At 53.8% G+C, this 70,049-nt stretch overlaps 2 protein-coding genes and 1 non-coding gene across 5 annotated transcripts in view; all 3 read right to left on the bottom strand.

Annotated features, from left to right (window-relative positions):
* Positions 1-11,733, bottom strand: part of PRRT4 (proline rich transmembrane protein 4) — a 12,132-nt gene extending 399 nt beyond the window's left edge. Inside the window, 5 exon segments of the mRNA XM_038753025.1 lie at positions 1-1,607; positions 8,176-8,436; positions 8,805-9,312; positions 9,314-9,493; positions 11,648-11,733. The exon segment at positions 1-1,607 is cut by the window's left edge and continues 399 nt beyond it. Of these exon segments, the coding sequence (XP_038608953.1) occupies positions 1-1,607; positions 8,176-8,436; positions 8,805-9,312; positions 9,314-9,493; positions 11,648-11,674 (2,583 nt within the window). The 5' untranslated portion in view covers positions 11,675-11,733.
* A 19,891-nt stretch (positions 11,734-31,624) lies between these two features.
* Positions 31,625-55,710, bottom strand: IMPDH1 (inosine monophosphate dehydrogenase 1). 3 transcript variants are annotated; one of them, XM_038752782.1, is made up of 15 exons: positions 55,599-55,710; positions 44,543-44,641; positions 40,638-40,686; positions 40,179-40,280; positions 40,002-40,076; positions 38,764-38,967; positions 38,381-38,468; positions 36,682-36,881; positions 36,319-36,409; positions 36,013-36,108; positions 35,169-35,312; positions 34,841-34,985; positions 34,296-34,439; positions 34,082-34,165; positions 31,625-32,539 (listed from the first exon to the last, which is right to left on the bottom strand). In XM_038752782.1, the coding sequence occupies exons 1-15, from the start codon at positions 55,703-55,705 to the stop codon at positions 32,518-32,520; spliced, it is 1,650 nt and encodes a 549-aa protein (XP_038608710.1). In that variant the 5' UTR covers positions 55,706-55,710; the 3' UTR covers positions 31,625-32,517. The 3 variants fall into 3 exon arrangements, with proteins under 3 accessions (XP_038608710.1, XP_038608708.1, XP_038608711.1); XM_038752780.1 differs by having other exon boundaries at positions 38,764-38,970; XM_038752783.1 differs by lacking the exon at positions 55,599-55,710 and adding an exon at positions 53,433-53,442 and having other exon boundaries at positions 38,764-38,970.
* Positions 55,711-65,990: 10,280 nt separating this feature from the next.
* On the bottom strand, positions 65,991-66,128 carry LOC119933935. The gene has a single exon (XR_005452802.1). It is a non-coding gene; the product is annotated as a small nucleolar RNA SNORA7 (small nucleolar RNA).
* Between the last annotated feature and the right edge of the window lie 3,921 nt (positions 66,129-70,049).

Below are 70,049 nucleotides of genomic sequence, written 5' to 3' on the forward strand. Positions count from 1 at the left end.
GCCCACGCTGAGCTCGTCCATCTGCCGGCGGGCATCCGGGAGCCGCTCCTGCGGAAGAGGCCCCGGGGACGCCCGGCAGGCCGGTGCCAGAGCCCGGTAACCACACCCAGAGCGGCCCAGGACCGCAGCTGACAGGGATCCCGTAGGCCTGTCGGGGCTGGTGCAGAGCAGGATGGACGAGCCATCCTGGGACAGTCCGAATGGGGAATTGGAGGAGGTGCTGCTGCCGGGTGGCCAGGGGCCCGGGGAGGGGGGTTCCGGGAAGCCCAGCCCAGCCCCGCATACGGTAGGGCCTGTGAGGAGGAGACCAGGACCTAGCAGGGCCTCACTGCCGAGGAGTGCCTCGGCGATGCTGCGGCGCAGGTCGATAGGGGACGGCGGGCGGAAGTCCTCGGTGCCGTCGCTGCCCGGGGATGAGGACGGGGCCGGGGCCACCCCCTCGAGGCCCCGGCCACCGCCCGGGGGCAGCAGGTCTGGGCCCGGCCCCGTCAGTGCGCACAGGGGCACCAGCTCAGCCTCCGCTCGCCCGCCAGCCTCTCCTGGGGGCGGCTTCTCCCCGGGCCCCTTGGCCCAGGCCCCCGGAGAGAGGCGGAGCAGCTTGGTCCAGCAGCGCTGGGGGGGCCGGGGGCTGCACAGGGCCGGGTAGAGGCCCAGCAGTGCCAGGGGCAGGGCCACGCCGGCCTCGCCCAGCCGCGCACCCAGCTGGAAGGCCCACCAGGGCCAGGCGGCCCCCAGGCCGGGCTGGCCCCCATAGCCCAGCGTGTGCAGCACCGCGTAGCCCTGCAGCCCCCCGCTCAGCAGCCCAAAGACCCCCGCCACTGGGGCTGTGCGAGCCGCCTGCCGCCAGGGCCCGGGCCGGGGGAAGGGGCCCCGGGCCAAGGGCGTCGGGGTGGCGGCCTGGGAGCAGGGGCCCCCGTGGGGGACACCGGCCCGCCGGCCCCTTGGGCAGGAGAGGACCATCAAGGCCCCCGAGAGGAGGGCCGCCACAAGGGCCGTGAGGCCGCGGGAGGCCAGGAGAAGGGGCAGCAGCGGGCGGTGGGTGGCGCCGGCCAGGACGGCGCCCGCAGAGAGGGCCAGGAGCAGGAGGAGCAGAGCGGCCAAGCCGCAGGGGCAGCGGGGGGAACGGGGCCGGGCCAGCAGCAGGCACGACAGCCCCAAGCAGACGGACAGGCAGGGGAGGGTCAAGTCCCGCAGCAGCAGCCGGGCCAGGGCCGGGAGGCGGGCCTGGTGCCCGTAGGCATCGTAGAAGAGCGGGAAGGCATGGGCGGTGCCCGCCGAGAGCAGGAGCAGGTCCAGCAGCGCCAGGCAGGGGGTCCCGGGCGGGCAGCGCCAGGGCAGGAGGGCCAGGCTCAGCAGGGCCAGCAAGGCCACCAGCCCAAACAGGGCCCCGGCCCCATACACATGGGCCTCCCAAGCCAGCCCCCAGTGGGTCCGGGCCGCCGTCCAGTCAGACTCCAGAGACAGGAACAGGGGAGCCAGGGGTGCTGCCGGGGGGCGCTCCTCGGGCTCTGGAAGGACCAGCGGGTCACAGGGCTTGGGCCAGCAGTCCGGCTGGCCCGAAGGGCCCCCTGATCTGGTTGAGGAGCCATCTGTGCTGGGAGCGGAGGCTACAGGAAAAGGAGCCAAGAGGCTGAGGTTAGAATGCCAGAACCCGCCTCCCCTCTGCTGTAGCTGAGGGACTTCTACATTCATTCATTCATTCATTCAATCGTATTTATTGAGTGCTTACTGTGTGCAGAGCACTGTACTAAGCGCTTGGGAAGTACAAGTTAGCAGCATATAGAAATGGCCCCTACCCAACAACTCTGCTGTATTCTCCCAAGCATCTAGTAGAGCGCTCTGCAGACAGTAAATGCTCAATAAATACCCCTGATTGACCACTGATCGACTCCTGGGTTTCCACTCCTTTTTCATTCCCTTTTCCTCCTCTCCAGATATTTCCCTCCCCTCCCTCAGGACTCCAGCTCCCCCTTCCTCACAGCCTACCTCCTCTAGGAAGCCCACCTTGATTGGGGAGGGACCAGAGGATGGCAGACACCTTCCCTGCCCTAAGTTTCCCAAACACAACGGCCACTAAAGAGGCAAATGGGTCTCTGGCTGAGCCTCCAGGCCCCAGGACCCAAGTAGGACATCCCAGGTTCTGGGTCTGTGGAGGATCCACTGTGTGTCAATGTCAATCGTTTCATCTTCAGGGCAAATATCTTTAAGAGCGGCCAGAATGCCCATTACAATTACCAACCCCATTTCCAGAGGGTCACACAGACCCAGCCTCTCTAGGGGGGTAGCTAACGCTGGCTGTCGGTGGCAGCAGCTGAGGAAGAACTGGAACCCAGGGAGCGGGGAGTGATTCTGCTGCCTGCGGCAGGCAGAAGAGCAATAAGGAGGAATTCAGGGGAGGCAGAATTGGGAGGAAGTCCTTCTTGTGCCCTCACGTGTCCCCCTGGCCCCTGCTTATCTCCAGGACAGCCCTTAAAGGGTCCCAGAATCTTCGCCGAAGCCCTCTGAGAACAGCAGCTTCTGAAGAGAGGAGCTAGTAGGTCCAGGGAGCAGAGCAGGGCGGGTTAGAGTTGAAAAGCAGTGTGGCCAAGAAGAATAAGCGCGGAATTGGGAGTCGATCAATCAATCAGTTGTATTTATTTATTGCGTGTAGAGCAACTGTACTAAATGTTTGTTTTTGTTTTTATGGTATTTGTTAAGCCCTTACTATGTGCCAGGCACTATACTAAACACTGTGGTAGATTCCAGGTATTCAGGTTGGACGCAGTCCCTGTCCCACATGGGGCTCGCAGTCTTGATCTCCGTTTTAAGATGAGGGAACTGAGGCATAGAGAAGTGAAGTGACTTGTCCAAGGTAACACAGCAGACAAGTGGAAGAGCCGGGATTAGAATCCAGGTCTTTCCGACTCCCAGGCTCATGCTCTATCCTCTAGGCTTCGCTGTGTCTCTAAATTGCTTCGGAGAGTATAATACAACAGTGTTACTGGACGTGATCCCAGCCCATAAGAAGCCTACAGGCTAGAAGGAGAGTCAAGAAACCAGAGTTCTCCTCCCATCCCCACTGCATTCCTGCTGTGATCTTGGGCAAGTCACTTAGCTCTTGGTCTCAGTTTCCTTATCTATTAAATGGGGACTGAACACCTGTTTTCCCTTTCCCTTTAAACTCTGAGCATCACATGGAACAGAGACTGTGTTCAATCTGATTATTCATTCATTCATTCCATCGTATTTATTGAGCACTTACTGTGTGCAGAGCACTGGACTAAGCGCTTGGGAAGTACAAGTTGGCAGCATATAGAGACGGTCCCTACCCAACATTGGGCTCACAGTCTAGAAGTCTAGATTATCATGTATGTACTCCAGAGTTTAGCACATAGTAAGCACTTAACAGATTCCACAATCGTTAATACTATTATTAGAAGCTTCAGAAGAAGAGGCATTTGTAGCAGATGGTCTGGAGTGCCAGGGATAGGGACCGATTCTGAAATCCTTTCCCCTCTAAAGGGGAGAGGCAGGAAGGGATGAGGAGGAGTGGGTGGAGACAGAGAGCAGTTCTACAGAGCAGCAGTGGGGGGACGGAGAGGGAATAGAAATAATAGTAATAATTGTGGTATTTGTTAAGTGCTAAGAGCCAAGTACTGTTCTAAGTGATATAGTAGATACAAGGTAATCAGGTTGGATACAGTTCCTGTCCCACATAGGGTTTACAGTCTTAATCCCCATTTTACAGATGAGGGAACTGAGGCACAGAGAAGTGAAGTGACTTGCCCATGGTCACCTGGCAGATGTGGCAGAGCCGGGATTAGGACCTACATCCTCTGATTCCCAGGCCGGCGCTCTATCCACTAGGCCACGTCACAGACAGAATTAATAATAATAATGGTATTTATTAAGCGCTTACTATGTGCCAAGCACTGTTCTAAGCACTAGGGTAGGTACAAGGTAATCAGGTTGTCCCATGTAGGGCTGACAGTCTTGATCCCCATTTTACAGATGAGCTAGTTGAGGCACAGAGAAGTGAAGTGACTTGCCCGAGGTCACACAGCTGATAAGTGACGGAGGTGGGATTAGAACCCAAGACCTGTGACTCCCAAGCCCATGCTCTTTCTGCTAAGCCATGCTACTACAGAGGGAAAGGGGAGAGGAAGGAGAGGGAGAGAGGGAGAGAGAGAGACAGAGAGAGAGAGAGAGAGAGAGAGAGAGAGACTACAGAGCAAGGGGGAGGTGAGACAGCTGTGGACAGGGGTGAGGGTGGGAGGGGAATCCAGGCTGCCGGAGGCCCAGTCACCCCGACGCCGGTCACTGGATTCCTCCTGGGGGCCTTGGAGCAGCCACGCCATGTCCGGGCTATCCAAGGAAAAACCAGGAACACACCCCACCCTGCGCAGGACCAGCCCCCAGAGACACCAACCTGGAGAAGGGCAGCGAGCAGGGAGAGGGAGCGTGGCACGGTTAGTGCACACACTCCTCGGGCTCCAAGTGCACCCTGAAAGCAAGAGGGTCACCTTTGTCCCTCACTACAGGCCCCCTCCCCAAAACATACACACACACACAAACACACACGCATGTTTGGGACTACTGCCCACCCCTCTGGGCTGGCAGACCCTCAGAGAACCTCCCTCCCCCTGGAAAGGCAGCTGTCTCTCCTCCCCAGCTGTCTGCCTGGTGACATGCTACGGGCTCCTGCCTCTGCTATTTCATAGGGACCTACCGGAGCCTCCCACTTGCCAGCTGCCCGGCTAGCTGGCCCGCCCACCGGCCAGCCCCGTTCCAGGACCCAGGCCGAGACTTGACCTCCCTATATATACACCACGGGCTCTACTGTCCCCTCCCTTGTTGGGGTCGGAGTTCCCGTCAGTCTCCACCTGTCCCTGCCTGCCACCAGTCTGTTTCTGAGGCCCACCATGGAGCGAACCTCACTGTACCCTCTCCACGGCCCCACTCTGGGTTCTGGTCAGCGTCCACACCCTACACTTAGCCCTTGGACCCCAGAGCTTCAGGGGAAATTAATTTAAGGCTGGAGGTGTCTTCCGGTCCACCCTCCTCTGAACTGGCAGGGCTTCTGAAGAAGAGCCTCCTTGTTACCCAGCTTGGTTCCTCTTTGGAACCCCTCAGCACCCTCCTCTCTGTACCCACGCAACACCAGCCCTGGATCTGCCTCCTGCCCAGAGCCCTGGCCCTGCCTCACAGGAGGGGTTGGGCAAAGGAGATTGCCAGAAAGAGGTGGAAGGGAGGGAGGAAGGGAGGGATGGAGAGAAGGTGGTGCGGAGGGACCAAGAGGTGTGGGAGAACTGGGGGGAGGGGCAGAGGGAGGTAGAGACTGTTTATCAGCCAGAAGTCCAGATCAAAGGGGTTGGGAGAGGAACAACCAGGCGACCAGGCTTTGAAGCTGCAGCTGGTTGGGGGCTGGTTGGGGGCCCCTTCCCTCCCCCAGCTTCTTAGCCGGGATCCTGCCCTCTGAGTTTCCCAGAGGCTTCGGTGATGGGGTGCAGGGTGGTCCCCAGGGGGTCAAAGGGTCAGCAGCCTAAGCAACAGGAGAGGAGGAGAGGTTGGGGGGGATGGGATTTTATTTTGTTAGTATGTTTGGTTTTGTTCTCTGTCTCCCCCTTTTAGACTGTGAGCCCGCTGTTGGGTAGGGACTGTCTCTATATGTTGCCAACTTGTACTTCCCAAGCGCTTAGTCCAGTGCTCTGCACACAGTAAGCGCTCAATAAATGCGATTGATTGATTGATTGATTGATGCCCAAGGAGCGGGTCCAGAGCCCCCTGGCAAAGGGGAGAGGCGGAGTCAGAAGGGACAGAGAGGGAGGGGGCGAACGGGCTGCTGAGCTGAGCTGCCTCTGCCCTTGTCCAGAGTCATTAGGTCCCAGTGGGTGGCTGTGCCAAATCCACGAACCGACAGGCTGCCAGACAGCATCTCCCTTGAGTCGGTTCCGGCCTCCGCCACCAACGGCACCGGGTGCCTCAAGTGCGAGAGCCCCCTTTGGAGTCAGAGGTCATGGGTTCAAATCCCCACTCCGCCAATTGTCAGCTGTGTGACTTTGGGCAAGTCACTTCACTTCTCTGGGCCTCAGTTCCCTCATCTGTAAAATGGGGATTAAGACCGTGAGCCCCCCGCCATGGGACAACCCGATCACCTTGTAACCTCCCCAGCGCTTAGAACAGTGCTTTGCACATAGTAAGCGCTTAATAAATGCCATCATTATTATTTATTATTATTATCCCAGGCCACTCCACCAGAAGGGACCATGGAAGTGTCACTAGGCACAGCCATTGGGCCTCCTCAGGGGGTGGTAACTCTGCCTAGGCAGCCTGGGCTTTCTCCCCTCGAATCTCCCTCGGACTTGACTCCTCTGATCCTCAGCTGACTTCTCAGCCAAGAAGGAGAAGCAGCGTGGCTCAGTGGAAAGAGCACGGGCTTTGGAGTCAGAGGCCCTGGGTTCAAATCCCAGCTCCGCCAATTGTCAGCTGTGTGACTTTGGGCAAGTCACTTCACTTCTCTGGGGCTCAGTTCCCTCATCTGTAAAATGTAAAATGTGAGCCCCCCGTGGGACAACCTGATCAGCTTGTAACCTCCCTAGTGCTTAGAACAGTGCTTTGCACATAGTAAACGCTTAATAAATGCCATCATTATTATTATTATTATTCTCCCCAGCCTGCAGGTTAGAACTCCACTCCAGGGTCTCACTGCTGCTGCTCCCCTACACCTCCCTCCCAGCCAACTCCAATTCCTCCCTACAGCTGAGCCCATATTCCCCTCTTATTCCTCCTGCATAGCCTACCTCCTACAGGAAGTCTTCCCAGATTACCCACCATGGGCCCCAGTAGCAGCAGGAAGGCAGGGCAGCAAGCAGGGGCCCCTTCATCAATGCGACCACTCTGTGAAGACTCACTGACTACCACCGCTGCCCTCTTTGTCCTCGCTCTCGCCTCCCGGCCCTGCCACCAGCCCCGCCTGCCCCTGCTCATGCAAGGTCCAGCCCAGCAGTATGCACACCAGGAATGACCACGCTGCTCTGAGCCCTCTGCTCCTTCCTGCTCACCCCACCCACCTATGTCTCCACTACCCAGAGCCAAGCAGCGTGGCTCAGTGGAAAGCGCTGGGGCTTGGGAGTCAGGGGTTGTGGGTTCTAATCCCGGCTCCGCCACTTGTCAGCTGTGTGACTTTGGGCAAATCACTTAACGTTTCTATAAAATGGGGATTAAGACTGTGAGCTCCATGTGGGACAACCTGATCACCTTGTATCCTCCCCAACGCTTAGAACAGTGCTTTGCACATAGAAAGCGCTTAACAAATGGCATTATTATTATTATTGTCTCTGTGCCTCGGTTGCTTTATCTATAAAATGGGGATTAAGACTGTGAGCCCCACGTGGGGCAACCTGATTACCTTGTACCTCCCCCAGTGCTTAGAATATAGTGCTTGGCACATAGTAAGCGCTTAACAAATACCACTATTATTATTATTATCATTATGAGCTGGCCCAGCCCAAGGAGAGCCCTGGGAGGATCAGGCCCATTTGTACTGGGGCCTGAAGGCTGGCGGTCATCCCAGTAGGCACCCCTCAGATCTGCCCACCTGCACCTTTCATAAGCAAACATGACTGCCTTGAAGGACTCCTGCTCCCACCCCTTGCCAGAGGTCAGAGGCCCCCCTTCCACCAGGCTAGAGCTCAAGGGAGGGTGGGAATGGGGGCCAGGAGTAAAAGGTGGGCTGTGGATGCCCCTTTCATTCATAGGTGCATGTCCTTGGCATGTCCTTGGAAGGCCTGAGGAGGCCTAGGCGAGAGTGACCTAAGATACACAGTCTGGCTGTGTTGCAGGGGAAGAGAAAGGAGGTGGGTAAGTCCAACCCTAATCGTTGTGCAGGCTGGTTCTCGAGGCCTAGGAGGGGGCAAAGGAGGGAGCCGGAGGGCTCAGGGGTGGCTTGGGCAAAGCTTGCCCCCTCACATCTTCCCAGCTCTGCCCACCCATGACAGTCCAACACACTGGACCAGACGGCAGGAGAAGAAGCCCCAGGCTGGAAGGGGAAGGGAGGGTAAAGAGGGAGTCAGGCAGAAGGAAGAGGGTGAGGAAGGAGAAACTAAGGCAAAGCCAGGACAGAGGGAAAGGAAGAGTAGAGGACCAGCACTGCAGAAAGGAAGAGAAAGTTCCCAGCAACCTTCAGGGTCCACTCACCTGGGGCTGCGGTCCTTCCTGGGGCCAGGATCCCCCCTGTGGCTGGGGTCCTTCCTGTGAGTAGGGGGACCCCCCTTGTGACCGAGGCCCTTTCTGTGGCCGGGGTCCCTCCCGCAGTTGGGATCCCTCCTGCGGCTGGGCTGGTGGAGGAAAGTGAGCCCAGGGTGCTGCCTGTGTCATTCTCGTCCAGGGGCTCCAGCTCCTCTGGGGACGGGGATGGGGACGGGGCCTGTGATGGGAACAGGGTGGTGCCAAAGAAACCTGGGGGGAGAAGCACAAGCTCCTGGAGAGGCAGCTGGGCAGCTCTCATCCCTTTTCCGGCCGCCCACACCATGGTCCCTGGAGCTCAGCCAGCCCAGGTGCCCTCTGCGGGAAACCCCCTTAGGGTGGGCACCAGAGTCACAGGGGCTCCAAACATCACACAGTTCACAAAGGCATGCTGAGACGCAAACTGGAAGGCCTCCAGATGCCCCCAGGCCCCGGGCACACCATGAAGTGCCAAGAGCGGAGACGACTGTGAGGACCGGGGCGTGCGGCCGGGGCCTTTCCAACCATCCCGGGAGCAACTCGGCCCACCGACGGTCACCCACCCTCAGAGCTCCGGCCGGCCCTGCCGCCCTGACACTTACCAGAGGCCCCAAGGCGGTCCGCGATCTCCGCCAGGCTGACTCTCAAGCTGGGCAGAAGCGGCAGCGCCCTGTGCCCCTCCGGCATCCCCCCGGCGGTGGGACTGGCTCCCGCCCTCAGGGCCACCTCCAGCTCCAGTTCCAGCTCACTGCCGTGGGGCTGGAAAGCCGTGGGGCCTGGAGCCAAGGATGCTGGGCCCGGCCCATGCTGGTGCAGGTGGGGAAGCCCTTCTGCGGGCCCGAGGCTGCGGGGGACTGGTTCGGAGATCAGGAAGGTGTCAGTGGAGGGAGAGCTGCCCTCAGCAGACCCCCACTCTGGAGGTGAGCCCCCGGCACGGTCCAAGCGGAGTCCTTCGGGCTCCCTGGCGGGACCCTGGACGGCTTGGGTCTCCGTGGCGGCACCCACCCGGGTAGCCCCGGGCCCCCGCACCTGGATCTTGAAATTAAGCCCCAAGTTGAGGGACAGCAGAGAGGCTTCACTTTGTGGGGATTGGGCCAAGGTGGTCAGGGGGGGCCCCGGGGATTAGGGATATGGGCTGAGGGGCTACAGGGGGAGCGTCCAGCAAGACCCAACACAACAGCCCTAACCCTGCCCAGCTTCTCCCCGCCATGGCCCCACTCAGTGGGTGGGGTCCGTGCCTCAGTGACAGGGGGTGGGGGAGATGCTGTCCGTCTGTCCGCCGCCCAGCTGCCTGCAGAGAAGGGAGAGAAGCCTGGGTGAGCCGTGTTCGCAGAGAGAGGCCTCTTTCCACTCGTGAGCAGGATTCATTCATTCATACATTCAATCATGTTTACTGAGTGCTTACGGTGTGCAGAGCACTGTCCACAGTTCTTGGGAGAGTACAATATAACAATAAACAGAATGTGAGTTGGGGCGCCTGGCCTGGGGGATGATATTCTGCAGGCCTCCCCCATGCCCCCAGGCCTGGCTCGGAGCCCCCAGAGGGCTCTGCTCCCATGGAGTCTGATGCTCTGCATCCCCACTCAGCCATCAAAAGGGCCCATGTTCCTCCCCCTATCTCTCTTGCCTTCCTCTGGCCCAGCCCACCCAGCCTCTAGCCCCTCTAGAGCCTAGCCCTGGCTCCCCAGCCTCTGGGGTTGTCCTGGACAGAGGGCCGTGTCCTAGACGCTGCAGCTCATGCGGCAGAGCTGCATGAGAAGCAACATGGCTCAGTGGAAAAGAGCCCGGGCTTTGGAGTCAGAGGTCACGGGTTCAAATCCCGGCTCCTCCAACTGTCAGCTGTGTGACTTTGGGTAAGTCACTTAACTTCTCTGGGCCTCAGTTCCCTCATCTGTAAAACGGGGTTTAAGACTGTGATCCCCCCTGTGGGACAACCTGATCACCTCGTAACCTCCCCAGCGCTTAGAACAGTGCTTTGCACATAGTAAGCGCTTAACAAAAAAAAATGCCATCATTATTCCCCCTTCTAGACTGTGAGCCCACTGTTGGGTAGGGACTGTCTCTATATGTTGCCAACTTGTACTTCCCAAGCGCTTAGTACAGTGCTCTGCACACAGTAAGTGCTCAATAAATACGATTGATTGATTGATTAGATGCTGCAGCTTCAATCCCCACAGCCCCATCCATCTCCCACCCCTCCAATGGCCCTCGCTCCATTTTCCTCTCTGCAGCCCAGAGGGTCAGGTCACTTCACTTACCCTACGCCCCCTCCCCAACAATCAGCTTCCCCAAGGGGGGCTCTTGGTTGCCCTGCAGTCTGGTCCCTGGCCCACAGCTGCCCATAAGCCAGAGCTCTGGCCCTCTAGCCATCCGGGGAACTGAGGCTTAAAGGAGGCAGCTGGGGCCTAGAGAGAGGATGAGAAACAGGCTTCCAGAGGGAGTCCCAAGGCTTAGGCTCTGAGCCTGTCTCCTCCCTGGGCTGTCCCATTCCGGGCTTCCCCTTACCCCCTGCCCCATCCCCGTCTGTCTCCCTCCCCTCCTCCCAGCCCCGCTCCCTGGAGGTTCCCAGGACTTACCCCTCCCCCAAGCCTATCCACCAGGTAGCCAGGCTCTGGGGAAGAAGGCCAGGACAGGCCAGGCTTTTTAGGATCTGCAGCTGGTCTTTCCCTTTCACATGCCCACACCCACCCATCATGAGCGCACGCGTGCGCACACACACACACACGCACGCACACACAAGCGCATACACACACACATCACCAGACAGTCAGGAATGGGGGGGAGAAGGTATGAAAAGGGGGAAAAAAAGACAAATGCACATTTGCCCATGCTCATCATCCACACACAGATTTCATGACATGCACTATATGCAACCCTCCCATCTGCATAGCAAGAAGATCCTCTCTACTGCACACCCTTGCCACACGTTCTCATCCACAGGTGCGCATGCACACACGCGCACACATCTACACACACATACATGCACACACACACACACACACATGCACGTTCATACCCACACATTCTTTCCTAAACCCGCACATTCACCGTGTCTCTTCAACCCAGCTCTCTGCCAGCTCAGAAGGATCCTTCAGTGCAGACCCACGCCAGGAGAGCCCCTGAACTCACCCACAAAGGCACGGACACATGAACACGTTCGCTTTTTGCACGTATGCAAATGCACATACATGCATCTAAATACATGCCCCAAAATATGCACACACTCGCAGACACACACACACACACACACAAACACACAGACATGCATACACACCCCTCCTCTTCCTCCTCCCTGCCCCCCAGGGGACCAGCCTGCCTTCCCAGGGCCTGTTCCCTGGGCTGTAGGTTGCTCTGAGTTGTCCATCCTCAGCCTTGCCCTCCCGAGGGCCTCCCCTAGGAGCCCTTTCTTCCCACCAGCTCATCTCCGCGTTCCCCATTACCCCACCTGCCCGTCCGTCGCCCTGGCGAGCATCCAACTCCACAGCCCGGCCTCCGTGTCCCCCGGGTCACCGTGCTAGGCCCCACGGCGGCTTCGGCTCCGCTCCTTCTGGACCTGCTGAAGCCTCGGGGTCACCTCTCCTCCCCGCCCTCTCCTCACTCTCTCTCTCCCTCTGCAGACCCCTGCCCGCTGCTCCCCCTTTCTCCACAAGCTCCTCCTTTCTCTGTCCCCTGTTCCCCGTTTCCTCTCTTCTCTCTGTGCCCGCTCCCACTTTCTCTCTCTGCCAGATTCTCTCTCTTCCTCTCTCCCTGCCCGCCCCCTTCTCCTCTGTATGCCCGGTTCTCTCCAGCTCCCTTTCCCTCTCCTCCTCCCTTTCCCTCTCCTCCTCCTCCTCCCCTTTCCTCTCCCCCTCCTCTCTCTCTCCTCTCTACCCAGATCAGCTGCTCGCGGGAAAAGCAAAAACCCACGCTCAAATTCAGACACACCACTCACCCTCCACACACAACCGTACACACACACACATCACTCTCTCAAATGTACACACTTATACACAGCACAGACCCTCCTGCATGTTCTCGCTCAAACCTACACCAACACACATTTGCACGCATAGTAACATAAGCACAGACCATACGCCACACTGACTCCAAAACAGCCTACAGCTGTACCCACACACAGGCACACTTCACACTCATAAAAGCCTAAGTGCACATTCAGTCACAACGACTCAAGCACGCCCACTGCACACATACACCCCCCCTGAATCTCATTCAATGGCCCAGGCAACCATGGACACCTCCACACATACACATATCCAGTCACGCACGTGTGTACTCATTGCTTACACACACAGAGACACGCACTGCGCACCTAGTCATCCCCACCCACGTACATTGTCACATACTGTGGCTTACACTCAGAAGCCCACCCACACACAATCAATCCAATCCCAGAGTACACGACCTGTGGTTTCACCTGGCTGGGTCAGGAAGCAGCAGGACCCTGAAATAGGCAGGTTCAGAAATGGAGGCAGGCAGCCAGATCCCTTTGGCACCCCAAATTTCCTCCTTTCTCCTTCCTCTCGTCTTCCGTCCCCACTAGGGAGCATGGAGCAGGAAAGGGGGTGGAGGGGAAGCTGCATTACCCAACAACTTTCCTGGAAATACCCCTAGGATGGGCTTTCACCCTTCCCCTCCAGCCCTAACCCCTCTGATCTTTCCTGCTGTTCTCTCTTTCCTGCTCCCTTCTGGGAGCCGGGGTTTTCCTGGAGGGCAGGGGGAGGGGAGGAAGGACTTGTGTATGGAGAGAAAGAGAAAGGGAGGGAGGGAGAGGGAGAGGGGGAGAGAGGGAGAGAACTCAAACCATGCTGGAATCAGGATCCCTGGGTCCCAGACTCCAGCTTTCCCCATTTACCCAACCACCAGGCAGAATTCCGACATGTCTCTCCCTGAATAGACCACAGTAGGATCATATCTGTGTATGCTGGGGGAGAGGCCACAGCTGGCTTGGTAAGAGCTGGGAGAGGGGAAGGAATCATGGCTGGGATTTGGGGATGAGGAAGGGCAAGGAGAGCCCCAACAGGGGCTCAGATCATTATCACCATCATCATCATCACTGGTGGAATTTATTGAACTCTCACTGTGTGCAGAGCACTGTACATAGCGCTTGGGAAAGTACAATATAATAGTAATAATTACGGTGCTGCTTAAAGAAGCAATGTGGCTTAGTGGAAAGAGCACAGGCGTGGGAGTCAAAGGTCGTGGGTTCTAATCCCGGCTCCGCCACTAGTCAGCTGTGCGCCTTTGGGCAAGTCACTTAACTTACTATAAGTTAATAATAAGATAATTATTTTTATTACTTAAGCATTAGTAGTAGTATTACTTGAGAAGTAGCATGGCTCAGTGGAAAGAGCACGGTCTTTGGAGTCAGAGGTCATGGGTTCAAGGCCGGCTCCACCAATGGTCAGCTGTGTGAGTTTGGGCAAGTCACTTAACTTCTCTGTGCCTCAGTTACCTCATCTGGAAAATGGGGATTAATACTGTGAGCCCCACATGGGACAACCTGATCACCTTGTAACCTCTCCAGCGCTTAGAACAGTGCTTTGCACATAGTAAGTGCTTAATAAATGCCATTATTATTATTATTATTAAGTAGTTACTATGTGCCATGCCCTGTTCTAAGCACTGGGGGAGATACAAGTTAATAATAACAATAATAATAATAATAATAATAATGGTATTTGTTAAGCACTTACTATGTGCCAAGCACTGTTCTAAGGGCTGATCAGGTTGGGCACAGTCCCTGTCCCACACAGGGCTCACCCTCTTAGTCCCCATTTTACAGATGAGGTCACCGAGGCCCAGAGAAGTGAAGTGGCTTGCCCAAGGTCACACAGCAGACACGTGGTGGAGCCGGAATTAGAAACCAGGTCCTTCTGACTCCCAGGCCTGAGGTCTATCCACTGTGCCGTGAGTTGGAGAAAGGCAAGGAAGCAGGGACAGACGGGGGGTGGCTCCATTGAGTTGGTAGATATGCTCCCTGCCCACAAGGAGCTTACAGTCTAGAGATAGAGGAGAACCTGACTGGCATGCTAGTGGCTGAAATGAAGAAGAGACTGAAGTTGGGGGAGGAAGCAATGGCATTCTGCATACTTAAAGAGAAGGCACGTGGGATGCGGGCTACTGCCAGGGCATGGAAAGGGCAGCAAGTGCATTCTCTGTGACCCTGAATGAAGTTGGGGATCAGGAGTTCAAGCAACACAGACCGGGCAGCTCATAAAGAGCCCAGAGCTGGGAGTCAGGAGACCCGGGTTTGAATCCCAACTCGGCTGCCAGCCTGCTGAGTGACCTCAGACAAGTCAATGAACCACTGAACCACACTCTACCTCCATTTTTGTTCACCTGTAAAAGGGGAATGAATAATAATAATAGCTGTCTTTCCCTACCTCCCGGGTTAAAAATGAGACAACTAAAGTTACAGCACTTTGGAAAGAATCAAGATACCTATACAATCACAAGATTAAAATACAGTATTACATTCATTCATTCATTCAATCTTATTTATTGAGGGCTAACTGTGTGCAGAGCACTGTACTAAGCGCTTGGGAAGTACAAATTGGCAACATATAGAGATGGTCCCTACCCAACAACGGGCTCACAGTTTAGAAAGGGGAGACAGATAACAAAACAAAACGTGTGGACAGGTGTCATCAGAATAAATAGAAATAAAGCTAGATGCACATCATTAACTAAGTAGAAAAGTAAATATGTACAAGTAAAATAAATAGAGTAATAAATCTGTACAAACATATGCACAGGTTCTGTGGGGAGGGGAAGGAGATAGGGCCTGGGAGATGAGGAGGAGGAGAGGAAAAAGGGGGCTCAGTCTGGGAAGGCCTCCTGGAGGAGGTGAGCTCTCAGTAGGGCTTTGAAGGGAGGAAGGGATGCACATTCAAACACACATACACACAGTCCCACACACCCCTAGGGGACTGGAGGCATTGTCAGGGGAGAATGGGGTTGAGCTGGGCAGGAAGGAAGAGACCCACCCAGACCAGAGAAGAGGTCAAGCGGTCAGTTTGGGTCTTGGTGATGGCCAGTCAGAGACCATTGCTGACTCCACTACCTCTGGCCGGCAGGAAGGTGACAGGGTCAATGGAGCCATCCCCTGTTTGTCCCTGCTTCTTTGCCTTTCTCCAGCTCATGCCAGAACAGAGAGTCAAACCCAAGCTCCTGGATGCCTGGGTCAACTTAGGTCAGCCTAGGTCAGCCTCTCAGGCCCCTGGTGCCCCCAGGGGGGCTTTGGGAATCTTTGCTGGCCAGGAGCAGGCAGGTCTGGGCCAGCTTCACTGGAACGTGGCCAAACAGGCTCTGGGGCTAAGGGAAAAAGCACATACACTGTCACCTCCCAACCTCCCCCGGCCCAGCCCCACCGCAAGGGCGGCTGACAAGGGAAATAATCCAGGGGAGGAGCAGTACCCAGGAAGGAGCCCCCTCCCCATCCTCAGGACCTGGCACATAAGAATAATAATAATAACAATTATGGTATTTGTTAAGTACTTACTATGTACCAGGCACTGATCTAAGTACTGGGTTAGATACAAAACAATCAGGTTTGACACAGTCCCTGTCCCACAGGTTCTCACAGTCTTAATCCCCATTTTACAGATGAGGGAAGTGAGGTGCCGAGAAGTTAAGTGACTCACCCAAGGTCACACATCAGACACGTGGTGGAGCCAGGATTAGAACCCATGACCTCCTGAATTCCCAGGCCCATTCTGTATCCACTAGGCCCTGCAGCAGGTTGGGCACAGGGACCAGAGGGGGAGGAGCTCCTGTCCAGCTGGGCCTCATGGGGCCAGGAGTCCCCGACAGAGAGTCAAGCCTACAGAGAGGGACCTGGGATGCTGCTCCTGGCCAACTCATTTGGGGTTCAGCTTCCAGAACCCCCAGCAGGAATGGCTGCCACAGTCCCAGAGCCAGGGTGTTGTCTCCGCGGGCACGGTGCTGGGCGGGCTGGGGCCCCAGGGATGGGAGCCCTCTTGGCAGCATCCAACTCCATGTTCTCACCCATGGTGGGGACCAAGGCTGCTGTCGCCAGGTGCCTGCCGACCCTCAGACTACCCACCTGTCTGGCCCCGAAAGGGCTTTGCGACTGTTATCCCAGAAGGAGGGAGAGGGGGATAGCGAGGCCAGTTTTGGGGGTGGGGGAGTAACCCAAGGATGTTAGGTGTGTTGGGAAGGGGGAGAGAAACAGACAGAAAGACAGACAGGCAGAAACAGAGAGGGACAGAGATTGGACAGAGTGGGGAACTAGATTGTGAACCAACTGAAGGCTGGGATTGTGTGTACTAATTCTATCATACTCTCCAAGCGATTAGTATAGTGCTCTGCACAGAGCAAATGATCAATAAATACCACTGATAGATTGATGGGATGGAGGAGGGTCCTCAGCAAAGCCTTCCTGCCCAGATCTCAGCCTGACCCTCCCCCTCCCCCGGCCCCTCCCATCCCAAAAAAGTTTAGCTCTTTCCCACACCAAACCCAAAAATGGGCTTAGTAGAATGCTCTGAATAATAATAATTATTATTATAATAACAATAATAATAATTGCGGTATCTGCTAAGCACTTACAGTATGCCAGGCACTGCGCTGGGGTGGATACAAGTAAATAAGGTTGAGCACAGTCTCTATCCCATGTGAGGCTCACAGTCCCAATCCCCATTTTACAGATGAGATAACTGGGGCTCCAAGAAGTGAAATGACTTGCCCAAGGACACACAGCAGGCAAGTGGCAGAGCCGGAATTAGAACCCATGACTTCTGGCTTCCAGGCCTGTGCTCTATCCAATGACAGAGTAAGCACTCAATAAATATCATCGATTGAATGATCGATTGATCGATTCTCAATCTGCCTTTGGGATCAAGTTAGTTTCCCCAACACCAAGGTTCTGTTAACCATCCTATCATTCTCGAGACCTCTCTCCAAGCTTCCTTCACCTTCTCTCACGCCTCTTTCACCCTGCTCTCTCTCTCACCTTCTCCCAACCTCTGGATCCTCCTGGACCAGCCTTGGCCCCCCTCATGCCCTCCCTTCCAATTCCAAGCCCCCCTGCTTTCAGGAAGGTGCCTTAAGTCTGTCAGAGCTTGATATGGCATCCTACTGCCCACCCTCATGAACCTTCACACAATTAGCAACCCCCAACTCAACCTCCTTTCTCTAAATAAATCTAAATCCATCTTGCAACTCAATAAACTCTGTTAGCCTGTTTGAAACCTGAAATCAGGTGACTGATGGCCGGGGAGGGAAGGGGGGAGGGAGGGGAGATTGAGATTGAGGAGACTGAGTCTTCTAGACTGTGAGCCCGCTGTTGGGTAGGGACCGTCTCTATATATTGCCAACTTGTACTTCCCAAGCGCTTAGTACAGTGCTCTGCACACAGTAAGCGCTCAATAAATGCGATTGAATGAGTGAATGAATGAGTGGGGTGGGGAGGTCCACAGGAGAGTTTCCAGGGGAACACAGAGAGCAGGGCTGTAGACCCCTTTTACAGCAGCATGGCCTAGTTGCAAGAGCACAGGCTTGGGAGTCAGAGGACATGGGTTCTAATCCTGACTCCACCACTTGTCTGCTGTGTGACCTTGGGCAAGTCACTTAACTTCTCTGTGCCTCCGTTACCTCCTATGTAAAATGGGGATTCAGACAGTGAGCCCCACATGGGACAACCTGATTAATTTGTAGCTACCCCAGCACTCAGAACAGTGCTTGGCTCGTAGTAAGTGCTTAACAAATACCATAATTATTATCAGCTCTTGGGTGGTTGGCAGCACACTGCAAAATCTCTGAATGGGGAGAGTACACGTCGCGCCCCTCCTTCCTAACCTTTAAATTGGATTAAAAAGCCAAGAGGTGTTTTTGTTTGTTCTTATGGACAGGCGATGTTAAAGGATGAAAACACTTGGGAACATTGCCCTGTACTGGACGGCACAAGTGAGCCCATTGTTGGGTAGGGATTGTCTCTATCTGTTGCCAAATTGTACTTTCCAAGCGCTTAGTCCAGTGCCCTGCACACAGTAAGATCTCAATACATATGATTGAAATAATGAATGAAGTAGCCTTCTGATGCTCAATGCATAGTCATCGCATGGATTTGGAGGCGGATTCCGCCGGTTTTCCCTGCCGCTGGTGGTTCTCTGGTTGCTTTGTGCCACTTGGTGGCCAAGTTGAAACGTGCACGAGGTAGTCCATCCCGGAGAGAGCCGGCCTGGGCAGGGGGGTGCTGGATCAGGGAGGAGACCCTCACAAAGTAGGATGGGGCCGCAGCGGGGAGGAAGGAGCCGAGAACCAGGACCGGGGTGGCTTCTCAGGAGGGGAGCGACGCAGTCAGGTCATGGCCGCAGAAACCTCATTTTTGCAGTCTGGGGGAGAAGCTAGAGGGAGATCAACGTGGAGGCTCCTGCAGAAATAAATAATAATAATAAGGATGGTATTTGTTAAGCCCTTACTGTGTGTCAAGCACTGTTCTAAGCGCCGGGGTAAATACAAGGTAGGTTGTCCCACTTTGGGCTCACAGTCTTAATCCACATTTTACAGATGAGGGAACCGAGGCACGGAGAATAATAATAATAATAATGGTATTTGTTAAGCTCTTACTATGTCCTAAGCACTGTTCTAAGCGCTGGAGTAGATACAAGGTAATCAGGCTGTCCCACATGGGGCTCACAGTCTTAATCCTCATTTTACAGACGATGGAACTGAGGCATAGAGAAGTGAAGTGACTTGCCCAAGGTCACCCAGTAGATGAGAAACCATGACCTCTGATTCCCAAGCCCGAGCTCTTTCCACTTAGCCACGCTGCTTCTCAAGCCAGGCTCAGGGTGGTTAGGACTGTGCCAGAGGGTATGGAGAGTGAGTCATTCCTTCATTCAATCATATTTACTGAGCGCTGTGTGCAGAGCACTGTAATAAGCACTTGGTGATGGCCTCACCCAATAAATGTCACTGAGAAAAATCGGCAGGTTTGGGAGCGGGTTGGCAGAGAACTGGATTGTGAGTCCAAAGTGTGTGTGGGAGAGGGAAGTTTTTCTACAATTCATTTAAAGGATTTTGTGAATTAGAAATTGGTTTCTATCTCCTTATTTTAGTAAAATGACAAAGTGTTAGTAGAGGTTTGGAAACTTGGTGACTCCGGATGTTATGGGGGTGGGAGGGAGGGGACAGAGGGAGATAAAGTGGCCTAGTGGAAAGAGACAAGCTTGGGAGTCAGAGGATCCTCCACTTGTCTGCTATGTGACCTTGGGCAAGTCATTTAACTTCTCTGTGCCTCAGTTCCCTCATCTGTAAAATGGGGATTAAGACTGTGGGCCCCATGAGGGACTTGGACTGTGTCTAATCTGACAAATGTGTACCTACTCCAGTGCTTATTACAGTGCTCTGCACACAGTAAGCGCTCAATAAATATGATTGAATAGTAAGCGCTTAACAAACACCACAATTTTTTATTATTATTATTATGTGGAAAACCTGCATGGTCTAGTGGAAAGAGTGTGGGCTTGGGAGTCAGAGGATCTGGGTTCTAATCCTGTCTCCACCACATACTTGCTGTGTGACTTTAGGAAAATCACTTAAGTTCTCTGTAGCTCATTTCACTCATCTGCAAAATGGGGATTCAATACCAGTTCGCCCTTTTGCTTAGACTGTGAGCCCCATGTGAGATCTGATTATCTTGCTTCTACCCCAGTGCTAGGACCGTGTTTGGTACATAGTAAATGCCTAACAAATACCACAATTATTGTTACCTGGGGATCTCGAGAACATCTGGGACATTTTGGGAAGGGGCTGGTGTGACCACTTAAAGGCACTTGGGATTATCAGACATTAAGACACATGATGTCATCAGTCACACCACACATTCAGTGTCACGTGATGACATCACTCGCACTTTTTGCATCAAGCTTGCCCAAACCTAGAGTGTTTTTCCACTGCCCTGACCCTGCCACTTGCTCTAGAAAGCGTTGCATCCCCTTCTCAGACCCTGTTAACACAGGCACCGCGTCTGAGTCATGGAACCCGGCCACAGAATCCGCGGCAGAGGGGCGCTGACGGCTTAGAATAAAAACCCCATACCTAAAGAGAGCCAGTGCTGAATCCATACCAGGCAGAAGACCGACCAGCTGAAAACCGAAAGACCCTGAGTGAAGAGCAAGGGGAAGCAAATTCCTTGGTGTTGAGGATCTAAGGACCGTTAATCTCTAGAATGACAGAGAAATTACCAGGAGCCCTCACAGTTTAGGAATAAATGGTGAACAATAAACAACTCTTCCCCTTCAAACCCAGAAGTCCTGCAGTGATCAAGAAGCCTGTAGCAGAAAGAGGTAGATAATGAAGGGGGATGAATCCCTTGCTGAAACATTTTTGAAGCAAGGAATCCATTCAAATGGGGAAGGAAGCAGTCAAGAGGGAGCCCCTGCAGGAGAGAGTCTATTATTTTTTTTAGCTTTGTAGCTAAAGTGTCCGTCCATATGGTAAGGGAAGCAGCCAAGAGGGAGTCCCTGCAAGGGAGAATCTGCTGATTTTTTTAAACTTTGTAGCTCTCTGACCTGACTAACCTCTCTGACATAATAATAATAAAACTAACTGACCTGCTTTGAGGCCTACTGAGCGCTCACCTCCTCCAGTAAGCCTTCCAAGACTGAGCCCCTCTTTTCCTCTCCTCTTCCCTATCCCCTCCGCCCTACCTCCTTCCCCTTCCCACAGCACTTATATATATATTTGTACAGATTTATTACTCTATTTTACTTGTACATATTTACTATTCTATTTATTTTGTTAATGATGTGCATTTAGCTTTAATTCTATTTGTTCTGAGATTTTGACACCTGTCTACATGTTTTGTTTTGTTGTCTGTCTCCCCCTTCTAGACTGTGAGACCGTTGTTGGGTAGGGACTGTCTCTACATGTTGCTGACTTGTACTTCCCAAGCACTTAGTACAGTGCTCTGCACACAGTAAGCGCTCAGTAAATACAATTGAATGAATGAATGAATGGAGGAGGGCTGTCAGGTCATCACACCTGACCCTCCTGCTTCCTCCTCCTCCAGCATGGCTGCTGACAGAGGACACTTTTGGGGACCCCCTAGCCTTTAAGGCCATGGCCTGAGGCCTTGATACCCAGCCCAAGCTCCTCTGCAACTCTTTACTCCTTGCTCTCCCTTCTGCTTTCACCAGTTCAGTGCCTGAGAATGTCATAAAATGCAATCCACAGGAGGAAAAAGGCAGCCTTATGTGGGGAATGACTGAAAGCAGAGCCTAGCCTCATTTCCCTAGGCCAGGTTGCTATATGTGCCCTACTGTTTTTGAAGATGAAGCCACCGATGGTGATAGCCTAGGAATATGTGCAGATGTGGCTGGAAAGACTGGTGTGCAACTGACACTCTTTTCCGTAACGATAGCTCCTTGCTATGCTGAAGGATCTGTCTCCTACAGGCCTGTTGTGTTTTCAAGCCTGTATCTTGGTCTCCTGATTTTCCCAAGCCTCTGCTCAAGAACAGCAGCTCCTCTTCTAATTGCTACCTACCAGGCTGGTCTGTCCATTTCAGTAGTCTTCTGCCGGTTATTATTATTATTATTATCATCATCATTATTAATTATTAATAATAACGATAATAATAATAATGGTGTTTACTGGGTGCTTTTGTGTGCAGAGGACTGTCCTAAGTGTGTGGTAAAGAAGAGTTGGCAGGCACTTTGTCACACTGGTGGAGACTGTGTTTCATTGTATCATTAAATTGCTGATTCTGACCTCCTGGCTTGCATGTGTCCTCCTTTCAGTGCCCTAATTAGCAGCTACTTAGGTATCCTGCAGTTTTCCATGCTCCTTCCATGTCCTGCCCAAGCAAAATTGTGTGGCCATGAGCACTTCCTCCTTGCTGGTGAGTGGACTGCCTCCCAGGCACCATTCCATGGTCAAGAGATAATGGCAAAATGCCCAGTGAGGGAAATGAGTTTGTGAGCCATTACGTAGTCTTGAAGAGTGACAGAAAGGACCAGGGAATGGATCAGCAGTGAGAGATCCTGTTGAGACATCAAAAAGTCAGAAAGCGATGGCAGATGCCAAAGAAGGATACTAGGATGAGGATAAGGGGACAGGTGAAGCAGTGATGTTTAAGGAAAGAGATTCACCTGCCCTTTTGAGGGGAAAGAGGCTAGAGAGAATAGAGAGGGAAATAAAAGAGGATATAGTGAGAGGGAGCAAATGGAGCGAGCAGGAGACAAATGAAAGAGATATTTGAGGAGGAAGGAACAGTTGAAGGGCACAAAGAGAAGGTTAGGAGAAGCAGAAAGACAGAAGGTGGCAGTGACTTTGGGACAGGCAGTTTAGGAGAGAAATGAAGGCTTGAGTTTAGTGTCAGTACATTACCGGGGACTGTTGGGAAAGAGGAAGGAAAAGAAGCAATGAATTGGGGAGAGTTCCTAAGGGCGGAAATGTAATGCAGAAGTAGATGGTATCGCAGAGTCTCTAGCACTGCAGAGAGCAGCTGCCATCAGTGGGTTAACATTGGAATTTTTTGTGATGAATTTGCAGATGTTCTCACTAACCCATTGGCTAATGCTTTACAGTGAAATATAGGGAGAGGATAGAATCAATGTCTCAAGGTCATTTTTCATTATGCTACCCAGGAAAGGAAGAAAAGAAGAGCACTCAGTTCAGCCATGCCGCAAGCTTTCACTACGTGTTCTGGCCAGAATATTGCTGGGAAATAGGGAACAGTCATCCTTCAATGGGAGTCTGTTTGGATACAGTGCCCGGCAGGGTCGGAAGAAAAGGTCAGTCCACACGTGCACTTGTACACAGCATTTGAGCTGATGAGCAAACTTACCATCACACAAAGGGGTTTGCTAGAACATGGGTCCTCTTATTGGAGAACTGGGGGTACATGGAATTGGGGGCTGTTTCTACTGTCAAGTGCAGGCTATGAAATCTGTACAGGAATTTTTTAAATTATCATTATTTATGGTATTTGTCAAGCACTTGACTATGTGCCAGGCACTGATTTAAGCACTGGGATAAATACAGGCTTATCAGGTTGGACACAGTCCCTGCCCCATATGGGGCTCACAGTCCTAATCCCCATTTTACAGATGAGGGAACGGAGGCTCAGAAAAGTTAAGTGATTTGCCCAACATCACACAGCAGACAAATGACGGTGATATTTCTGATTCTCAGCCCGTGCTCTATCTGCCAGGCCAAGCTGCTTCTCTTCTGCTGAGGAGGCCAGGAATCGATCAATCGATGGTATTTATTAATCGCTTGCTATGTGCAGAGCACTGTACTAAACACTTGGGAGAGTACAGTACAAAAGAATTAGCAGACACGTTCTCAGGCAGAGAGCGGGTCACTTGCTAGACCATGGTCAGGGCTGTGGGCAGTAAAAGGTAGGAGTGGACATTCTTTAGTTCACTTGGGAGAGAAACAGACACATGTAAAGAGAGGATTCACTTCAACAAAATGCCAAGAGAAGGCAGCCCATAAATTTTGATGTGGCATAATTTGATGAGAGATCCTATTGGATTACTGATGTGGTTATGAGGTGTTGAATTGAGGGAGAAGAATAGTACAAGTTTTTCAAAAGGGATTGGAGGGGTAGGGCAAGAGTGCAGAGCTTGCTAGGGCAGTGGGGTAGACCAGCTCGAGGCCCGGGCACCTTTAGAGACAGGATGGGAGAGCAAGATGAAGCGTAAAGCCAGTAATGGCTAAGGCAGATGATATTATAGTTGCAGCAACAGAGGAAGATATCCAGGATTGTTTCCAAACATACAAAGTAGATCCCCAAATACCTGTGAAAAAAACCAAATGTGGACCATGAAGGCTGGAAGGATGGGAAGGAAAAGAGGTGATTCGTGGAATAGAAGCAGAAAGGGTTGGGACTGTAGGACTCTCATTTCAGGGGCAGGGCTCGGGAGGAAAATTTAAAGAGGCATAAAATCTAGTAGGAACACGGGTATGGGGTGGTGGTGTAAGATGTCCTTGGGTAACAACTAGGCTCTTGCACCTGTTTGTCCTTTCAGACTGGAGTTTTATAAAGGAGCAGGGTCAGGGAGCTGTTTTGGCTGGAGTCAGAGGGGCAAGGTCCACCTCATTTCCTGGGGAGCCCTGGGAAAAAAATGCTACCTCAGGGAGACACATCAGGGGGATGACATAGGGCTGGTAGATGGGAGGACTTTGAAGGCCCTAGAGAATGCTAGACATCCCTTTATCAACTCAGAAGTGATAGATATACCTTATGTTATATAAGATATGTAACATAACCTGGTGGTGCCTTAAGGTATTCTCTGCAGAGTCTGCAAAACCTAGACCATGTCTCCAGGATGCTCAGGGCCTCTCTTCATCGCTCCAGAGTCATCGCATGTTCCCTTCCTGGGTCCCTGAAAACACAGGTGCCACTTCTGAGGTGTGAGTCTCGGTGTCAGGAGGCAAGGTGGAGAGAAATTGCACACCGAAAATAAAAATACTGGACAGAAAGGCATACTACTGGACAAGGGGCAGAACAGAAGAAAACTGGACTGCCCAGTATAATCCAAATGGCCCCACTATTTGGGAGTCTAATCCCAGCTCTACCGCTGACCTGCTGTGCGACTTTGAGCAAGTAACTTAACCTCTCTGTGCCTCACTTGTCTCACCTGTGAAGTGGGGATAAGATATCTGCTCTCCCTACCTCCTAGACTGGAAGTCCCTAGTGGGACAGGGACTCTGTTGGATTATCTTGCCCCTACCCCAGTGTTTGGCAGAGTGTTTGGCACATAGTGAATGCTTAATAAATGATACAATACTAATGTGCACTCCTCTGGATTTGGAGCCACGATCTTTCAGCTTGTTCTGGGACCCCCGAAGCCCCCTGGGCCCGGGGAGCCAGTCCGGCAGGCACAGACCCTGCAGGGGAGCCTGGGCCCGAATAGGGTCTGACTGGAAACCAGGGTATTTGTGCAGAACCCCTGAAACTGGCAGGCAACCTGGCACTCCCTGCTTTATGCCTGGCCAGTTTAAGTCCTAGGACCGTTGCTCCTGGAACTGTGCCTAGTGGATAAAGCACGGACCTAGGGTTTCTAATCCTGGCTCTGCCACTTATCTGCTGTGTGACCTTGGGCAAGTCACTTAACTTCTCTGTTCCTCAGTTACCTCATCTGTAAAATGGAGATTAAGACTGTGAACCCCATGTGGGACAGGGACTGTGTCTAACCTGATTCGCTTGTATTTACCCCAGCACATAGTACAGTGCCTGGCACGTAGCAAACGTTTAATGAATATCATTTTTAGAAAAAATAAAAAATCGTAATAAAAAAGGGAGCAGGGTCTCGCTTTCACGAGTGCCCACACTGCCACCTTCATCCGATGCGGCATCAGAGACCAGGCAGCACAGGGCACACGTGCCCAATGGTGCCCCACGGCTCAGCAGCTGGTCCTTCTCTTCAGTCCCAGCACTCCACTGGACCAGACCCCACCCCCCATAAAGCTGAGGAGAGGGTTGGGGAGGGACCCGGCGGGAAGTCTGGACCTGGCCCAGGGTTTCCTTTGTTGCAAGCCACAGACTAAGATGAGTCAGGCCAGACGCTGAGCATCATGAGCAGAATCGCTTCACTGGCTGTTTCTGGCTTCTGTCTGGGAAGGGAGGGAGGTCTTGTGGGAGGAAAGAGTTAAAGTCGGAGGATAGGGGGAGTGTGATGTAAATGGGTCAGGGTCAGATGCTTAGCATAATGCCCCCTTAATCCCAGGGAATCTCATTCTGCCTGAATCTGAACAGTGTACTCACCCCCCTCCACCCCTTCCCTACCTTCCCTCCCCTTCCCTCCTCTTCCCTAGTCGGCCAAGATTTTGGTTTTCCTTTTCCCAGATCTGCTGCCCCTACCCTCCATTCCAACTCCACCTGGCCGGGAGAGGAGGATGGAGGTAGCAGAGTCAAGAGCCTGGCACAGTCCAAGCCCCCGCTCAGCCACTTGTCAGCTGTGTGACCTCGGGCAAGCCACTTAACTTCTCTGTGCCTCAGTTACCTCCTCTGTAAAATAGGGATTAAGACTGTGAGCCCCACGTGGGACAACCTGATCACCTTGTATCCTCCCCAGTGCTTAGACCAGTGCTTTGCACATATAAGTGCTTAACAAATACCAACATTATTATTATTATTACCACCCAGGCAGGTGCCCAGGAGAGGAGGTATGGGTGTGGGGAGGACCCCTGGAAGAGGACAGGGGAGCTGGGCTCCCCACCAGGGAGCCCAAGCACGGTGAAGACCCTAGGGGTTTAGGCTGATCAGGACCAGCTGGGGTGGGCAACCCCTGGGCTAGGATGACCCTAGAGAGCCTGGCAGCCCGTGGACCCAAGCACCAGAGGGAGCCCTTACTACAGCGCCTGGCAAATAGTAAGCACAAATACCAGCATTATTGCATCAGCCTCTCTGATCTCCCTTCCTCCTGTCTGTCCCCGCTTCAATCTATACTTCACTCTGCTGCCTGGGTTATTTCTGTACAGAAACGCTCTGGGCATGTCACTCCCCTCCTCAAAAATCTCCAGTGGCTACCAATCAATCTGCACATCAGGCAGAAACTCCTCACCCTGGGCTTCAAGGCTGTCCATCACCTCGCCCCCTCCTACCTCACCTCCCTTCTCTCCTTCTCCAGCCCAGCCCGCACCCTCCGCTCCTCTGCCGCTAACCTCCCCGCAGTGCCTCGTTCTCGCCTGCCCCGCTGTCGACCCCCGGCCCACGTCCTCCCCCGGGCCTGCAATGCCCTCCCTCTGCCCATCCGCCAAGCTAGCTCTCTTCCTCCCTTCAAACCCCTACTGAGAGCTTACCTCCTCCAGGAGGCCTTCCCAGACTGAGCCCCCTTTTTCCTCTCCTCCTCCCCATCCTCCCGGCCCTATCTCCTTCCCCTCCCCACAGCATCTGTATATATTTGTACAGATTTATTTGTACAGCTTTGGAGTCAGAGGTCATGGGTTCAAATCCCGGCTCCACCACTTGTCAGCTGTGTGAGTTTGGGCAAGTCACTTCACTTCTCTGGGCCTCAGTTACCTCATCTGTAAAATGGGGATGAAGACTGTGAGCCCCCCGTGGGACAACCTGATCACCTTGTAACCTCCCCAGTGCTTAGAACAGTGCTTTGCACATAGTAAGCGCTTAATAAATGCTATTATTATTATTTATTACTCTATTAATTTTACTTGTACATATTTACTACTCTATTTATTTTGTTAATGATGTGCATATAGCTGTAATTCTATTTATTTTGATGGTTTTGACACTTGTCTACATGTTTTCTTTTGTTGTCTCCCTCTTCTAGAATGTGAGCCTGTTGTTGGGTAGGGACTATATATGCTGCCAACTTGTACTTCCCAAGTGCTTAGCAAAGTGCTCGCTCTGCACACAGTAAGTGCTTAATAAATACGATTGAATAAGATTGAATGAATTATTATTATTATCATTATTAGAAAAAAAAACAGCTCTGGGTCACTCTGAGGGCACAGACCACAATCCTGGAGCCAAAGAGTCTGATGCAGTTCAGGACTTGCCCCTCCCACCCAACTCACCTGGGACATCCTCAAAGCCACCCCTGACACTGCAAAGCCTGCATCCTGAACACACCCCAGAACCAAACCAGCCTTCTCCCCCACTGACCCCCGGGGTCCCATTGATGGAGAAGGTCTCTCAGGGAGGAAAAGCAGGGTGGTCTAGTGGAAAGAGCACAGGCCTGAGAGTCAGAATAATAATAACAATATGATGGTATTTATTAAGCGCTTACTATGGGCAAAGCACTGTTCTAAGCGCTGGGGAGTTTACAAGGTGATCAGATTGTCCCACTTGGGGCTCACAGGCTTAATCCCCATTTTACAGATGAGGTAACTGAGGCACGGAGAAGTTAAGTGACTTGCCCAAAGTCACACAGCTGACAATTGGCAGAGCCGGGATTTGAACCCATGACCTCTGACTCCAAAGCCCGCGCTCTTTCCACTGAGCCACACTGCTTCTCTCAACCCAGAAGACCTGGGTTCTAACGCCAGCTCTGTCAACTGCTTGTTGTGTCACGTTGGGCAAGCTAGTTAAATTCTTTGTGCCTAGGTTTCCTTAACTGTAAAATGGAGATTAAATACCCATTCTCTTTCCTACTTTGACGACGAGTCCCACGTGGGACAGAGACTGTGACCAACCTAATTAACTTGCACCTATCCCAGAGCTTAGAAAAGTGTTTGGCATATAGTAAGCACTTACCAAATATCATAAAAAATATGATATGATAAAAAATATCATATCTTTTAGACTGTGAGCCCACTGTTGGGTAGGGACTGTCTCTATATGTTGCCAACTTGTACTTCCCAAGCGCTTAGTACAGTGCTCTGCACACAGTAAGCGCTCAATAAATGAATACGATTGATGATGATAAAAAGGGGCTAAGGAAAGTGGGACCAGAGGGAGAAGAAGGGCTGTTGTCCAGAGATGGGGTGAAGGTGCTGTGGGACTAGGGGAGATAGTATGCGGGGAGGGGCATGGAGGAGGGAAGGGACATCAGGGGGCAGAGCTGAAAAGAGAACCCAGGCACCCCGGCTCCTGGCCTAGAACTGGTTGCTTTCTTGGAGAGGAAGGTCTCTTGGCTCTTTTGCCTCACCTCTAGCTCCTATCTTTCCAGGTTAAACAAAGAGGTCACAAGGACCCAGCCAGGCAGGAGGCTGAGGGCCAGGGGCCTGAGCCTGAACTTCCACAGGCCTCTCGGGCAGAGGACAGCAAGTATGGAGGGGCCACCATTTGGGAGCCAGCCCTGGAGACAAGCAAGGTGGCCAGGCAAAGGGGAGAGTGGAAGGGAGTGGAGGGGAGGAGAAGAGAAGGTGGCTTGACCTTTTGTTATCCAGGCACAGACCTGCCTCCTGTATTGCCATCAATAACACGAGAGGCCAAACTAGGGCCTACTCTTTAACCCTTCTCCCATCCCTCCCAAGCCTGCCCTGAGGCCTCTGCAGGGGAACTGGGAACTGAGCACATTTGGGGCGGGAGGAATGGAGTGAAGTGGAGTGCAAGAAGGAATGACTACTTGGGTCAGGCTCTGGGAGTAACCATCAGGCCAGTGTTTAGGGGAACAATGGGTAGGGGAGAAGGGAAGAGGAAAAGAAAGGAGAAGAACTAGGACAGAAAATTGCCCTCGAACATTCCCTCAAGTCCTAACCCTCCTGCTGGCTCTCTCTCACCTTCCTTGTCTCTTTCCTATTGCCCTGTCCCCATTCACTGCCTCCCTGGAATAGCCCTCCTCTACCTGACCCAGAGAGTGAGCATGAGTGGGAGGGTTTGGGGGAGGGAAGGGAAAGTGCCACCCTCTGGCTTGAAGAATGGTTCTTGACTTCCCGATTAGCACTACCTGCCACCCCCACCCCCACTCCCTGCTGCCAGGGGGCAGAGGGGGCATGCTGCCGGGGCATCGTGCAGGGAAGCCGGGAAAACGGGAGAGCTGGGTTGGATTCCCCCACCCTGTTCTCCCCACACTTCCACGGGCACCCTCTAGAATGGCCCCACCGCCTGCCCAGGTGACAGTGAGCCAGCTTTCTGGCTCCATCCACCTGACAGTTGGCCCAGGCCTGTCCTAGTGGCCAGTGCCTGGGGCCCCGTTGCTGCTGATGCTGCTGCCCTGGCTAGGAGCTCATTCTGATGTTCAAATACCTGGAGTCTACCTACCCTCACGGCTTTGATGTGCTGGCCAGTGGAGCACACCCTGGGGCACTTTCTAGGGCCCCGGGGAGGGGTTCGGGGAGGGGTCTGGCCTGGGCGGCCCAGGTGCTGGCACTGCTGGAGGGCACTGGGGGACTGGCCTCTGGCCCTGTGCTGGTGCCCACCCTCTCCCTGGCCGGGCAAAAGGGGGAGGAAAGAAACAGAGTCTGGGGATGGTCCCTTCCCCAAGAACCCAGGTGTCCTGGGAGGACAGGAAATTTAGTGACAGCGTGCACAGCACCTTGTCCAAACGGCAGTGGAGTTTGCGTGCACGTGTGTGTGTGTACGAGTCTCCCTCTCCATGTCTTGCTTCCCATGCTGAAGGTCAAAAAAGTTCTGCTAGTCCCCTCCCCGGGTGGAGAGTGAGCAGCTCTTCTGAGGAAGGGGACAGAGCCGGGGACCAGGAGTCACCCAGCCAGCTGACCACTGAAAGAGTTACCGGGCCTGCAGCCCAGAATAAAGTGCCAGAGGCAAGGCCTGCAGCCGCTGACGACCAAAATGTTAGCAGGCAGCATGGGATAGGGGCACCCAGATGGCACAACCCTACCCAGATCCACGTTGGCACTGCACTGCCCCACCACCACACAATCCCCATCCCGGGGCTTATTCCGGAGCCGGTTTTGCTCAGTTCCACTCCTTTCCGGCAAAGCTGGTTACTTCCACCATGTGCTTCCATTTTAGCATGTCTGTCTCCACGCTGGCTGGGTGGAAGTGAGCGTGGGAGGCAGAGGGAGACTCGGAACAGTGAATGCAGTGGTTCTGAGTGGGTGGGGAGGACAGACCAGCTCTGTTCCCATCTTCCCAGTGCCAGGCAATGTACCACAGCCACTGGGTACACAACCCCATTCCAGGGACACAGGGAGGTGGGGCCATCACTGAGTGTCACACCCAGACGGTGCCCACAGAGGTCAAGACTTATGCCCAGGCTTGCTGCCTGTTGGGAGGAAAAGTGGTGGGCATATGTGCATGTGTGTGTACATGCTCAGGAGGGGTGTATATCAGGGGGCCCAAGCATCTGAGCATAGGAGTGAATGAGAACACGCCAACAGGATGCAGCATAGCCCAGGGCGGAGTTGAATCCTCAACTCTGTGATCTGAGACTTGAGATTTCCCCACAACCTCCCACCCCTCACCCAGAAAGAACCCCGGTGTCCAGGGAGGCCCCATCCAGGCAGGGAAACTGAGGCTAGGGGCGGGACTGACTCAGGGTCTAAGAGGCCATCTTGCCTCCTCCCCTGCACACAGCCCCTTCCTGTGGAGAGAGATGTAGAAGGAGGCGCTGGGCAGCGATGCCAGTGGATGGGGCTTGCTGAAAATACCCCATCGCTGTGCCTGCAGATGTGTCCCAGATGGTGGCTCTGCAGGTCCTGGGGCTCCTGCTCAGCGATGCAGTCTGGCTCTAGTTTTTGCATCTGTGGGGTCTAATGCCAGCCACCTGTCCGTCCCCGACCCTCGTCTTCTACAGCCGAGATGTCCCATTTTGTGACGTGGTCCTCCTGGAGAAGCTGCTAGCCTCCTGGCACCAGGTAGGGTTGCCTGGGGGGGCCCAGGCCTGGGATTATTCCCACCACACTGCTCACCTGCACGTGCATCCGGAACAGTGTCACTCTCGCTCTCTTCCTGGGGTAGCTGGGGCTGGTGGCCCCCCAAGCTTACCTCTAGGGGCCTGGGGGGACACAGGCGGCACCTGCCTGGGGTTCCGCACCAGCCTGGGTGGTGGGATCACCTTGTCGGGAAAAGTCAGCGTGACAATGGAGACTCACTTGCTTTATTCTTGACTATTTAATACACCATACAACTGTGATCCCAAAGTGTGCAAAGTTAAAGCCTTCAGCTGGGGCTGTCGGGGGGCAGGGGTGGCATAGCAATTAAGGAATGGGAGGTGGGGTGGGGCTCCAGTTCAGCCTGCCCCCGCCCCCCCACCCCGCAGTCTCGACTCCCAGCCCTGGGCCGCTGAGGGTGAAGCCTGGTTGGGGGGAGATCGGGGGACGAGCCCCTGAGGCTGGCTGGGGAGCAGGGGGAGAATTCTTTCCCTGGCCAGGAGGGTGTGAGAGCCGCAGGCAGTGCCAGGGGCAGAGGAAGAGGGCACAGGGTGTGGGCCCAGGGGCAGGGGAAGGGGGCGCAGGGTGGGGCACGCGAGAGGGGCAGAGAGCACCTTTGTCTGAGGGGGTGGGTCAGAGGTGAGAAGCTGGGACAGCAGAGGGAGAGGGCTCCCCTGGAGCTGTCGCTGCCCCGCTCCGATCCAGACCCTCAGCCCCACTCCCCACTGGAAAGGCCGGAGTTGGGGACAGGCACCAGGGCCACAGGGAGAGACCTGAGTCGGGGGCGGGCCCCAGGGGCTGGGCAGGCAGAGCTAGGAGGAGCCCCACGGACAGGGCCATCCTGGATAGGTGGGGCCAGCTGGGACCGGACCAGAGGACTGGATCGGTCTCCCAGGGCTTGTCCCTCCTTTTTCCCTCCCCGACGGGCAGCCCTAAGAGGACTAAGGAGGCCTTGGGGGGCCGGGAGCCCATAGTGCAAATCCAGAGGGGCCACGGGAGGCCGCTCAGTGACAGAGGGAGGGGGCACTCACGGGGGGCCCCCGGAGGCCGCCCCCCACCCCGCCTCTGCTGCCGCTGCCGCCGCCAGCACCACCATCCTCAATACAGCCGCTTCTCGTAACTGTGGGAGACGACAGGGGTCAGGCCTGACTCTCTGGCCCAGGGTCCCCCCCAGCCCACCAGCCCCACTGCCGGGGCAGCCGCCGGGCCTGGCTGTGCTTCGGAGAGGGGGAGCCTCCGAGGCCCCCTCCCTGCCACAGCCACAGAAGCACCGAGCCCAGGGCACGCTGGAGCTGAGAATGAATCCCATCACCTTGCCAGAACCTGGCTCGGAGAGCCAGGAGGGTTCAGGAACCGGCCGGTGGGAGTGACCCCCACCTGCCTGCCTGCCTACCTGCCAGCCAGGTATTGACAGCCTAGGGGGGCCCGATCGGGCACAAGTCTGAGCCACCTCTCCCCGCCTTCTTTCGCTTTCCCTTCCCCTCAGCACCCCTGCGCATAGCTGGCTCTGCCCCCAGCCCCTCCTGGCCCCTAAATGGGGTCAGGAAGGAAGTGGTGCCAAGGAGGGTCACAGGATGGCACCAGGTCAGCCCGATGGGAGGGATTGCCCGGGTCCTAAAACCAGTTGACACCTGCCTGAGACCCCCCCGCGAGAAGGCCAGGATCTTGGAGTTCCGGTTGGGCACGGGAGTTGGGGCAGAGCCAGCAGCGAGGAACCCTGTGCCAGCTTCCCCTTTCCCTGGTGTCTGGGGGAGAGCAGGGTTCCTGCCCACCGCCCTCCCGACTCCAGCCCCCTCTACTACTCTACTCTGGTCCCCGGGCAGCGCGGTTACTTACATGGCAGAAAGGTATAGCTACGGGTGGGTGGGGCAGAAAGAGACACAGGTTAGATGCCCGCCGGGTCCCAAGAAGGCAGGTGCCCTAGTAGCCCCCAATCCCACCGGGGGCCAGGCCCGCGTGCCCTCACCGCCTCCCTGCTGCTCTGCTGCTAGCTAATCGGGCCCCCGGGTTGGGCTGCACAGCCCAGGCCCAGCTCTGCCTTCTGGGCCCCACGGACGCTCGACCCTGCTCTCGCCGCTAGTGGTGGTCCCCGTCTTGCCCCAAGCCCCCTACCCATCCTGGCACCAACACCAACAGCCACGGGCACCACAGCTGCCTGCCACCAGCCACCAGCCACCAAGCGAGCCGGGAGCCACTCTGTTCTCGCCAGGCCCCAACCTCAGCTGGCAGAGAGGGGCCCGAGGTGTGAGCGCCCGCGTGGGCGGCCAAGTCGCCCAGGTCCCGCTCCCCTCCCTCACCGCTGCCCTGAAGCAGGTGCCGAAGGTTGAAGGAAGGGCCCAGAGGAGGGGCCGGAAGGAGCGAACAGTTCGGGGGGGAAAGGAGAAGACACGGTCCAGGAAGGGTATCAGAGAGAGGGCCCAGGAAAACGGGCGGAGATGGGAGAAGGATCCAAGGAGGCGAGGGCTTAGAGGAGCCAATGAAAACACTGGCCCCAAGCCAGCCCCGGCCTGATCCCAAAAGGCAAACCGGGAGGCTTCAGTGCCCCCTTCCACTTGCCCCCCAGCCCGAGAGTGCTCAAGAGGCCTGGGGCTTTGGGGAGGTGGGGGAGGGAGGAGGAAAGAGGAGGGAGGAAGGAAGAGCAGGGACAAGCCTTGGCACTTACGAGTGGAGGCCATGGACACCGCCCTCGATCTGAGCTGACATGGTCCGCTTCTCAAACTTGAGTTCTCCGGAGTACATCATGGAACTGGGGGCGTGGGGGCAGGTCAGACCCCCCGGGACCCAGGCAAGGGTGGGCTCCCCCGGGGGGGCATCCCCACTCTGGGATCCAGCCCCCGCCCCTCTGCTCACCTAGCCCCCGTCAGGGCGGCACTCACCGCAGGACTGAGAGGCTGCGGGCCCCGATGTCCTGGCAGCCGTGCTGAATGCCCGCAATGAGGTAGGGCACGAACTTCTGGATAGACCCTTTGTCCTGGATGGAACCAGACACGCCCTGGGCCACTTTCACCTTGTCCCCCTCGCTGCGGTGGGTTGGGGTGGGAAGTGATAGGCGGAGAGGGGTCAGGGAAGGGAGAAGGGGGGTCACCAGAAGCCCAGAGGCTGCGAGGGCAACTCCACCCCCATTCTCCTCAGAGGGGACAGGCAGGTAGGATGCCAATTCCAGCCCCTCACAGCAAAGCCCCAAGGGTGGGATTGGACCAGCTGGCGCCCACATGTTTCCTCTGGCTCTTCTGAGAAGGGCCTGACGCCACCAGGGCGAGGTGGAGTGATGTGGAGCAGTGGGAAGGTCAGGGAGAACCAGAGCCTGGTGCCAAGGCCACAGGAGAGATCCAGGGTCAGGCCAAGAGAGCCTGCTGGCCCTTCCATCCCTTTGGCTTGCTAAGGGTAGGGTGGCTGGGGCACCGGAAAACGGGGGTGGCACCTGAAGTATCTCTTCTGGCTACTGCTGCTCTTCTCCATGGCATCGAGGGAGCCCATGCCCCGATACTTCTTGAGCCGGACGCCGTCGGAAAAGAAGTACTCTCCCGGGGCCTCTGTGGTGGCCGCCAGCAGGGAACCCATCATCACTGGGTAGAAAGAGAAGGAGGAGAAGGAGGTGACCAGCCGGACTCCCCTGTTCCTCCCCGGAGACTGCTCCAACTCGGACCCCTCCTGCTCTGCCCCACCACGATCCAAAGGGCCGAGCTGGCAGAGCGCAGATCGCCCCTCTCCCCGTGCCCCCCTACTGCCCTCCCAGCCTCCGTACTCACCTGTAGAGGCGCCGAGTGCCAGGGCCTTCACCACATGGCCTACGGTTTGGATGCCACCGTCGGCAATGACGGGTACCCCAAAGCGCCGGGCGTACTCTGCCACTTTGTACACGGCGGTGCCCTGGGGCCGGCCACATGCCATCACTGTGGTGGGTGGGGGAGTGGGGCAATAGAGCAGATGTGACACAAGAACACAGGACCGCGGAGCATGGAACAGGCCTCCTGCGGGCGGGGGGGGGGGGGGGGCCTTTGCGGGGCCCAGCTCAGGGGCATCCTTGACCCCAGGCCTGGACTTCTCCCTCGGCATTCCGTTCCCCACACCAGCCCGGCCAGGAGCACCCGCTCCCTCCAGGAGACACCCCCAGCCCACCAGGGAAGGCCGAGGGGGACATGGATCTGCCAGGCGGACAGACTGACAGGGTGGGGAGGGCCAGGCCACAGGACTTTCAGGTATCCTGGGCCTTTCAGAATGCATGCAGCCTCTTTCACCTTGGTGAACGCCATGGAGCCAAGTGAATGCCACGGAGGCAACTGCCCTGGGCTGCCTGATCCCCAGGGTCTCGCTTTCCATCTCAGTTGGACCAGGCTTCTAAGGCCCTATCAGGAACGGCCAGGCCCATTAAGCTAGAGCCTGGCATCGGTGACCCGAGAGTCGCAGACCCCACCGATGACCCAAAACAGCCCTGCCAGGATGAGGTCTGGGGGGATGGCGCGATGCCCGGGCCATAGAGAGTTCCCCAGACCGGGGCACCTCTGGTCTCGATGCCAGCTATGGTGACTTGCAGCGGACCTCAAGGAGACAGAAAGGCAGATGTAGGGATGCAGCGGGGGCGCCTAGACCTACCTTCCTGGGTGATGCAGATAGAGCCACAGCCCATCCCCACACGCAGTCCATCCACGCCCGCGTCGATCAGGTTCTTGGCTTGTGCCGCGGTCACCACTGTGGGCCCAGCCATCAGGGAGGTCAGGAGCTGGGATTCCCTGGTACCCTCCCCCTCACATCCCCTTCCATATATGCTCAGTGAATGCCCACTGGGTGCCTGGCACACCACAGGGCCCAGGCTGAATCCCAGTCAAAGTCTAGGGGTGCAGCAGGAATGGGGGTAGGGCAGTCAGAGGGGCTGGTAGGAAGGAGGCGGCCCCGACTCACCATTCCCTCCAATCACCTGCAGCTGGGGGTACTTCTGCTTGATGTAGTGCACCATGGCGATCTGGTACACGGAGTTGCCCTGGGATGAATCCTGAGGAGAGGGCGGAGGAGAGGGACGTGGGCCTCGGTCCTTACCGAAAGCAGCCCCAATCCTGACAGGCGGTGCCCGGGCTGCCATCCAAAAAAGGAGGAAGCCTCGCGAGATCCCCAAGTCAACAACGGGGAAGACCCGCGCCCTTCCCCCTGCCTGCCCCAGGGGCCCACCCCACCGACCCCGAGAGTCCACTGCCCTCCTGGACCAAGGCCATCCCCACTGGGCCTACTCCCCCTTGCCTGTCCTCCCGCCCGCTCCTCTGCCCGCACCAGCACGATGACATCGGTGCCCGCCTGAGTGAGCAGGTCCAAGCGATACTTGTCGTCCTCGCGGGTCCCCACGGCTGCCCCGCACAGCAGCTGCTTGTGGGCATCTTTGGAGGCCAGAGGGTAATCTCGGTTCTTCTTCAGGTCAGTCCGAGCAATGATGGCCACGAGCTCATCGCTGTCGTTGACGATGGGCAGCTTCCCTGGGGCGCAAGCAGGGGAGGGGGTGAGGCCCGTCAGAACCCACACCGCGGCCAAGGTGCCGAAGTGTGCCAGGGTGGGGCTTTGGCCGCTCTCGCGGGTCCCCAGTGTTCAGGCGGCTGCCAAATTAGAATTCATCACACATATCCAACCATGAGCAGTGATAGCAAAGGTGGCACTGTCCAGACTGATACATCCCAACCAAGGCAGGTGGGGAGCCACGTCTCTAAGGGACTGGATGACAGGGGCAGAGGAACCAGCTACCAGCTGCGGTGACTCAGGAGGCCACCAGAGGAAAATATCCCACCAAGAGACCAGAGAAGAAGACAAAAGGAAGCTAGCCCTTCCCCTCCTGAGACTGGCCCAGGGCAGGTGGGTGGTCGCATCGGCCCCGAAGTCCAGGGGACCTTAGTGAGGCGGGGGAGTTCAGACCCCCCCCCTCTGTGGTGGCTAGGTGAGCAGACACGTGGCCTAGTGGAAAGAGCAAGGGCCTGGGCGTCGGAGCACCTGGGTTCTAATCCCAGCCCTGCCAGCTGCCTGCTGTGGGAACTTGGGCGAGTTACTTAACTTCTCTGTGCCTCACTTTCCTCATCTGTATAATGGGTATTCAATACCCGCTCTCTGTCCTCCTTAGGCTGTGAGCCCTGTGTGGGACAGGGACTGTGTCCGATCTGATCCCAATGCCTAGAACGGCGCTTGGCACATCATAAGCGCTTAACAAATACCATCATTACTACCAGTAACTTGCACTTAACCTGGTGCTCAGAACAGTGCTTGGCACCTGCTAAGTGCTTAAGAAACATAATAACAACGATAATAATAATAATATCATCTCTGGCTGCCCCAATCGACCCTCTCTCTTCAGAGGTGAGTTGAGGCAGCGTGGCTCACTGGAAAGAGCCCGGGCTTTGGAGTCAGTGGTCAGGAGTTCAAATCCCAGCTCCACCAATTGTCAGCTGTGTGACTTTGGGCAAGCCACTTAACGTCTCTGTTCCTCAGTTACCTCACCCGTAAAATGGGGATTGACTGTGAACCTCCTGTGGGACAACCTGATCACTCCGTAGCCTCCCTGGCGCTTAGAACAGTGCTTCGCACAGAGTAAGTGCTTAATAAATGCCATCATTATTATTATTATTATTATCATTGAGGCATTTTTCATTTATGCAGAGCCTCAGGTCTGCACCCTTCCCTCCTCAGAACAACACCCTAGCACTGGGACAGGAATAATTCTGACTTTGGGGCTTGGCTGCAGGTGAGAGTGGTCGAACTTACTAACTCCCTCAAGGTAGTCCACCGGTGAAGCCAGGAGCAAGGACTGCTCAGAGCCAAGGACAGAACCCAGGAGTCCTGCTGTTCCCCTTGAGTCCACAGGCTCAACCCTTTTCCATGTGGCCCAACCGGGAATCCCTGGGAGATCAGCGGGGCTGGGGGATCAGAGCAGCCACTGCCCCAGCGCTCAGAGAGCTGCCCAGTGCTGTCAGGCCGTTCCCGCTCCAGGCACCTTTCTTGCTGCGCTGCAGGATCTCATTCGCCTCCTTCAAGGTCACGCCCGCTGGTGCCACCACCAGCTCAGTCCGCCGGGTCATCACCTGTGAAGCCCGATTACACATACCCACCAGTCAGTAGTCTCAGAGGAGGATGGGAGAGGGGCAGTTTGACTTCCCCAGTCCTATCTCTGCGCCTGGCAGCCTCCCAGCCCCAAAGGCGCTCTGATCCCAGCTCCTTCACTCTTACCTCCAACGGTTCCCCTTTGTCGGGACCTGCCCCCCTCCCTCAGCGGCCACCGACCTCGCCATCCCGCAGTGGGCACTGCAGCTCCTCCTCCCTCTCCACCCGCCACCCCAGGAGGGCACAGGCTTGGCCCCTCCGTCATCCGGCAGGCACCTCACTGAGGTAAGTGGCGTGGTCCTTCTCGGCGAGGAAGTCGATGTCACGGGAAGTGACGATGCCCACCAGCTTGCTGCCCATCGTGCCCGTCTCGGTGATGGGGATGCCCGAGAAACCGTGCCGGGCCTTCGCCTCCAGAACGTCCCCCACTGTGTGAGAGGGGCTCAGGACCACCGGGTCTGTGATGAAGCCCTGCTCAAACTTCTGAGGAACAAGAGAAGGGAGGAAGGGTGGACTCGGGAGAAGTTAAGAGTGCAAGTTCCTTGAAGACAAGGGAGCACATGCCTACCTTCTGTGGTACTCTCCTGGGCGCTTCGTACAGCGCTTCGCCATCAGCAGGTTCTCAATAAATATCACTGATGGATCGGTTGAGGAAGAAGCGTGGTCCGAGATCCACATAAAAGCTGCCCAACTCAGACGACAATACTCATGGGATGGCAAAGCCAACCAGCAAGACTTCAATCCCCCTTCTTCGCTAAGTGCAGACTCAGTGCCAATGAGTCCCACCCTGAAGAACACGAGGCTTCTTGTAAGCTTCAGTGCATTTACGGGGCCAGACAAATGGCCCAGCCAGCCAACAGGAGGCTTAAGGAACCATACGCAGGCAGGGACGTGTGTTCCTACCCGTGTGTTCCTTCCCAACACTCAGTAAAGCGTACTGCACAGTAAGAGCTTAATAAATGCCATTACTAGTACTGATGCTACATCCATCCCGACATCCCTAGATTTCCCTCTAGACCGTAAGCTTGTTGAGGTACAAGGAATGAGTCTGCTAATTCTGCTGCATCCAACTCTCCCAGGGGTTTAGTACGGTGCTCTGCGCAGAGTAAGCACTCAATAAATACCCCTGGATCGACTTTCCCTCCAACAGCTTTTTACGAACCGCTCGCCTCAGACCTTTCTGTTACCGAGTTTTGGACTGGACCAACTTAATCTCACCGTACTAAAAGTTCAGGCGGTGTCAGTCTTTCCCCAATCCCGGGACAGGACCCCCCACAAGACAGATAGCTGAGCATTTCTCCTCCGGCCTGTATGATCCCCAATCTCATCCTACCTGGGAAGCCGGGCCGGCCTGGGCCGGGCCAGAATTCATCCAGGAAACCACATGGGCGTCCCGGGAGCCGCTGCCCCGGCCGGTGACAAGGGCCCTTCCGCATCTAGAACGTTCAGACTGGTGGGAACCGGCAGACCGATCCCCGGAGGAAGGGCGGGTTGGGCGGGACTGAGGTACTGACCTTGACTTTGCGCACTTCGTTGGCCTGGAATTCCGGGGTGCAGTTATGGTGAATGAATCCAATGCCCCCCATGAGCTGCGGGGGGGAGGATGAGCTGGATCAGCCTGGGCTCTGGGCCCTCACCTCCCCACCTCTTCCCGACGGATGCTGCTCCCACCCACGGCAGCCCCCTCTCACAGCCATAGCGATGGCCATGTCGGCTTCCGTGACGGTGTCCATGGGCGAGGAGATGAGCGGTGTCTTCAGGGTGATCTTACGAGTCAATGCCGACGTCAGGTCCTGGGCGGGGGGCGGAATTTACGGGTCCCTCCACATCCGCCCATATCCTACATAACCCACTGTTTCCCCTTCAACCACCTCCCGGGCAGACAGTGGACATGGTAGAGATGGAATGGGCAGATCTTGTCCCATCACTGAGGAAGCTGGATGGCTTCTCCCTCTGCCTGTTTCCCCACAAGTTTCTCCATCCCTGAATTCCACTCCAGGCACTTCCCAGATCGATGATGATTCTAATTCCTTTCAAAGTTGAATTCCCAGTCCTGTACCCCCCACCACCACCCCTAGAGCCTCAGGGAGAGGAATTAATCCCCCCCCCCACCCCCCCACCCCACACACACCGAAAGGTCAGGAACTCACCACTTCTTCAGCAGTGAAGTCTATGAATCCGGGGAGGATGAGGAAGTCACTGTGGAGGCAGAGAGGAATCACGGTCATTCAGGACAAAGAGTGGGACTCTGGGGTCCAGAGCGGGATGGCCCAGGGTGACAGGCATCCCCCCCACATGGTTCTGAGAACAGAGGGTGTGTCTGCTTCAGGTCTCTGAGCAGTGACAGCCGTCCTTTGCCCTTGGGTCTCCCCTAGCAAGCTGTGGCCGACCCCAAGACGGCCCAAGGTCTGGGCTCAGTGGCGGCTCAGGCCCTGGGGTCAGGGTGAGCCTAAATCTGGGGGACCATTCAGCCACTCTCTGGGAGGGAAGGCATGGAAAGAGAAGTCCAGCCCTCCCAACCCAGCACAAAGCACGCAGGCTGACGCGCCATAGAGTAAACTCCCCACAACAGGAAGTCAGCCCCAGCTGAATTGGGCCAGATGTCTTAGGTGTGAACCGGAAGCTGGGGCTACAACAAAGAAACTGGGAGATCACCTGACTCCTGGTTTCCCCCTCAATTTAGGCCAGGTGAGGGGAAAGAGGATGTCAGGAGAGAGGGGTCCTGGCTCTGCAATCGGCCAGCAGGCATTAGAGTGGCCAGAAGATGCAGCAGGGACTGGAGGCAGGTCACTGGACAGGACTCCCCCGGAGGCTGGCGTCTCTGATGACTCCCCCTGCCAGAGGAGGGGCCTTGCACTCAGGACCCACTCCCCAGACCAACTTCTCTCAGGGAGCAGCAAGTGGGCACCAGACCTGGATGGATGCCTCGATGCTGCCACCCTCTCTGGGCCTCAGTTTATCTGGTGGCTCCCACATCCCCAGCGTGGCCGGGGGAGAAACACAGAGACCTGGGAGAAGACTCCCACTTCCTTGGAGAGGCCTGTGCCTGGGACTCAGAGCTGCTATGGAGCAGCTAACAGGAGGACAGGGGAATGGGAAAAGTGTGGGATCCAGTTTTCCAACTGCCCCTTTCTGCGTGGACCAGCTAGGATCTTCCCCGCCTCAGACCCTCTCCACTTGAAGGGGAAGGAAGGGAGGGAGGGAGGGAGGAGGACAGGCCACCTCAGACCAGGTGGTGGAAAGTTGACCTGGGTCCAGGCCGGACCTGGTCTGCATCTCCCCAGTTTGAGCATCCCTGTCAGGGCCGCAGGGTAGCCAGAGCAAACCCTGCAGCCACTGAACAGCTGAGCATCTGCCCATTCCATCACCCATGTGCCCCAGGCCAACCAGCCAGGCCCCAAATCCCAGCAGCACCCAACCCTGAAACCTCCGCCAGGACATCAGGCCAGGGGAAAAGTGGGCGTCAGGGTGGGCCACGGCCACCATGCACATCAGCCCTGGCTGCGGAATTTTGCCTGCTTGGGTGAGACACAGTCCCCGTCCAATTTATGACACAGCTTTGGCCCCACTGTCAGGCCTAGGACGCTCAGACGCTTGTCGACTAAGGAGGACTCGACCCTGTAGCTCAATGCCCCCTTCCTTGTAGACTCCAGACCTGGGCCCAGGGCCCAGGGCAACAGAATATTGATGCTGGCTACAGCCCCGACCAGAGAGGTGGTGGTGGTGGTGGTTGTGGGTGGGATGGTTACCAGAGGGAGAAGGGTGAGGCAGGGTGGCTGGCATCACTCCTGGCCTGTGTGCAGTCCTGCAGCTGGGAGTTCGGGCTACTGCCAGACCTGCAACCGGCCATGCAGCTGGAGCGGGGCCCGGAAATGAGACGGGCACAGTCACAGCAGGAGGGGAAGGCCTTAACCTAACCCACATCCTGCCCTCACCCTCTTCTGATCCCAATAATAATAATAATAATGGTATTTATGAAGCACTCTGTCCCAGGCATTGGACTAAGCGCTGGGGTGGATACAAGCCTATCGGGTTAGACACAGTCCCTTCCCCACGTGCGGCTCACGGTCTCACTCCCCATTTTCCAGATGAGGTTACTGAGGCCCAGAGAAGTGAAGTGGTCACACGCACCAGACGAGTGGCGGATCCGGGATTAGAACCCAGGACCTTCTGACTCCCGGGCTCATGCTCTATCCGCTAAGCCACGCCGAGAGGGAGGAAACGCCTACAATCGCCCACCCCAAGTGAAGCAGACGCGGCCGTGCGTGTCCATCGAGCTCCAGTCCCTTCATCCAAAGCCTCTGGAGTCCCCTCGGCCTCCACCCTTACAGGACTCCCTTCCCCCTGAGCCATTATCCCAGGAGCAAGCGCTCGGGAGAGTTTGGGAAGTGACCCTCGGCGGCCCATGCACCTTCCTCACTCCAACCCACCCCAGGGGCTGCCACAAGGAGCCCAAGTCCAAAGGCTTAGCCCAATCCAGAAGTTTTTCTTGTCCCCAGGAAGGGAAGGCCTCTGGAGGACCCAACCTGACCAGACCTCGCTTGGTTCCCCTGGGGGATGGGAGGAGAAGGGGGTCAAGACTCGGAAATTACCCCAACTTAGGTTCTGCGGCTGCTAGGGCACTCGGCCCGGACCCTCTAGCAGGATCTTTTGGCCTGGTGGCAAGAGCACTGACTTGGGAGTCAGAGGACGTGGATTCTTATCCTCTGCCACTTCTCTGCTGTGTGACCTCAGACAAGTCACTTAACTTCTCGGTGCCTCAGTTACCTCGTCTGTAGAATGGGGATGAAGACTGTGAGCCTCACATGGGACAACCTGAATACCTTGTACCTGCCCCAGCACTTAGAACAGCGCTTGACATACCGTAAGCGCTTAAAAAATCCCATCATTATTAATATCCAGCATTTAGTTCAGTGCCTGGCACATAGTAAGTGCTTAACAAATGCCGCCATTATTATCATCCAGTGCTCAGCTCAGTGTCTGGCACATAAGTGCTTAACAAATACCCTTGTTAATATCTAGCATTTAGTTCAATGCCTGGCACATAGTAAGTGCATTAAGCTTATTTGTTAAAAATACCATCGTTATTATTACCCAGCGCCGAGTTCAGTGCCTGGCACATAGTAAGCGCTTAACAAATCCCATCATTATTATTACCCAGCGCTTAGTTCAGTGCCTGGCACATAGTAAGCGCTTAACAAATCCCATCATTATTATTATCCAGCGCTTTGTTCAGTGCCTGGCACATAGTAAGCACTTAATAGATACCATCATTATTATTACCCAGCGCTTAGTTCAGTGCCTGGCACATAGTAAGCGCTTAACAAATACCATCATTATTATTACCCAGCGTTTAGTTCAGTGCCTGGCACATAGCAAGCGCTTAACAAATACCATCATTATTATTATCCAGCGCTTTGTTCAGTGCCTGACACGTAGCAAATATTTGCTTAGCAAATATTTAGCATTTAGTTCAGTGCCTGGCACATGGTCAGCGCTTAACTGACTTGTACTTCCCACGCGCTTAGTACAGTGCTCTGCACACAGAAAGCGCTCAATAAATACGATTGATTGATTGACTGATTGATTAACAAATACCACCGTTATTATCGGGCGCTTAGTTGAGTGCCTGGGACATAGCGCTTAGAACACTGCTTTGCACACAGTAAGCGCTTAATAAATGCCATCATTATTACTATTATTAACAAATACCACCGTCACCATTATCCAGCGCTTAGCCGAGAGCCTGGGACACGGTCAGCGCTTAATAAATACGGCCGTTATGGTCTTCTAGACCGTGAGCCCGCTGTTGGGCGGGGACCGTCTCTGTGTGTTGCCAACTTGGACTTCCCGAGCGCTTAGCCCAGTGCTCTGCACACAGTAGGCGCTCCATAAATACGATTGATGACCCGGCGCTTAGGTGAGTGCCTGGGCCACAGTTAGCGGGGGACAAGTGGCATCGTTGTGGTGACTGGTGCCTGTCCTTGGGCACGGGTCCAGCTGTGGCCCTGCCCTTACGGGGGTCTGGGGGTCTGGGGGTCCGGTCCGGGCTTACTTGTAGGTGAGTCCGTCGGCGATGGCGAAGAGCTGCTGGGCGGTGAGGCCGTCCTCGGGCACGTAGCCGGTGCCGCCGCTGATGAGGTAGTCCGCCATGCTGCCGGGACAAGCCCACCCACCGCACGCATCAATCCCCCAGGCTGGCCGGGGGGTACCACCGGGACGGAGGGAGGGAGGGAGAGCGGGGGGTACCACCGGGACGGAGGGAGGGAGGGCCGGGGGCTGCGGGGCCCGGGCCGGGCCTAAGGGCGGGTCCGGGCCGGGGGAGGGGAGGGGAGGGACTGGGACTAGGGGCGGGCCCTGCGGGAGGAGGGGGCTGCGGGAGCCGGGGCTGGGGGCGGGCCGGGCTAGGGGCGGGGGCTGCGGGCGGGAACGGTCAATCAATCAATCAATCAATCAGTCGTATTTATTGAGCGCTTACTGTGTGCCCCCTCCTACCTTCACCTCCCTTCTCTCCTTCTCCAGCCCACCCCGCACCCTCCGCTCCTCCGCTGCTAATCACCGTTAGGCCTCGCTCTCGCCTGTCCCGCCATCGACCCCCGGCCCACGTCCTCCCCCGGGCCTGGAATGCCCTCCCTCTGCCCATCCGCCAAGCTAGCTCTCTTCCTCCCTTCAAGGCCCTACTGAGAGCTCACCTCCTCCAGGAGGCCTTCCCGGACTGAGCCCCTTCCTTCCTCTCCCCCTCGTCCCCCTCTCCATCCCCCCCATCTTACCTCCTTCCCTTCCCCACAGCACCTGTATATATGTATATATGTTTGGACATATTTATTACTCTATTTATTTATTTTACTTGTACATATCTATTCTATTTATTTTATTTTGTTAGTATGTTTGGTTTTGTTCTCTGTCTCCCCCTTTTAGACTGTGAGCCCACTGTTGGGTAGGGACTGTCTCTATATGTTGCCAATTTGTACTTCCCAAGCGCTTAGTACAGTGCTTTGCACACAGTAAGTGCTCAATAAATATGATTGATTGATTGATTGACCCCCGCCCCACGTCCTCCCCCGGGCCTGGAATGCCCTCCCTCTGCCCATCCGCCCAGCTAGCTCTCTTCCTCCCTTCAAGGCCCTACTGAGAGCTCACCTCCTCCAGGAGGCCTTCCCAGACTGAGCCCCTTCCTTCCTCTCGTCCCCCTCTCCATCCCCCCATCTTACCTCCTTCCCTTCCCCACAGCACCTGTATATATATATTTGTACATATTTATTACTGTATTTATTTTACTTGTACATATCTATTCTATTCATTTTATTTTGTTGGTATGTTTGGTTTTGTTCTCTGTCTCCCCCTTCTAGACTGTGAGCCCGCTGTTGGGTAGGGACTGTCTCTATGTGTTGCCGACTTGTACTTCCCAAGCGCTTAGTACAGTGCTCTGCACACACAGTAAGCGCTCAATAAATACGATTGATTGATTGAGCCGGGGCTGGGGGCGGGGCCGGTCCGGGGGAGGGGCTGCAGGCGGGGCGGGGACTGGGGGCGGGAATGGTCCGGGGGAGGGCCTGCAGGCGGGGCGGGGGACTTCCCAAGCGCTTAGTACAGTGCTCTGCACACAGTAAGCGCTCAATAACTACGACTGAATGAATGAATGAATGAATGAATGGGGGCGGGCCCGGTCCGGAGGAGGGGGCTGCAGTTGGGTCGGGGACTGGGGGCGGGTCCTGTCATTCATTCATTCAATCGTATTTATTGAGCGCTTACTGTGTGCAGAGCACTGGACTAAGCGCTTGGGAAGTACAAGTTGGCAACAGATAAGAGGCGGTCCCTACCCAACAGCAGGCCCACAGTCTAGAAGGGGGTGACAGACAACAAAACAAAACATATAAACCACATAAAATAAAGATGTACAAGTAAAATAAATAGAGTAATAAATATGTACAACATATACAGGTGCTGTGGGGAGGGGAAGGAGGTAAGGCGGTGGGGGGAGAGGAAGGAGGGGGCTCAGTCTCAGTCTGTCTAGAGTAGGTGGCAGACTGTGAGCCCACTGTTGGGTTGGTACTGTCTCTAGATGTTGCCAACTTGTACTTCCCAAGCGCTTAGTACAGTGCTGTGCACACAGTAAGCGCTCAATAAATACGATTGAATGAATGAATGAATGCAGGCGGGTCGGAGGTAGTCAACGGGGTCTGGGCCCAGAGAGCGCCACAGAGGAGCCCCCCTCTCCCCCCACCCACCGGGGCCCGGCCTTTGGGTCCGGGGGAGGAAGAGGAGGAGAAGGAGGAGGGAGAGAAGGAGGAGGAGGAGGGGGCTCCCAGGCCAGGGGTCAGCCCGAGGAAGGGGCCTACCTGCTCCCACCCCCCGGGCCCAGCTTCGTCCAGGCTGCGACCCCCCAACTCCACCCCAACCGCTTCCCCGGCCTCTTTCCAGGCCCCCCGCTGACCCTGCAACAGCCCTCAAGTCCAGCGCTGCCCGGACGGTCTGAGCCCCCTCCTCCCCCTCCCCACAGCACCTGTATATCTGTTTGTACAGATTTATGACTCTATTTTACTTGTACATATTTACTATTCTATTCATTTTATTTTGTTAATATGTTTCGTTTTGTTGTCTGTCTCCCCCTTCTAGACTGTGAGCCCGCTGTTGGGTAGGGACTGTCTCTAGATGTTGCCAACTTGGACTTCCCAAGCGCTTAGTCCAGTGCTCTGCACACAGTAAGCGCTCAATAAATACGATTGAATGAATGAGTGAATGAATATGTTTTGTTTCGTTGTCTGTCTCCCCCTTCTAGACTGTGAGCCCGCTGTTGGGTAGGGACCATCTCTATACGTTGCCAACTTGTACTTCCCAAGCGCTTAGTCCAGTGCTCTGCACACAGTAAGCACTCAATAAATACGATTGAATGAATGAATACGTTTTGTTTTGTTGTCTGTCTCCCCCTTCTAGACTGTGAGCCCGCTGTTGGGTAGGGACCATCTCTATATGTTGCCAACTTGTACTTCCCAAGTGCTTAGTACAGTGCTCTGCACACAGTAAGCACTCAATAAATGCGACTGAATGAATACGTTTTGTTGTGTTGTCTGTCTCCCCCTTCTAGACTGTGAGCCCGCTGTTGGGTAGGGACCGTCTCTAGATGTTACCAACTTGTACTTCCCAAGTGCTTAGTCCAGTGCTCTGCACACAGTAAGTGCTCAACAAGTACGATTGAATGAATAATAATAAGAGGATGCTGGCCACCCCGCCCCCCATTCCCAGCCCCCTCCAGGATGGAAAGGCCTGCCAGGGATGCAGGCAGACCGACTGCCCCACTCCCACTGCAGGGTCAGGCATGAGAAGGGGCAGACTGGTTTAGATCAGGCGTGACTACTTAGGGACACGGGACTCAAGTGTATAATCAATCAGTGGTTTTTAATGAGTGCTTATTCTGCGCAGAGCACTGAACTAAGCACTTGAGAGAGTCCCCTGGGAAGCAGCGTGGCCTACTGCAAAGAACAAGGGCCTGGAAGCCAGAGGACCCGATTCTAATCCCGACTCTGCCGTGTGCCTGCTGCATCCTTCAGCAAATCACAACTCCCCTGTGCCTCAGTTACCCCATCTGTAAAATAATAATAGTATTTGTTAAGTGCTTACTATGTGCAAAGTACTGCTCTAAGTGCTGGGGAGTTTACAAGGTGATCAGGTTGTCCCATGGGGGCTCACAGCTTTAATCCCCATTTTACAGATGAGGTAACTGAGGCACAGAGAAGTTAAGTGACTTGCCCAAAGTCACACAGCTGACAGTTGGCAGAGCTGGGATTTGAACCCATGACCTCTGACTCCAAAGCCCATGCTCTTTCCATTGAGCCTCGCTGCTTCCCATGGGGATTCAATCCTCATCCCTCCTACTAAGACTGTGAGCCCTATGTGGGGCAGGGACTGCATCCAACCAGATGAACTTGTATCTTCCCAGGGCTCAGAACGGTGCTTGACACAGAGGATGCATTTAACAAGTACCATTATTACACTACAATAGATTTGATAGACAAGATCCCTACTAACGAGGAGTTTACAGTCTAGAGGGGAATTTACAGTCTATCCCACAGAACTGGAAACATGGGGGAAGATGGGAAGACGTGTGGGGTAGGGGAAGGAGGACGGTCCCCAACCATCTGTCCACTCTCCTCACCCACGCCGGTGGGACAGACCCCAGATTTGGAGGCAGAAGCATCTGCCCCACCACTCTCCTTGTCCATCTCTCCTACTGGAGGGAAGGAATAAAGCCTGCAGAGTGGATCTTGCCTATCAACTCTACTGTATTGTACTTTTCCAAGCCTTTACTACAGTGCCATGCACACAGTAAGTGCCTTATCATTTTTTATGATACTTGTTAAGCACTTTTTATGGTACTTGCTTAGCCCTCACGATGTACCAAGCACTGTACTAATTGTTGGGGTAGATACAAGCTAATCAGGTTGGACAGAGTCCCTGACCCACATGGGGCTCACAGTCTTACTCCCTATTTTACAGTTGAGGTACCTGAGGCACAGAGAAGTGAAGTGCCTTGCCCAAGGTCACACCGCAGACAAGTGACGGAGCTGGGATTAGAACCCGGGTCCTCCGACTCTCAGGCCCATGATCTTTCCACTAGGCCATGCTGCTTTCAGCACTCACTGTGTGTCAAGCACTGTTCAATTTGCTGGGGAACATCCGAGTTAATCAGGTCAGACCCAGTCCCCGTTCCACATGGGGTTCATAGTCTGAGGGAAAGGAGAACCATCAGGCTGACATAGGTTTCTCCTGCTCTGCAGTACCCGGCCACCTGTCCGATCTCCTCACCCACACAGCGGGGACCGACCCCAGCTTTGAAGGCAGAACCGCCTCCCCCAGTCCTTGTCCACCATCTGTCCTATTGGGAGGTGAGTGAATAAGGCCTGGGGAGGTGAGGTTGGGGGAAGAAGAACCATCAGGCTGACTGGCATCAGCTTCTCCGGCCCTCCAGTCCCCAGCCTGAAAGGGCTCCCCCAAATCCCTCTCCCACCCCAACCCCCCCATCAGCTCTCTCCAGACCCTGCATGGGGAAGGGAGAGGGTCTTGTGGCTTGTTTACTCCACAGTAGAGTGATGGCAGCAGGAGTCCTGGGGGAGCAGTGGCCTCACACCTTGCTCCCATGAGGGGTTCCCGTTCCACAGCCCAGCACCAGCTAATGACACCCCCAAGGAGCCAGAAAAAAATAACAGCAAGGACTTTTCCATCTGCGTGTGCAGATAATGTGGGGAGAAGGGATGGAGGGAGATCTCAGAGATGGCCTGAAAGGGACCCCCTCAAGATGTTGGTCCAGTCACTTGCTTCCGGTAGGCAAAAAATAATAATAATAATGACATTTAAGTGCTTACTATGTGCAAAGCACTGTTCTAAGATCTGGGGAAGATACAAGGTGATCAGGTTGTCCCACGTGGGGCTCACAGTCTTAATCCCCATTTTACAGATGAGGGAACTGAGACACAGAGAAACAGAGAAGAATAACAGAGAAACAGCATGGCCTACTGGAAAGAGCATGGGCCTGGGTGTCAGAGGACCTGGGTTCTAATTCCAGACCTGCCAATTGCTTGCTGTGTGTCCTTGGGCAAGTCTCTTAACTTCTCCATGCCTCTCAGTTCCTCAACTATAAAAAGGGAATAAAATACCTGTTCTCCCTCCTACTTAGCCTGTGAGCCCTAAGTGGGACAGGGACTGTGTCCGACCTAATTAACTTGTACCTACCCTAGCGCTTAGGATAGTGTTTGACACATAGTAAGTGCTTAACAAATACCATAAAAAAATGTGCGATATTTGTTAAGTGCTTTCTATATGTCAAGCACTGTACTAAGCACTGGGGTAGATAGGAGATAATCAGATCCCACAGTCTACATAGCAGGGAGGACAGGTACTGAATCCCCATTTTACAGTTGAGGAACTGAGGTACAACAGGTAAGTGGCAGATCTGGGATTAGAACCCAGGTCCCCCGACTCCACTCCCGTGCTCTTTCCACTAGGCCACACTGCCTCTCTGTTCCTGTTCATTTCCTTTAACCTCCAGCAGTTCTGAAGCCTCTGTCCACCCCACTTCCCAGCGCCCTGCTACATTACGGAGCACCTGGTAGAAGGGATGCTCTTGGGGGCAGAGGGGAGGCTCTCTTCCTGCCACCCTCCTCCATTAAAGGGCATCAGGATTTTACTTGTACATATCTATTCTATTTATTTTATTTTGTTAGTATGTTTGGTTTTGTTCTCTGTCTCCCCCATTTAGACTGTGAGCCCACTGTTGGGTAGGGACTGTCTCTGTATGTTGCCAACTTGTACTTCCCAAGCGCTTAGTACAGTGCTCTGCACACAGTAAGCGCTCAATAAATACGATTGATGATGATGATCAGGTAGGAGGGATGCTATTAGGGTGGGAGGGGACTCTTTCTGGCCTAGATTCCTTTGCCAGTCCGTGAGAATCTACTCTGTGGACTTTGTAGAGCTGGAAACCAAGTCCTGCTGGGGAGACAGGATACTAGGATATCAATTAATCCATCAACCATATTTATTGAGCTCCTACTCTGTGAAGATCACTGAATTTACTTTGACTTTGCCACTGAGTTGTGGGTCCAGAGAGAAGGTGAGGGGCTAGATATCAGGATCAGCAGTATTAGATGCCCAGTTCCGGGCCGGCCCAGCAAAAATCCTAAAAAATAGTGGGCTAACATGGGCAGCAAAGACGTGACCGTCTGCCGGGTCACGGCCCTAGAGCACAGCACTGGCTACTATGCTGCTGTCTCTTCAGCCATCAATCCATTCTGTATGCAAAAAACCCTACATGTGCACTTTTTACAATGTGCTGTGTCCCTGCTGGCCTGTTGCGCAAACCACTAGCACTACGATCAATTCCTCGGCACAGGTTCTCAGTCCTCAAGTCTGAGGACCAAGGTTTGTCTGTCATTCCTTATGGGAGACTTTGTCACCATCACTGTGCGTAGGGCACGGAGATAGGTTCAAGGCTGCAGTCCAGGATTGGTCAGCTTCAAAGAAAAATTCTGCCCACTTCCATCGGACCTTTGCCGTTACATTTTCCGGAGGATGGCAGGGTCAGCACCCCACCTCTAGGAAATCCGGTGTTGCCCCTTCAAAAGGCCCTGGTTCGGGTCTGTTCTTCCCTTAGTGCCCAAGCTCAAATGGAATGGGCATCTGGCCAATTCCACTCCAGGCAGGAGCACCCGTGGGTCGTCTTAGGGCTGCAGGGCAGGACACCTGCCTCTGACTGTCTACCGTAGTCAGCCCCCCGCCTCCCAGCTCTGCTTTATCTGGACAAAGGCCCAACCCCCCAGGAACCTGGAGTATTGACTTCTTGGTGCCCACTGAACTTTTGGCTGAGAGCGCAAGGGAATAGAGACTCCATTTGCCACAGTAATTCCTCACCCCAGTCCTGACTTAGTCTGAATGCCTCGATGGAGGTGAGAGCCCACAGTGGACACCGCATTTATTACTCTAAGCTGCAGGCTGAGCTCACAGCTTACACTGTCCTTTCCCAGTGACCCTGCTAATCCACGTTCTCTCCCCCTCCCCCCTTCCTGCCTTTCCCCAGCTGCTTCCTCCTCAGGGATGGGAAACCGAGGCAACCACAGAACTGCTTGGCCCGGGAAGGTTGGCCTATCCCTTGGGGCCTCCTCCATCAATTAGTCGGGGTTGGGGGAAGGTGAAGGGGCCAGAAAGGGAATTGGGTGACAGAGAACCTCCAGGCGGAAACCCGACTTGGGGGACACGACGGTAAAGTTTGCCACCTCGTATGACTGTAGAAGGAGCAGGAATGTCCCAGAACAGCAGGGGACAGGATGGAGCCTGGGAACTGGGACTTGTTGGATAAACCAGGGCTGGGTGCTTGAGGAATCTTTTCACAGGCTCCTCTCTCTCCCCAGCTAGGGGTTGTTCTCCCTGTATGGGCTGAGGGGGAAACTGAGGCCATTCCCAAGGGTGGGACTAGCCCAATGCCAGTCACTAAGCAAAGCCAGGACCTGAACTCTGCCAGGCAGCCAGCACCTGAACTCCGCAGGACTCAATCAATCAATCAATCGTATTTATTGAGTGCTTACTTTGTGCAGAGCACTGTACTAAGCGCTTGGGAAGTACAAGTTGGCAACATATAGAGACAGTCCCTACCCAACAGTGGGCTCACAGTCTAAAAGGGGGAGACAGAGAACAAAACCAAACATACTAACAAAATAGAATAGATATGTACAAGTAAAATAAATAAATAGAGTTATAAATATGTACAAACATATCCCTGCTCTCGTGGCTGTGTTCCCCTTCCCTCCAAGACACAGAGCACGAGCTTGGGAGTCAGAGGTCATGGGTTCTGATTCCGGCTTTGACACTTATTAGCTGTGTGGCTTTGGGTAAGTCACTTAACTTCTCTGTGCCTCAGTTAACTCATCTGTAAAGTGGAGATTAAGACTGTGAGCCCCACGTGGGACAACCTGATTACCTTGTATCTACTCCATGCTTGGCACTTAGTAAGCCCTTAACAAATACCATAATTATTATTATTATTATTATTATGCGTATGAAGCCGGATGCTTTGGCTCTCAGGCCTTGGCATATCCTGCCTCAACCCCCTTCAATCCCTACTTCTGAGCCTCTCCTCCCACCTCACCACGGGAACCAGCATCCATTCCTTCACTCCCAGCATTTCCCAGGGAGATGTTCCATCAGAGTCACCAGGAGTGGATTTGGAAATGGACAGAAGCAGTGTGGGAAGGATGCGGGGAGGAAGGCTGCCCTAGCCACTGTGGGGAAGGGTGGGGAGCAAGGTTAAGCCATTAAAAGTTCTTATGTAAGCAGCCAGCTTCTGAGCCACAGCTGAACTGCTAATACCCCCCCCCCAAAAAAAAAAAAACCCAAACCCAGCTGCCCGGGGTCACCTCCCCTGAGCCACGGGGCTCCCGCAGATGGAGAGAGCTTACCGGTGGGGAAAGGAGTCAAAATCCCCCGTCCAGGAAGGCCAAAGGATAGGGTTTCCAGTATAAACCATCCACAAAAATCCAGAGATTAGTTGCAGTTCCATCCACAGCTCCCTGAGACCCTCAATCCCGGCCCTAAGAATCAAAATCTCTGTCCAGGGAGGCCAAGGGGGAGGTTTTCCAGTATAAACCATCCACAAAATCCAGAGATTAGTTGCAATTCTATCCACAGCTCCCTGAGACCCTCGCAAACTCTGAGTCTCTACGGAGCGTTTGGGGCAAGTTAGGTAAAATCTGCGTGGTCGAGGGTCGGTTCTGTTCAGGTCACCCCTGTGACCCACCCACCTACCCACAGCGGCCCCACGGCCCCACGTCGGGGCGCGGCCCATCAGGAGCAGGGGGAAAGTTGCCTCGGGAGCTGGGAAGAAGGGTGGAGAAGCAGGCTGAGATGGGTCACCGCTGTCTCCAAGAAAAGGTCCGGGATCACACAAATGATCGACCCCCACGACGAAAGGCAAACCCCTTTCCGAGCCCAGAGAAGGGGACGGGGTGTGAGGTGGCTTCCTCATGAAAAGCAGCGTGGCTTAGTGGAAAGAGCCCGGGCTTGGGTTCTAATCCCAACTCTGCCACTTAACAGCTGCGTGACTTGGGTCAAGTCACTGCACATCCCTGTGCCTCAGTTCCCTCCTCTGTCAAATGGGGGGCTGAGACCGTGAGCCCCACGTGGGACAGGGACTGTGTCCAACCTGATTTGCTCATATCCACCGCAGCGCTTAGAACAGTGCCTGGCCCACAGTAAGTGCTTAACAAATGCCCTTATTATTATTATTATTCTCCGTGCCTCAGTGGCCTCATCAGTAAAATGGGATGAAGACTGTGAGCCCCATGTGGGACAACCTGATTGCCTTGTATCCACCCCAGCGCTTAGAACTGTGCTTGGCACACATTCATTCATTCAATCGTATTTATTGAGCATTTACAGTGTTGCCTTGTATCCACCCCAGGGCTTAGAACAGTGCTTGGCACACATTCATTCATTCAATCATATTTATTGAGCATTTACTGTGTGCAGAGCACTGTACTAAGTGCTTGGGAAGTACAAGTTGTCAACGTATAGAGACGGCCCCTACCCAACAACGGGCTCACAGCCTAGAACACCCAGCAAGCGCTTAGCCAATATTATTCATTTCATTCAATCGCATTTATTGAGCGCTTACTGCGTGCAAAGCACTGTCCTAAGGGCTTGGGAAGTACAAGTTGACAACATATAGAGACGGCCCCTACCCAACAACGGGCTCACAGTCTAGAACACCCAGCAAGCGCTTAGCCAATATTATTATTCATTTCATTCAATCGCATTTATTGAGCGCTTGAGCACTGTCCTAAGCGCTTGGGAAGTACAAGTTGCCAACATATAGAGGCGGCCCCTACCCAACAACGGGCTCACAGTCTAGAACACCCAGCAGGCGCTTAGCCAATATTATTCATTTCATTCAATCGTATTTATTGAGCGCTTGAGCACTGTCCTAAGCGCTTGGGAAGTACAAGTTGCCAACATATAAAGGCGGCCCCTACCCAACAACGGGCTCACAGTCTAGAACACCCAGCAAGCGCTTAGCCAATATTATTATTCATTTCATTCAATCGCATTTATTGAGTGCTTGAGCACTTTCCTAAGCGCTTGGGAAGTACAAGTTGGCAACATATAGAGGCGGCCCCTACCCAACAACGGGCTCACAATATAGAACACCCAGCAGGTGCTTAGCCAATATTATTCTTCATTTCATTCAATCGTATTTATTGAGCGCTTGAGCACTGTCCAAAGCGCTTGGGAAGTACAAGTTGCCAACATATAGAGGCGGCCCCTACCCAACAACGGGCTCACAGCCTAGAACACCCAGCAGGCGCTTAGCCAATATTATTCTTCATTTCATTCAATCGTATTTATTGGGCGCTTGAGCACTGTCCTAAGCGCTTGGGAAGTACAAGTTGGCAACATATAGAGGCGGTCTCCACCCAACAGCGGGCTCACAGTCTAGATGATGATTATTATTCCTTCCCCCTCTGTCTCTTCTCCCCATCCCCTCCTGGCCTGGGTGGGCCGGCTGGGCGCTGCCCCCCGTGTGCCCCCCGTGTGCCCCCCGTGTGCCCCCCGTGCCCGGGCTTCACCTCTCGGCCTCGTAGCCGGCGCGCAGGAGGCGGGCGCTGTACCGGTGGCCCGCCGTCTCGTGGGCAGGGGGCTGCCGGACTCCTGGGTCCCCCGGCTGCCCCTCCATGCGGGGCGAGGAGCCCACGGGTGCCCGGCCTCCCCTCCGTCTCCCCGGGCACCGGAGAAGAAGCCGCCCCCAGCGCCCCGGGCCCGGGGACGGGGCGGGGCCTTCACCGGGAGGAGCTCCACCGGGCGGGGGAGAGAGCGCGGGGAGGCGCTCAGCCCTATTTATCGAGCGCTTACTGTGTGCAGAGCACTGTACTAAGCGCTTGGGAAGTCCAAGTTGGCAACATGATAATAATAATGGCACTTATTAAGCGCTTACTATGTGCAAAGCACTGGGGCAGTTACAAGGTGATCAGGTTGTCCCACGGGACAAGTTGGTAACATAATAATCATCATCATCAATCGTATTTATTGAGCGCTTACTGTGTGCAGAGCACTGGACTAAGCGCTTGGGAAGTACAAGTTGGCAACATATAGAGACAATCCCTACCCAACAGCGGGCTCCCAGTCTAAAAGGGGGAGACGGAGAACAAAACCAAACATACTAACAAAATAAAATAAATAGAATAGATATGTACAAGTAAAATAAATAGAGTAATAAATATGTACAAACATATATACAGGTGCTGTGGGGAAGGGAAGGAGGTAAGGTGAGGGGGATGGAGAGGGGGACGAGGGGGAGAGGAAGGAAGGGGCTCAGTCCGGGAAGGCCTCCTGGAGGAGGTGAGCTCTCAGTAGGGCCTTGAAGGGAGGAAGAGAGCGAGCTTGGCGGATGGGCAGAGGGAGGGCATTCCAGGCCCGGGGGAGGACGTGGGCCGGGGGTCGATGGCGGGACAGGCGAGAACGAGGCCTAATGGTGAGGAGATTAGCGGCAGAGGAGCGGAGGGTGTGGGCTGGGCTGGAGAAGGAGAGAAGGGAGGTGAGGTAGGAGGGGGCGAGGTGATGGACAGCCTTGAAGCCCAGGGTGAGGAGCTTCTGCCTGATGCGCAGATTGATTGGTAGCCACTGGAGATTTTTGAGGAGGGGAGTAACATGCCCCGAGCGTTTCTGGACAAAGACAATCCGGGCAGAAGCATGAAGTATGGATTGAAGTGGGGAGAGACAGGAGGCTGGGAGATCAGAGAGAAGGCTGATACAGTAGTCCAGACGGGATAGGATGAGAGCTTGAACGAGCAGGGTAGCGGTTTGGATGGAGAGGAAAGGGCGGATCTTGGCAATGCTGCGGAGCTGAGACCGGCAGGTTTGGGTGATGGCTTGGATGTGAGGGGTGAATGAGAGAGCGGAGTCGAGGATGACACCAAGGTTGCGGGCTTGTGAGACGGGAAGGATGGTAGTGCCGTCAACAAGAGATGGGAAAGTCAGGGAGAGGGCAGGGTTTGGGAGGGAAGACTAGGAGTTCAGTCTTGGAATAATAATAATGATGGCACTTATTAAGCGCTTACTATGTGCAAAGCACTGGGGAAGTTACAAGGTGATCAGGTTGTCCCACGGGACAAGTTGGTAACATAATAATAATAATAATGATGGCACTTATTAAGCACTTACTATGTGCAAAGCACTGGGGAAGTTACAAGGTGATCAGGTTGTCCCATGGGGGCTCACAGTCTTCATCCTCATTTGACAGATGAGGGAACTGAGGCACAGAGAAGCGAAGTGACTTGCCCAAAGTCACACAGCCGACAAGCGGTGGAGTCGGGGTTTGGACCCATGACCTGTGACTCTAAAGCCCGGGGTCTTTCCCCTGAGCCACGCTGCTTCTCTATATAGAGACGGTCCCTACCCAACAGCAGGCTCACAGTCTAGAAGGGGGAGACGGACAACAAAACAAGACATATTAGCAAAATAAAATAAATAGAATAAATATGTACAAGTAAAATAGAGTAATAAATACGTACAAAAATATACATATATAAAGGTGTGGTGGGGAGGTGAAGGAGGTAAGGTGGGAGGAGGGGGAGAGGAAGGAGGGGGCTGAGTGTGGGAAGGCCTCCTGGAGGAGGTGAGCTCTCAGTAGGGCTTTGAAGGGAGGAAGAGAGCTAGCTTGGCGGATGGGCAGAGGAAGGGCATTCCAGGCCAGGGGGAGGACATGGGCCAGGGGTCGACGGCGGGACAGGCAAGAACGAGGCACAGTGAGGAGGTTAACCGCAGAGGAGCGGAGGGTGTGGGCTGGGCTGGAGAAGGAGAGAAGGGAGGTGAGGTAGGAGGGGGCGAGGTGATGGACAGCCTTGAAGCCCAGGGTGAGGAGTTTTTGCCTGATGCGTAGGTTGATTGGTAGCCACTGGAGATTTTTGGGGAGTACCTCTCCCGGGGGGCATTGGCGTCCGAAGCCCCTGCCCTGGGAGAGGGAAGGGAGCACACACTGGGGTCCCCTCTGGGGGTGGGGAGGGGGCACTGAGCCCTTGCCGGAGGGTGAGAGGGGGCACTGGAGTCCCCTCCGGGGGTGGGGTGGGGGGGACACTGGAGCCCCCAACGAGGATGAGGAGGGGGCACTGGAGCTCCCACCTGGGGTGGAAGGGGGCACTGGAGCTCCTACAAGGGGCAGGGAGGGGGCATGGGAGCTCTCACCGAGCGTAAGGTGAGGGTAAGAAGCAGCGTGGCTCAGTGGAAAGAGCCCGGGCTTGGAGTCAGAGGTAATGGGTTCAAATCCCGGCTCTGCTGATTGTCAGCTGTGTGACTTTGGGCAAGTCACTTCACTTCTCTGGGCCTCAGTTCCCTCATTTGGAAAATGGGGATGAAGACTGTGAGCCCTACGTGGGACAACCTGACCACCTTGTATCCCCCCAGCGCTTAGAACAGTGCTTTGCACCTAGTAAGCGCTTAACAAATACCATCATTATTATCCCCCTTCTAGACTGTGAGCCCACTGTTAGGTAGGGACCATCTCTATATGTTGCCAACTTGTACTTCCCAAGCGCTTAGTACAGTGCTCTGCACACAGTAAGCGCTCAATAAATACGATTGAATGAATGAGGGGCACTGGAGCTCCCACCTGGGGTGGAAGGGGGCACTGGAGCCCCTACAAGGGGCACGGAGGGGGCATCGGAGCCCTCACCAAGGGTGAGGAGGGAGCAGTGAAACCTCTGCTCGTGTCGGGGAGGAAACATTGGAGCCACCTCCAGGAGTGGGGAGGAGGCACTAAGTCCCTGCTGGGGACGGTAAGGGAGGAGGTACACCGGAGCCCCCACCGAAGGTAGGGAGGGGCACTGGATCCTCCATCAGGGGTGTGGAGGGGGCACTGGAGCCCCTACTAGGGGCAGCGAGGGGGGCATTGAGCCACTGCCAGGGATGGGGAGGGGGGCATTGGAGCCCCTGCCGTGGGGTAGGGGCCAGGCACCATCCCTTGGGAAATCAACTTCTCCCTTAGGCCCCAATCCCCCCACCCCAGTGCTGGGCCTGGACTCTGTGTCCAGAAAGGACACAGAAACAAAGAGGAGCCTCTGGGGGCAAGACGGGGAAAAGTCATTTATTTATTCAGTTGTATTTATTGAGCGCTTACTGTGTGCAGAGCACTGCACTAAGCGCTTGGAAAGTACAACCCAGAAGCCCCTCCCCCCCCAGGCCGGTGGAGGTCAGCCCGCAGAAGAGGCAACGCAGTTGAACCGCTGTTGGGAGCAACAGTCCAACTGACACTAGGCCTGCCCCGCCAGACGGGAAACATCTGGAGCAGAGAGAGGGCCACCTGCATTTCAAATCGGGCTAAGAAAAAGCAGATAGGCTGGGGCACTGAAGATCTCCGCAGGTGCAGAGTGACGTCCCCCCCTCCTTACCCCTCATTCTCTCTCCCCAGCACTCTGTACTGGGCTTGGGATGGGGTTGGGGGGAACCAGGAAGAGATCTCATACTGAATGAGCCCCCAGAGAGAAAAAACCCCAGTCCTCTAGCCCATTCTGGGGCAGCCTTGGTGCCCCTTGTCTGGAAAAATCAATCAACCGTATTTATTGGGTGCTTATGGTGCCCCGAACACTGAACTAAGCACATAATAATAATAATAATAGTTGTTAAGCGCTTACTATGTGCCAGGCACTGTACTAAGCCCTGGGGTGGATACAAGGAGATCAGGTTGGACACAGTCTCTGTCCCGCACAGGGCTCACAGTCTTAATCCCCATTTTACAGATGAAGTAACCAAGGCACAGGGAAGTGAAGTGACTTGCCCCAGGCCACACAGCAGACAAGTGGCGGAGCCGGAATTAGAACCTATGACCTTCTGACGCCCAGGTCCATGCTCTATCTACTATGCCATGCTGCTTTCCACACTAGGGAGAATACAATATAATAATAATAATTATAATAATAACGGCATTTATTAGGTGCTTACTATGCACAAGGCACCATTCTAAGTGCAGGGGAGGTTACAAGGTGATCAGGTTGTCCCACGTGGGGCTCACAGTCTTAAATCCCATTTTACAGATGAGGTAGCTGAGGCATACGGAAGTTAAGTGATTTGCCCAAAGTCACACAGCTGACAAGTGGTGGAGCAGGGATTTGAACCCATGACCTCTGACTCCCAAGCCCGGGCTCTTTCCACTGAGCCACGCTGTTAGACAGGTTCCCTGCCCACAGGGAGTTTACAGTGTAGGGGACCACACAACCCATCACAGCCCATGACCTCCAAACAGCTCCCCATCAACACCCCCCCACCCCGCCTCCCTAACAAGGAAGCAAATGCTTTCCAAAACCCCAAGGGAGGAGAGACAGGACCAAGGTCACTTTAGGGCAGCAACTCTTCCTAGCCTCAGATCTCCTCCTTCCCCTTCCTGCTCTGCAGCCAGGCCCCACGGGGAAAAATATAAGCAGTATGCAAACAAAGTTTCCCCCACTTTTACCCTCCCATTTGAAGGCCACAACCTCCCCAAGAGCAGCGTTATCAGCAGGACAACATCCTGCCTTTGCCGCCACACCAGCCCATTCCTACCTAGTTTTCCTCCTCCTACGAGACGGATTCCCCAGTTCATCCTTCCACATCAGGCAGCCCAGGGACACAGGGAAGGCCTGCACAAGAAACAATGGTGGGAAGACCAGAGGAACAGCCCCAGCGGGCTCTTCAGGGACAGAGAATGAGTCTGCTAACTCTGTTGCACTCTCCCAAGCGTTTAATACAGTGCACAGTTAGCTTTCAATAAATACCACTGATTGATTGATTAATAGAATACTAATGGTATTTATTAGGGGTCAATAGTGGGCAAAGCACAGTAATGGGGAAAGAATAGTCAGGTGGGAATTGGACACAGCCCCTCAGACTCGGGGAGTGAAGATAATGATGGTGGGAACTGGGAGATGCTTCCCCCAACACTTCCACTCCTTTTTTTATGGTATTTGTTAAGCACTTACTGTGTGCCAGGCACTGTGCTAAGCACCTGGGTAGATACAAGTTAATCAGGTTGGATGCAGTCCATAATCTGCGCATCAGGCAGAAACTCCTCACCCTCGGCTTCAAGGCTGTCCATCACCTCGCCCCCTCCTACCTCACCTCCCTTCTCTCCTTCTCCAGCCCACCCCACACCCTCCGCTCCTCTGCCGCTAATCTCCTCACCGTGCCTCGTTCTCACCTGTCCCGCCATCGACCCCCGGCCCACGTCATCCCCCGGGCCTGGAATGCCCTCCCTCTGCCCACCCACCAAGCTAGCCCTCTTCCTCCCTTCAAGGCCCTACTGAGAGCTCACCTACTCCAGGAGGCCTTTCCAAACTGAGCCCCTTCCTTCCTCTCCCCCTCGTCCCCCTCTCCATTCCCCCCATCTTACCTCCTTCCCTTCCCCACAGCACCTGTATATATGTATATGTTTGTGCGTATTTATTACTCTATTTATTTATTTATCTTACTTGTACATATCTATTCTATTCATTTTATTTTGTTAGTATGTTTGGTTTTGTTCTCTGTCTCCCCCTTCTAGACTGTGAGCCCGCTGTTGGGTAGGGACTGTCTCTATGTGTTGCCGACTTGTACTTCCCAAGCGCTTAGTACAGTGCTCTGCACACAGTAAGCGCTCAATAAATACGATTGATTGATTGATAACCCACATGGCGCTCACAGTCTTAATCCCCATTTTACAGATAAGGTAATTGAGGCACAGAGAAGCAAAGTGATTGACTCAAGGACACACAGCAGACAAGTCACGGAGCGGGGATTAGAACCCACGTCCTTCTTAACTCCCAGATCCGTGCTCTATCCACTAGACCTTAGAGCCGCCCCAATGTAGCCTCCGTGACCATTATCAAGGGAATGCCACAGCTGGATATGCTTTCCTCACCACCTGCTACTCGGCCTTGAGAGCCAATGGTTCCCACAATAGAGCTGCCTGGAAGACAGCCCCCGGATGTCCCGGCCCCTCCCCATCCACCCCAGCCTCCTGGACCCCAGGCCAACGTTGTTAAAGCACAGGATCCAGTAGCCCTGGCTGCCAGCCCTAAGCTGTAACCAAAACAATTAGCCACAGATGCATTGTTCCAGCTTGCTCGCTTTCTCTGTCTCTCTCTCTCCCACCAGCTCCAGGAGAGTCCTGTTCCCCACTGCTCCTTTGCAGCAGAGAGGCCACATAGTCCCATACCCTCCAATCCCCTCCCCACCAGGAATTCAAACTGAGAGCCATTAGCCTCTGAAGCCCCTCAGGCCCCCCTGGGGAAGAGAGATATTTTGCCGCTTTGCCACCTCTCAGATCCCCACAGGGATGAGAGATATTTCACTACCCAGTTTCAGATGCCCCAGACCAGGCTCCCACCCAGAGCCCCTGAGTAGGGTGGAACCATTTTCATGGCCTGCACATTGGGCTCCTGGTACGGGATGTGCGATAAAGGAGAAGCTGCATCTTGGGTCCCCCCAGGCCTAGGGAGGGGCTGATGCAAATTGCAATAATAATAATAATAATAATGGCATTTATTAAGAGCTTACTATGTGCAAAGCACTGTTCTAAGCGCTGGGGAGGTTACAAGGTGATCAGGTTGTCCCACGGGGGGCTCACGGTCTTAATCCCCATTTTACAGATGAGGTAACTGAGGCACAGAGAAGTTAAATGACTTGCCCAAAGGCACACAGCTGACAGTTGGCAGAGCCGAGATTTGAACCCATGACCTCTGACTCCAGCCAAGAGAAAGGGAAAACCCTAGTAGAGTGAGGCAGCTTCCAACCCCAGCTCCCCTCTGTCCTCGCCCCTGAATCTTCCCCATCCCCTCTAGACTCAACTCTCCCCAGTCATTCCCTCCACCCCCAGGAAACTTCAGGGTAATTTCCTCCCTGTGCACATAGGAAGCAGCGTGGCTCAGTGCACCGGCTTGGGAGTCAGAGGTCGTGGGTTCTAATCCTGGCTCCGCCACTTGTCTGCTGTGTGACTTTGGGCAAGCCGCTTAACTTCTCTGGGCCTCAGTTACCTCATCTGTAAAATGGGGAGTAAGACTGTGAGCCCCACGTGGGACAACCTGATCACCTTGTATCCCCCCAGCGCTTAGAACAGTGCTTAGCACATAGTAAGTGCTTAATAAATACCATTATTATTATTATTATTATTATTATTATTTCCCAGGACAGCGTTCCTTGTCTAAGGCAGGCTCAGACCCCCAGGCTAAAGGAAGGGACAAGGCCCGAGCTGGGCTGGCAGCTGGACTCAGAGAAGGATGCAGAGCAGCTTAGAACAGTGCTTGGCACATAGTAAGTGCTTAACAAATGTCATCATTATTATTATCTTCCTTCACATACCCATCTCTGGAATCCTGGCTCTGGTACACAGGTCTCACGGCTTCTCTGTCCTGCTCTGGCCTGCCTAGGGTGTAGAGTGAGAACTGAAGCCCTGCAAGTTTCTAACACTTGTTACTGGGGTTGAAAAGAGAGGGAGCCCTGGCTCCATTTGGCACTTTAAGAACTGAAAATTTCCTCTTTACTAGCTGTGATGTGTGAGTGTGCATGTGTGTGCATGTGTAAACTCCAATTACACCAGACTACTGGAGCACAGTAATAAGAATTATAATGATGGTATTTGTTAAGCGCTTACTAGTAGAAATCTTTGGATAGATGAAAGCAAGAAGCAGCATGGCCTAGTGGATAGAGCACGCCCCTGGGTGTCAGAAAGACCTGGGTTTTAATTCCAGCTCCGCCACTTGTCTGCTGTGAGATCTTGGGCAAGGCACTTCACTTGTCGGTGCCCCAATTACCTCATCTGTAAAATGGGGATTGAGACTGTGAACCCCAGATGGGACAGACTGTGTCCAACCTTATTAGCTTGTATCTAACCCAGTGCTTAAGATGTGCATATAGCTATAATTCTATTTGTTCTATCGATTTTGACAACTGTCTACATGTTTTGTTTCGTTGTCTGTCTCCCCCTTCTAGCCTGTGAGCCTGTTGTTGGATAGGGACCGTCTCTGTTGCCGACTTGTACTTTCCAAGCGCTTAGTACAGTGCTCTGCACACAGTAAGCACTGAATAAATACGATTGAATGAATGAATGATAGCGCCTAGCACATAGTAAGCGCTTAGCAAATACCTCTAAAAAAATTGATCGCCCAGAAGTCTCTAGCCTGGGGAAGCACTCCCCCTTGTGAGATCCTGCAGTACTGCAAGGGATTGCTTACCTGTGAGTGTAGTGAACGGGTAACAAGGAGAATCAATCTATGGCATTTATTAAGCGCTTACTATGTGCAGAGTGCTATAATACTAAGTGCTTGGGACTGTACACTACAACAGAGTTAGCAAGCACGTTCCCAGCCCCCAACGAGCTTACAGTCTAGAGGGGGAGACAGCCATGAATAATAATGTTGGTATTTGTTAAGCGCCTACTATGTGCAAAGCACTGTTCTAAGCGCGGGGGGGAACACAAGGAGATGAGGTTGTCCCACGTGGGGCTCACAGTCTTAATCCCCATTTTACAGATGAGGGAACTGAGGCACAGAGAACTGAAGTGACTTGCCCAAGGTCACACAGCAGACATGTGGGGGAGGTGGGATATAAATAATTTCTAATATGTAATTTTAAAAGATTCATTCATTCATTCAATCGTATTTATTGAGCGCTTACTGTGTGCAGAGCACTGTACTAAGTGCCAGGGAAGTACAAGTTGGCAACATATAGAGACGGTCCCTACCCAACAGTGGGCTCACAGTCTAGAAGATGTATGTAAGTACTGTGGGGTCGAGGGTGGGGAGAATATCAGATGCCCAGAGGTCACAAATCCAAATGCATGGATGACGCAGAAGGGAGAGGGAGCTGGGGGAAAAGAGGAGTTAATTGGGGAAGGCCTCTAGGAGGAGATGTGACCATAATAATGCCTTGAAGGTGGAGAGAGTGGTATTCTGGCAAGTATGGAAGGGGAGGGAGCTCCTGCCTAGGGGGAAGACATGGGAAAGAGGTCAATGGCAAAATATATGAGACTGGAGCCCAGTGAGTAAACTAGCACTAGAGGAGTGAAGTATGCAGGCCGGACTATAGTAGGAGAATAGTGAAGCGAAAAGGGGAGGGGACAGGGAGGGAGGACTTATGGCAGATTTTCCAGCTGACACATCCAAACTGCTACCACACTGGTCCAAGCACTTATTATATCCTCCCTTGACTACTGCATCAGCCTCCTCACTGACCTCCCTGTCTCCAGCCTCTTCCTGTTCCAGTCCATACTTTACCCTTTTGCCTGGATCATTTTTCTAAAAAACTGTTCTGTGCACATCTCCCCACTCCTCAAAAACCGCCCACGGCTGACCATCCATTTCTGCGTCAAACAGGAACTCCTGACCATTGGCTTCAAAACTTTCAATTAGATCTGGCCCTTCTATCTTCCCTCACTCCTCTCCCACTTCTGCCCAGCCCCACATACTTCACTCTTCTAGCACCAACCTTACATACCTCAATCTAGTCTCTCGCCTCTGATGTCTTGCTCACACCCTCCTTCTAACTTGGAACTCCTTCCTCCTTCATGTTTAACAGACCGCTACCCTCGCATCTTCAAATCCCTACATAAATCATATCTCCTCCAAGAAAACTTTCCTGCCTAACTTCTCATTTCCCCATCCTATTCACTCTTCCTTCTGCATCTTCTTTGCACTTGGGTCTCTACCCCTTAAGTACTTTGAAACTAACCCCACCCCTAACCCTAAAGCACTTGTGTAAATATTTGTATGCTCTGCTGTTTCCCCCTCAGTTGTTGTTGTTGACTTATGCTGTTGAGTCCTGTCTGACCAAAAGTGATACCAAGGACACATCTCTTCCATAACGCCCCACCTCCATCTGCAGTCGTTCTGGTAGCATATCCGTAGAGTTTTCTTGGTAAAAATATGGAAGTTGTTTATCATTGCCTCCTTCTGCACAGTAAACCTGAGTCTCTGTCCTCGACTCTCTCCCATGCCACTGCTGCCCAGCACAGGTGAGTTTTGACTTGTAGCAGAGTGCCTTCCACTCGCTAGCCACTGCCCAAACTAGGAATGGAATGGATATGCCTCTGCTTGACTCTCCCTCCCAAAATCAAAGCTGGTAGAGTACTGGAAATTCTCCAGGGGTGACCCTGAGAGGTGTTCCCCATCTGTAATTTATGTTAATGTCTGTCTCCCCCATTAATTTTTAATAGTATTTGTTAAGCACTATTATGTGCCAGGAACCGTTCTAAGCGCTAAGGTAGACACAAGCTATTCAGATTGGACACAGTCCGTGTCCCACGTGGGGCTCACAGTCTTAATCCCCATTTTACAGAGCAGTTAACTGAGGCACAGAGAAGTTAAGTGACTTGCCCAAGTTCACACAGCAAAGGGGAGCAGCCAAGATTAGAACCCAGGTCCTTCAGAGTCCCAGGCCCATGCTCTGTCCACTAGGCCACGCTGTTTCTCACTAGTTTGTAACCTCCTTAAGGGCAAGAATCAGATCTATCAACTGTACTGTACTGTATATTCCCAAGTGCTTAGTACAGTGCTCTGTACACAGTAAGCACTTAATACATTCCATCGATGATTAACAATAATTGTAATGTTTGTTAAGTGCATGCTACGTGCCAAATTCCATACTAAGTACTTGGGTAGACACAATGCAATCAGACTTAACACAGTCCCTTCCTCATACAGGGCTCACAGTTCATTCATTCATTCATTCAATTGTATTTATTAAGCGCTTACTGTGTGCAGAGCACTGTACTAAGCACTTGGGAAGTACAAGTTGGCATCATATAGAGACGGCCCCTACCCAACAGCGGGCTCACAGTTCAAGGGTATTTAATCCCCATTTTTACTGATGAGGAAACTGAGTCACAGAGAAGTTAAGTGATTTCCCAAGGGCATACAACAGGAAAGTGGCGGAGCCATAATTAGAATTCAGGTCTCCTGACTCCCAGTTCCTTGTTTTTTTCCATTAGGCTACGTTGCTTCTCATTCAGCCAGGCTAGTACCAGCCCTTCAGGGGCTTCTAAGGCCAAAGGCCCCGCAAACTGAAGCCACAATCCATGAGAGTCACTATGGGGAAAGGATGAGGATAAACTAAGCTCAAATTAATTTGCATTTTCTTTTGCACAAATTTGCATCGAGTTCCCATATCCATAACTCCAGGTAAACAAGCATATAAATAATCAATTAATATTATTCTTTGCACTTGCTTTCCAACCCAATTTTCTGGGCAGGTTTCCCCCATGCAATAGGAAGCAGATTTATAACCTAGTCAGTTTAATTACATCCCAACCCATCAGCATAACTGGCTCTTCTTTCTTCTTTCTTTATGGAATTGTTCAGCGTTTTCTATGTGCCAGGCACTGTACTAAGTTCTGGGGTAGATAGACACAAACTTCTCAGGTTGGCCACACCTTTCTCATAGACAACACTGCTTCTCAACTTCTTCTTAATAATAATAATAATAATGTTGGTATTTGTTAAGCGCTTACTATGTGCCAAGCATAGTTCTAAGCGCTGGGGGGATACAAGGTAATCAAGATTGTCCCACATGGGGCTCACAGTCTTCATCCCCATTTTACAGATGAGGAAACTGAGGCACAGAGAAGTGAAGTGACTTGCCCAAAGTCACACAGCTGACAGGTGGTGGAGCTGAGATTAGAACCCACGACCTCTGACTCCCAAGCCTGGGCTCTTGCCACTGAGCCATGCTGCTTCTCTAGCTTAACTTCTTAACTTCTCTGTACCTCAGTTTCCACATCTTTAAAATGGGGATTAAGATACTCCCCCCTAAAATCACATCTCCTTCAAGAGGCCTTCCCTGACTAAACCCTTATTTCCCAACCCCACCCTCCCTTTCATTCATTCATTCATATTTATTTATTGAGCGCTTACTCTGTGCAGACCACTGTACTAAGCACTTGAAAAGTCCAACTCCCTTCTGCATCACCTATGCACTCAGCTCTGCACACCTTAAGCAATTGTTATTCATTCCACCCTCAGCCCCATAGCACTTTATGGTTGTACATATTTATTATTCTATTTATTTATTTATTTATTTATTTTACTTGTACATTTCTATCCTATTTATTTTATTTTGTTGGTATGTTTGGTTCTGTTCTCTGTCTCCCCCTTTTAGACTGTGAGCCCACTGTTGGGTAGGGACTATCTCTATGTGTTGCCAATTTGTACTTCCCAAGCGCTTAGTACAGTGCTCTGCACATAGTAAGCGCTCAATAAATACGATTGATTGATTGATTGATAGCACTTATGTAAATATCCTATCTGTAATCTATTTTAATGTCTGTCTCCTGCTCTAGACTGTAAACTCCTTGTGGGCAGGGATGGTGTCTCCCAACTCTGCAGTATTATACTTTCCTAAGCACTTAGTAAGCACTCAATAAATACCTTTGAATGTCTGATTGATTGACTTAGACTGTGAGCTCTTTGTGGGACAGGGACTATATCCAATCTGTTTGGCACCTAACGAATACCAGAATTATTATTATTATTGTTCAGAAGAAATGGTTTTGTATATGCATGGGACACTGGATGTGGGATGAATTGGACAAAACAGGCTTTTCTATACTGGGTGTTCTGTTCTTGCAAAACACCCATGTTCTAGGAGGGCTGAGAGGGGGACTGGGTGTGTGTAGGTTCTGCGGAACCACTAGAAGTCAATTCAGCACATCTTTCCCCTCCTGTTTGTTAGCACTGCAGGGTAATGCCTGACCTTCCTTCTCAATGGGCCCGAAGAAAAAGGAATACCCACACAGGGGAAGACTAGGTTTGGGCCTCTGATAGAGTATTGTTGCCTCTTCTAACCTGCCCAGGCTGAAAATCTGAGGCCTGATCTGAATCAGCCTGGCCTGAGGCCCAGGAGGGTGAAGCTCTACTGAGTCTGACACCAGACAGAGTCTCATGGCTCCAGTGCTACTCACATGCAACACAATGACAGAAGCAGTAGTTGCTTGGATTGCTGGGACGTGGGCAGCAGCCGCTTGAACTGCTGGGATACATAGTTCCAAAAAGGGTCTCAGGCTTCCAGCCATGTGCCCTACTTCACCTGTGTGTGGTGAGGACTCCGCTGTCCATTCTTCCTCTCTCAAGTGGTACAAACAAGGAGTGCCCACCAGCACCAACTCAGCTCACCCTTCCTTGGGGCTCTTTCAGCCTCACTATGGTCTGGGGGACATGGAGCACTCCCTTTCCCTAAGCCTTGAGGTGGGTTTTCGCTGTGGAACAGGAGCCACGACCCCCAGTTTCTACTCCAGCTAGGCTTTTTGGTTCTGAGACCCATAAATGAAACAAAAAGGGAGAGGTTCCAGCTTGGTCTCCAAGAGGTTCCGGCTTGGGCCTTGAGGACCAGTAGGGACAGTGGTGGTCCAGGCAAGCCACCTGACCCATAGCCACCACATCCTGTAGCCACTTTGCCCGGTTCCTAAACCCCAAGCCACACACAAACTAAAAACAACTTTGTTTTTCGTTGTATTTTTTTGTCAGGGAGCAGGACACAGCCAGGTCAGAGATTCCCCCAGGGACTCTGGAACACAGTCCTGCCCTGTTATCGCTCATTTTATTTTTTCACCCATTTTTTCACATGATTGCCACTGCCCTAGAATTCCTGGATGCCAATTACCTAGAAGAGGTGAAATCCTGGGCAAAAGGCCCATCCCCACTCTGAACCTAGATTTCCCCACAGGAAATGAAGAACAGAAGTGACAATCTTTCACTGGAAGGAGGGCAGGAGAAGGGCAAGCTAGATGGGGCTTGGCAAAGGCAGGTAGCCTCCAGCGAGCTAAAGGGAGAGAGAGAAAGGGGTTGGGGGGGAGCTAAAGAGAGAGAGAGATCAGATTTTGGTCTTTTTATCCCCACTGGGGAACTCTTAGCTCCTTTCAGTTACTCTAGGAAGCCATCAGGTCTTGAAGGGACATGGGATCAGTGAAGTTGGGAGTCCAGCCCAAAGAGCAGGGTTGTAGAGACCATGGTTCCTCGCCCCACTCCACCTCCCCTCAGCCGGAAACACGTGGAGGGAAAGGCCCCCATGGCCTCTGGAGGCCAGAGGCC

This window comes from Tachyglossus aculeatus, chromosome 10 (genome assembly GCF_015852505.1).
Source record: "Tachyglossus aculeatus isolate mTacAcu1 chromosome 10, mTacAcu1.pri, whole genome shotgun sequence".
Lineage (NCBI taxonomy): Eukaryota > Metazoa > Chordata > Mammalia > Monotremata > Tachyglossidae > Tachyglossus > Tachyglossus aculeatus.

Coding starts and splice junctions, on each gene's coding strand:
- IMPDH1 (XM_038752780.1), bottom strand. CDS start 55,705: ATGGAGGGGCAGCCGGGGGACCCAGGAGTCCGGCAGCCCCCTGCCCAC. Junction 44,642..55,598: donor GCCGGCTACGAGGCCGAGAG/GTGAAGCCCGGG, acceptor TTGTCCCGGCAG/CATGGCGGACTACCTCATCA. Junction 36,882..38,380: donor CCTGCAGCGCAGCAAGAAAG/GTGCCTGGAGCG, acceptor CTTGCGCCCCAG/GGAAGCTGCCCATCGTCAAC.